The sequence below is a fragment of the Oncorhynchus clarkii genome, unplaced genomic scaffold, assembly GCF_045791955.1.
Source record: "Oncorhynchus clarkii lewisi isolate Uvic-CL-2024 unplaced genomic scaffold, UVic_Ocla_1.0 unplaced_contig_7010_pilon_pilon, whole genome shotgun sequence".
Taxonomy (NCBI): domain Eukaryota; kingdom Metazoa; phylum Chordata; class Actinopteri; order Salmoniformes; family Salmonidae; genus Oncorhynchus; species Oncorhynchus clarkii.
The window spans coordinates 65,677-128,336 of NW_027258114.1; the positions used below are offsets into that span (position 1 = coordinate 65,677).

The 62,660-nt window shown below is 41.8% G+C and overlaps 3 protein-coding genes across 3 annotated transcripts; 1 reads left to right on the forward strand and 2 right to left on the reverse strand.

Moving 5' to 3' along the window:
• Positions 1–3,805: 3,805 nt before the first annotated feature.
• On the reverse strand, positions 3,806–19,372 carry LOC139395711 (zinc finger protein 431-like). The gene is made up of 2 exons (XM_071143054.1): positions 18,582–19,372; positions 3,806–5,910 (listed from the first exon to the last, which is right to left on the reverse strand). Exons 1-2 carry the CDS (start codon positions 19,255–19,257, stop codon positions 4,484–4,486), a joined length of 2,103 nt encoding a protein of 700 aa, XP_070999155.1. The 5' UTR covers positions 19,258–19,372; the 3' UTR covers positions 3,806–4,483.
• A 15,203-nt stretch (positions 19,373–34,575) lies between these two features.
• Positions 34,576–37,100, reverse strand: LOC139395709 (zinc finger protein 79-like). Its single transcript, XM_071143052.1, has 4 exons — positions 36,779–37,100; positions 36,535–36,745; positions 34,728–35,339; positions 34,576–34,676 (listed from the first exon to the last, which is right to left on the reverse strand). Exons 1-4 carry the CDS (start codon positions 36,923–36,925, stop codon positions 34,576–34,578), a joined length of 1,071 nt encoding a protein of 356 aa, XP_070999153.1. The 5' UTR covers positions 36,926–37,100.
• Positions 37,101–59,341: 22,241 nt separating this feature from the next.
• Positions 59,342–60,739, forward strand: LOC139395710 (uncharacterized; the record flags this gene model as incomplete). Its single annotated transcript, XM_071143053.1, has 3 exons — positions 59,342–59,963; positions 60,332–60,426; positions 60,562–60,739. Coding segments are annotated over exons 1-3 (679 nt in total), but the record flags the coding sequence as incomplete, so codon positions are not given.
• Positions 60,740–62,660: the final 1,921 nt, after the last annotated feature.

Here is a 62,660-nt window from a genome sequence, read left to right on the forward strand (position 1 = left end):
GTGTGTGTTCTTGTACAGTGGGGCAAAAAAGTATTTAGTCAGCCACCAATTGTGCAAGTTCTCCCACTTAAAAAGATGAGAGAGGCCTGTAATTTTCATCATAAGTACACTTCAACTATGACAGACAAAATGAGAAAAGAAATCCAGAAAATCACATTGTAGGATTTTTTATGAATGTATTTGCAAATTATGGTGGAAAATAAGTATTTGGTCAATAACAAAAGTTTATCTCAATACTTTGTTATATACCCTTTGTTGGCAATGACAGAGGTCAAACGTTTTCTGTAAATCTTCACAAGGTTTTCACACACTGTTGCTGGTATTTTGGCCCATTCCTCCATGCAGATCTCCTCTAGAGCAGTGATGTTTTGGTGCTGTTGCTGGGCAACACAGACTTTCAACTCCCTCCAAAGATTTTCTATGGTGTTGAGATCTGGAGACTGGCTAGGCCACTCCAGGACCTTGAAATGCTTCTTACGAAGCCACTCCTTCGTTGCCCGGGCGGTGTGTTTGGGATCATTGTCATGCTGAAAGACCCAAACCCGTTTCATCTTCAATGCCCTTGCTGATGGAAGGAGGTTTTCACTCAAAATCTCACGATACATGGCCCCATTCATTCTTTTCCTTTCATTCGTCGTCCTGGTCCCTTTGCAGAAAAACAGCCCCAAAGCATGATGTTTCCACCCCCATGCTTCACAGTAGGTATGGTGTTCTTTGGATGCAACTCAGCATTCTTTGTCTTCCAAACACTACGAGTTGAGTTTTTACCAAAAATGTATATTTTGGTTTCATCTGACCATATGACATTCTCCCAATCTTCTTCTGGATCATCCAAATGCTCTCTAGCAAACTTCAGACAGGCCTGGACATGTACTGGCTTAAGCAGGGGGGTCTGGCACTGCAGGATTTGAGTCCCTGGCGGCGTAGTGTGTTACTGATGGTAGGCTTTGTTACTTTGGTCCCAGCTCTCTGCAGGTCATTCACTAGGTCCCCCCGTGTGGTTCTGGGATTTTTGCTCACCGTTCTTGTGATCATTTTGACCCCACGGGGTGAGATCTTGCGTGGAGCCCCAGATGTGTGCTACAGAGACACCACTTACCAAGCACTCTTGCTGGTGCCACTTGAATTAAAGGGTATCTACAACCAAAAATGAAAATTTCTTAGATTTTTCTCAGACTTCAAAAGTGGTCTCCTGATGTGGTTTAAGTATTGTTGTTTTTCTGATAAGTGTGATTTTGAGATAGTGAAAATCAGAAAAACTGGGACAAATTAGAAACCTCCAAAAAACAACATGTGAAAACAAAATTAGGCAAACAATTCTAATCAGATTTGATAGGACCCTAAATATTCTATTACATTTCTCTCATTACTGGATTATCTAGGGATAGTGACAGCTGTTTCCTGAGTTTGTTGGATATAGTCATGGTAGGATACATGATAGTGGCAACACATGGAGCTGGGTTGGATATAGTAATGGTAGGATACATGATAGTGGCAACACATGGAGCTGGGTTGGATATAGTCATGGTAGGATACATGATAGTGACAACACATGGATATAGTCATGGTAGGCTAATGTATTCAAGTTTAACTGCAATTGTGTTGGTCATTGTTACTAAGTGCAGCATTTACTCCAGTTCAAAATAGTATCAACATAGTGGCTCTGAGAATATTGAAACATTATGTCATAGTGGTTCTGAGAATATTGAAACATTGTGTCAACATAGTGGTTCTGAGAATATTGAAACATTGTGTCATAGTGGTTCTGAGAATATTGAAACATTGTGTCAACATAGTGGTTCTGAGAATATTGAAACATTATGTCATAGTGGTTCTGAGAATATTGAAACATTGTGTCAACATAGTGGTTCTGAGAATATTGAAACATTATGTCATAGTGGTTCTGAGAATATTGAAACATTGTGTCAACATAGTGGTTCTGAGAATATTGAAACATTATGTCATAGTGGTTCTGAGAATATTGAAACATTGTGTCAACATAGTGGTTCTGAGAATATTGAAACATTATGTCATAGTGGTTCTGAGAATATTGAAACATTGTGTCAACATAGTGGTTCTGAGAATATTGAAACATTATGTCATAGTGGTTCTGAGAATATTGAAACATTGTGTCAACATAGTGGTTCTGAGAATATTGAAACATTGTGTCAACATAGTGGTTCTGAGAATATTGAAACATTATGTCAACATAGTGGTTCTGAGAATATTGAAACATTATGTCATAGTGGTTCTGAGAATATTGAAACATTGTGTCAACATAGTGGTTCTGAGAATATTGAAACATTATGTCATAGTGGTTCTGAGAATATTGAAACATTATGTCAACATAGTGGTTCTGAGAATATTGAAACATTGTGTCAACATAGTGGCTCTGAGAATATTGAAACATTGTGTCATAGTGGTTCTGAGAATATTGAAACATTGTGTCAACATAGTGGTTCTGAGAATATTGAAACATTGTGTCATAGTGGCTCTGAGAATATTGAAACATTGTGTCAACATAGTGGTTCTGAGAATATTGAAACATTGTGTCATAGTGGCTCTGAGAATATTGAAACATTGTGTCAACATAGTGGTTCTGAGAATATTGAAACATTGTGTCATAGTGGTTCTGAGAATATTGAAACATTGTATCAACATAGTGGTTCTGAGAATATTGATATTGCAACATAGTAACCAGCGAGGAGGCAGCCCGCTCAAACCCCCCCCCCCCCCCCCCCCCCGGTCACCTTGTCTCTCATCAGCAAAATGGGACACACCTGGGCTCGGGTGTTTCCTGGGGATAAATACACCGTCATACCCAAGAAGATTCGAGGCTGTAATCGCTGCCAAAGATGCTTCAACACAGTACTGAGTAAAGGGTCTGAATACCCAATACACAATATCAGTCAAACAGACACACTTACTCATTCTGAATATTTCAGTTGTTTATTTTTAATACATTTGCAAAATCATTTTACAAAACCATTTTTTTGCGTTTGTCATTTTGAGGTATTGTTTGCAGATTGAGGGGGGAAAAACTATTTCATACATTTTCGAATAAGGCTGTAACGTAACAAAATGTGGGAAAAAAGTCAAGGGGTCTGAATACTTTCCAAATGCTCTGTATATAAGGAACGTAACAATACATCATGTAGATGTATATAATGAACAGACTAGGTCTATACTGCTCCTACATGGTGTAACAATACATCATGTATATAATGAACAGACTAGGTCTATACTGCTCCTACATGGTGTAACAATACATCATGTATATAATGAACAGACTAGGTCTATACTGCTCCTACATGGTGTAACAATACATCATGTAGATGTATATAATGAACAGACTAGGTCTATACTGCTCCTACATGGTGTAACAATACATCATGTATATAATTGTCACGTATTAACAAGGTAGGTGGAATCAAGCGCAGAGAGCAGGTGCAGTGAGTCGATAGTTTATTCTCCGGAACAAACACTGAAAACCCGAAAACAGGGTGAAATAATCCAACACAGGATTAAGATATATCGGAGCAAATAACACAATACGTATTCACTAAAATACATGAAACCAAAACAATCCCGCACGAAACAAGGGCGGGACAACCTACTATAAATAAGGACGTCAATAAACTAAAATACACACAGGTGAAACTAATAAGACAAAACCAACAGACAAACGAAAAAGGGATCGATGGTGGCTAGTAGGACGGTGACGACGACCGCCGAGCACCGCCCGAACAGGCAGGGGAGCCAACTTCGGCGGAAGTCGTGACAATAATGAACAGACTAGGTCTATACTGCTCCTACATGGTGTAACAATACATAGATATAGGTGTATAAAATTAACATCCACACAGTTTAAAAAAACATCAGTTTACTTTTATTCAGTTAAATGTTGAAATAATCAAATCATTTGTACAAATCAGCACCTGTGTTTTATCTGATGGAAGAGTACTGATGGACACTACATTGAGGTAGTACATGTTTTATCAGGTCAACAACTTATCAAATGTTATCAGAACAACGTCATCTAATTATCACACAGCTTAATAATAACTACTACACAAATTAACTCAATGAAAAACACAACGACTAAATTCCAGAGGTTTAAGATCAGAATCAAGAAAAACACATGAATGATTAATTACATTTTTTTTATTTTTAAATAACAATATCCAAATCATATAATGAAACTTAAGGGTTTATATTTATCAACAACAATTCATAATGAAAATCAAATACATGCAAAATCTATTCTAATTTTAGATGTGAACATGTTTTGAGAGAAAAAATTAACTAAGAACAAAAGTAAGCCTATTTTTTTTCTTACAATTTTATTTAATGTGACATAAACCAAAGCACAAAAAGTTTGTCAAAACTATAAGTCAGAACACAGTCTCTCTATTCTCTCATGTGATTTCATGTCCTCTGACTGGGAAAATGTCTTTCCACACTGAGAACACTGGAAAGGATTCTATCCTGTGTGTGTTCCTTCATGCCTTTTCAGGTTCACTAACTGGGTAAAACTCTTTCCACATTGGGAGCATTGGAAAGGCTTCTCTCCTGTGTGTGTCATCTCATGCTTTTTTAGTGTCCCTAAAAAGGTAAAACTCTTTCCGCACAAGGAGCAGTGGAAAGGCTTCTCTCCTGTGTGTATTCTCTCATGCATTTTCAAGTTCCCTAACCAGGCAAAACTTTTTCCACACTGAGAGCATTGGAAAGGCTTATCTCCTGTGTGTGTCCGCTCATGTGATTTCAGGTCCCCTAGCTGGATAAATCTCTTTCCACAGTCTGAACAGTGGTATGGCTTCTCCCCTGTGTGTGTTCTCAAATGCATATTCAGATTCCCTAACCGGGTAAAACTCTTTCCACACTGAGAGCATTGGAAAGGCCTCTCTACAGTGTGTGTTCTCTCATGTGATTTCAGGTCCCCTGATGAGAAAAATTTACTTTCACATTGGGAGCATTGATATGGCTTCTCTCCAGTGTGTGTTCTTTCATGCACTTTTAGATGCCCTGAGTGTCCAAAACCTTTTCCACACTGGGAGCAGTGATAAGGCTTATTTCCTGTGTGTGTCATCTCATGCATTTTCAGGTTCCCTAAATGGGTAAAACGTTTTCCACAGAAGGAGCAGTGGAAAGGCTTCTCTCCTGTGTGTGTCATCTCATGCGTTTTCAAGTTCCCTAAACGGGTAAAACTTTTTCCACAATGAGAGCATTGGAATGGTTGTTCGCCTGTGTGTATTCTCTTGTGTTTTTTCAGATGTGATGACTGCATAAATCTCTTTCCACATTGAGAGCATTGGAAAGGCCTATCTACTAAATGTGTTCTCTCGTGTTTTCTCAGGTCCCCTGGTGAGAAAAAACCCTTTTGACACTGGGAGCATTGATACGGCTTCTCTCCAGTGTGTGTTCTTTCATGCACTTTTAAATGCCCTGAGTATCTAAAACCCTTTCCACACTGAGAGCATTGATACGGCTTCTCTCCTGTGTGTATTCTTTCATGCTCTTTCAGATGCGATGACTGGATAAATCTCTTTCCACACTGAGCGCATTGGAAAGGCCTCTCTAAAGACTGTGTGTGTGTTCTCTCATGTGACTTCAGGTCCCCTGGTGAGAAACATTTCTTTTCACACTGGGAGCATTGATATGGCTTCTCTCCAGTGTGTCTTCTTTCATGCACCTTTAGATGCCCTGACTGTCCAAAACCCTTTCCACACTGGGAGCAGTGATAAGGCTTCTCCCCTGTATGTGTTTTCATATGTTCTTTCAGGTGCCCTAACCGGATAAATCTCTTCCCACACTGGGAGCAGTGGTGTGCTCTTGCTGGTTTGGATGTCTCTGGGTCAGGTTCTTCTGAAGGACTCGTCCCGCTTTCAGAATGAGAGTCTGTTCTCTCTCCTGTCAAAGACAGAGTATTTGGTTAAACAGAGAGACCTGAATGAAACCTCCACATGGTAAAACTGTCTACCTATGAGGTTTAATCTAGACTAGATCACTCAATAAAAGAGCAATGGATAAATAGACTAGTCAGTATAGGTCAGTATAGGATACATGTATTAGACCTAATGGATAAATAGACTAGTCAGTATAGGATACATGTATTAGACCTAATGGATAAATAGACTAGTCAGTATAGGATACATGTATTAGACCTAATGGATAAATAGACTAGTCAGTATAGGATACATGTATTAGACCTAATAGATAAATAGACTAGTCAGTATAGGATACATGTATTAGACCTAATAGATAAATAGACTAGTCAGTATAGGATACATGTAATAGACTAGTCAGTATAGGATACATGTAATAGACTAGTCAGTATAGGATACATGTAATAGACTAGTCAGTATAGGATACATGTAATAGACTAGTCAGTATAGAATACATGTATTAGACTAATCAGTATAGAATACATGTATTAGACCTAATGGATAAATAGACTAGTCAGTATAGGATACATGTATTAGACCTGATGGATAAATAGACTAGTCAGTATAGGATACATGTGTTAGACTAGTCAGTATAGGATACATGTATTAGGCCTAATAGATAATTAGACTAGTCAGTATAGAATACATGTAATAGACTAGTCAGTATAGGACACATGTAATAGACCTAACAGGTAAATAGACTAGTCAGTATAGGATACATGTAATAGACTAGTCAGTATAGGATACATGTAATAGACTAGTCAGTATAGGATACATGTATTAGACCTAATAGATAATTAGACTAGTCAGTATAGAATACATGTAATAGACTAGTCAGTATAGGACACATGTAATAGACCTAACAGGTAAATAGACTAGTCAGTATAGGATACATGTAATAGACTAGTCAGTATAGGATACATGTAATAGACTAGTCAGTATAGGATACATGTATTAGACTAGTCAGTATAGGATACATGTATTAGACTAGTCAGTATAGGATACATGTATTAGACTAGTCAGTATAGGATAAATGTAATAGACTTGTCAGTATAGGATACATGTATTAGACTAGTCAGTATAGGATACATGTATTAGACTAGTCAGTATAGGATACATGTAATAGACCTAATGGATAAATAGACTAGTCAGTATAGGATACATGTATTAGACCTAATGGATAAATAGACTAGTCAGTATAGGATACATGTATTAGACTAGTCAGTATAGGATACATGTAATAGACTAGTCAGTATAGGATACATGTATTAGACTAGTCAGTATAGGATACATGTATTAGACTAGTCAGTATAGGATACATGTATTAGACTAGTCAGTATAGGATACATGTATTAGACTAGTCAGTATAGGATACATGTATTAGACTAGTCAGTATAGGATAAATGTAATAGACTAGTCAGTATAGGATACATGTATTAGACTAGTCAGTATAGGATACATGTATTAGACTAGTCAGTATAGGATACATGTAATAGACCTAATGGATAAATAGACTAGTCAGTATAGGATACATGTAATAGACTAGTCAGTATAGGATACATGTATTAGACCTAATAGATAAATAGACTAGTCAGTATAGGATACATGTAATAGACCTAATGGATAAATAGACTAGTCAGTATAGGATACATGTATTAGACTAGTCAGTATAGGATACATGTAATAGACTAGTCAGTATAGGATACATGTAATAGACTAGTCAGTATAGGATACATGTATTAGACTAGTCAGTATAGGATACATGTATTAGACTAGTCAGTATAGGATACATGTATTAGACTAGTCAGTATAGGATAAATGTAATAGACTAGTCAGTATAGGATACATGTATTAGACTAGTCAGTATAGGATACATGTATTAGACTAGTCAGTATAGGATACATGTAATAGACCTAATGGATAAATAGACTAGTCAGTATAGGATACATGTATTAGACCTAATGGATAAATAGACTAGTCAGTATAGGATACATGTATTAGACTAGTCAGTATAGGATACATGTAATAGACTAGTCAGTATAGGATACATGTAATAGACCTAATGGATAAATAGACTAGTCAGTATAGGATACATGTATTAGACCTAATGGATAAATAGACTAGTCAGTATAGGATACATGTATTAGACTAGTCAGTATAGGATACATGTATTAGACTAGTCAGTATAGGATACATGTATTAGACTAGTCAGTATAGGATACATGTAATAGACCTAATGGATAAATAGACTAGTCAGTATAGGATACATGTATTAGACCTAATGGATAAATAGACTAGTCAGTATAGGATACATGTATTAGACTAGTCAGTATAGGATACATGTATTAGACTAGATTAGGTCTCTCAGTATATAATACATTGTTGTTATTTGGTAGGCTACTAGATCTAAAGGGGAAATCTGCAGTTCAAACAACATCCTGCCACAGTTTTGGTATAAAGCTGAGGGATGGGGGTTAGAGAAACATAACCACTCAAATTCATTGACAGCGCTATGGATGCAAAATTATAGTTGTAACCATGTTGAGCGAATAAGTCTTTGTTTACAATTAGGCCTACATTGTTTACAAATAATGGAGGAAAAACAAGCTCAGGGTAAAAGTGTAACTATTGATCACACTTCTAACTTTGGATGCAAATAAATAACTACAAATTATTAACATTTTCTGCTATTTCCCTGTTTCAACCAGTTAATGTGGTGGTTGTATCCGTACCAGTTTTTAATTCTATTTCCTGTTTCAACCAGTTAATGTGGTGGTTGTATCCGTACCAGTTTTTAATTCTATTTCCTGTTTCAACCAGTTAATGTGGTGGTTGTATCCGTACCAGTTTTTAAATCTATTTCCTGTTTCAACCAGTTAATGTGGTGGTTGTATCCGTACCAGTTTTTAAATCTATTTCCTGTTTCAACCAGTTAATGTGGTGGTTGTATCCGTACCAGTTTTTAAATCTATTTCCTGTTTTAACCAGTTAATGTGGTGGTTGTATCCATACCAGTTTTAAATTCTATTTCCTGTTTCAACCAGTTAATGTGGTGGTGTATGCGTACCAGTTTTAAATTCTATTTCCTGTTTCAACCAGTTAATGTGGTGGTTGTATCCGTATTTATCCTTGTGTTTAGCTCCTCCTACATGGGGTGGTGGTTCTGGTCGAGTTCTTAGTAGTTCTGCTGGGCATGTTGTCTGAAACTTTTGAGAAATAGCCGTCAAGACTCGTTGTAGGGTAATTTATTTTGGGTTAGGGTTTTCTACCACTTTTTCAAGCGAAAAAGAAAGCAAATTAACGAATGCTCTCTGAAACACAGTGTTTTCTTTACGGAGCCATTTTGTCCTCCCCGTCCCTTTTGCAGGGAACTTTGACACCTTTTGGAAGCAGACGATGCTCTATAACAGGGGTGTCAAAGTCAAATGGACGGAGGGCCAAATAAAAAAATCAGCTACAAGACGAGGGCCGGACTGTTCGAATGTTCATTGAAAATTTTTTAAATGACGCATATAGTCTAGTGAACCTAATTGAACCTACTGAAAACCTAACAAATATATTACAATATGATCAGATAAATAAAGCAATATTTTCTTATGGCTCTGTCAGTAATCTTTAATTTTCAACAGACACAAAAGACAAATTTCCTTTATATAAATATCCCCATAACATGAACATTAAATGAAAGAAACCGGTATTCAAGGCACCATCAGTAGACTATATTTTCTATTTTAGCAAAAGTGGGCTAAATTTACTTCAAAGAAAAAACAATAATAGCAATTTTCTATCATCCACTCAACTGAAATATTTTTAAAATATAATTGGATTGAAATACAAAAAAATAAAGTGCAAAAATCTATTAATCAAAAACAACACTTTGTTTAAGGAGAAGTAACATGCAGTGAAAACAAATATTAAATTTTAACTTTTAAACTTGAACTGAGTAAAAACTCTAAATATGTGATTGCACAGTAATGTTCACTTGTTTGAGGTTGAGGGTGATACTTGGTGGTGTCCCATCTTTTCCACAAGTTCATCAATGTTCGGGGTAAGGCTCTGAGCTGAAGAAATCCTCAGAATTGAGTGGAGGTGTTCAGCAGTAAGTCAACTTCTGTGTGATGTTTTGTTCAGGTTCATCAAAGAAAACAGTTGTTCACACAGGTATGTGCTGCCAAACATAGACAACGTTTGAGCAGCCTGGATGCGCAGCTGGGGCATTGTGCCGGGGAGGAAACGGGCGAACTCCGCAGCACCCACTGCCGCATATTTTGCCCTCAGTGCATCATTGCATTGGAGGTCAATCAACTCCATTTGGAGGTTTGGTGGTGAGCTTTCCACGTCAACAGCAAATGGGTTACCGAGCAGTTCCAACCTGCTTTTTTGTGCTTCAAAGTCAGCAAATCGGCGTCGAAAGTCAGCGGCAAGCATACCTATTTTATCAGCCAACTGTGTGCTCGGGAACGCACTGGTAGAGAGCTTCTCTTTCATGGTCTGGCAGCTGGGAAAGTGGCTCAAATTTTCTTTCCGCATCTGCGTCTCCCACAGAGTCAGTTTGGTTTTAAATGCCTTCACTGTACTGTACATATCAGAGATGACACGATCCCGACCCTGCAGCTGCAAGTTTATTGCATTCAGATGACTCGTAATGTCACACAGAAAAGCCATTTCACACAGAAACATTTCGTCTCGGAGTTGTGTTGTGTCTTTCCCTTTGCTGTCCAAGAACAGACAAATCTCCTCACGAAGCTCGAAACATCTTTGAAGCACCTTTCCCTGGCTTAGCCATCGCACCTCTGTGTGATAAGGCAAATCACCATGCTCCGTTTCTAACTCCGTCAGAAATGCCTTGAACTGGCGGTGATTCAAACCTTTGGCTCTGATAAAGTTAACTGTGCGCGTGATGATGCTCATTACATGCTCCATTTTCAAGGCTTTACCGCACAACGCTTCCTGGTGTATGATACAATGATAAGCTGTCAGCTCACCTGTCGCGTTTTCCTCTTGCATCTTTTCCCGTATCTTCGCCACCAGTCCGCTCCTGTGTCCACACATCGCAGGTGCTCCGTCGGTTGTCAAGCCCACGAGTTTTTCCCAAGGCAGCTCCATCTCATTTACACATCTTGACACCTCTTCATACAAATCATGCCCCGTAGTTGTGCCATGCATAGGACGTAAAGCCAAAAACTCCTCTGTCACGCTTAGGTTGGAGTCCACTCCGCGGATGAAAATTGACAACTGGGCAATGTCAGAAATGTCGGTGCTCTCATCCACAGCCAAGGAATATGCAATAAAATCTTTTCCCTTTTTCACAAGCTGCTCTTTTAGATTGATGGACAACTGGTCTACTCTCTCGGCAATGGTGTTTCTGCTCAGACTCACATTTAAAAAGAGTTGCCTTTTTTCTGGGCAAACTTCGTCACAAACTTTAATCATGCAGTTTTTGATGAAATCCCCCTCCGTAAATGATTTAGCGATCTCTTCTGCCAAAATAAAACTGGCCTTGACAGCAGCCTGGCCTTGTGATTTGGCTTTTTTGAACAGAGCCTGTCGAGATTTGAGGCCTCGTTTTAATTCCTCTGCCTTTTGTAGCCTTTGTTCCATGTCCATATTCTTGTTTTTGTTCGCGTGTTTCGTTTCATAATGTCGTCTCAGATTATACTCTTTCAGTACCGCCACACTTTCTCCACACAGAAGACACACAGGTTTTCCAGCTACCTTCGTGAACATATACTCCGACTCCCACCTTGTTTGAAACCCCCGGTTCTCAGTATCCACCTTCCGTTTTGCCATTTTTGATGGGTATCTGAAAGTTAATTTTACTGTGATGCTGACGACTGCTGTGCCAATAAATATTGAAATGAAGCAGCCTACTGCTCGGTGCGTCACCTTTGCATTGTGGGAAATGTAGTATTGGTGCGTGTAAAAGATCTGCGGGCTGCCGGCTTGCTGCGGGCCGGTTCTAATAATAAATCAAGATCATCCCAGGGGCCGTAAAAAACCTTCTTGCGGGCCGGATGTGGCCCGCGGGCCTTGACTCTGACATATGTGCTCTATAAGGAGGGTGGGATCCACCCTAATCATTTGGATGCCTGGATCCTGTCCAAAATAAAGTGGTGATCCTAACTCACCTAAGACAGGGAATTTTTTACTAGGACTAAATGTCAAAAGTTTAAAAGTATTTGACCAAGGTGTATGTAAAGTTCTGACTTCAACTGTATGTCATATTGAGGTGTTTAGCTATATGTTAAACCTGATCAATCAACGCTAGACAGACACAGAGGGGGGGGGGGGGACAGATGAAAGTGAGAGAGGTGGGAAGAGAGTGGAAGACAGAGAGATGGGAGGGGATGAAAGTGAGAGAGGTGGGGAAGAGAGAGATGGGGGGATGAAAGTGAGAAAGGTGGGAAGAGAGTGGAAGACAGAGAGATGGGAGGGGATGAAAGTGAGAGAGGTGGGGAAGAGAGAGATGGGGGGGATGAAAGTGAGAGAGGTGGGAAGAGAGTGGAAGACAGAGAGAGAAAGACAGCAGTGCAAATATACTTAGACTTGAGTATTTCAACAACTCTTCTCTTCCAACTTGTTAGGCAATCATATATCTACCTACTGGGGAAAGGATGGCCAGCCACACAGGAGGGTGGTTTTTTACTAAGGAGGAGAAGGAGGCCGTTCATATATCTACCTACCGGGGAAAGGATGGCCAGCCACACAGGAGGGTGGTTTTTACTACGGAGGAGAAGGAGGCCATGCATATATCTACCTACCGGGGAAAGGATGGCCAGCCACACAGGAGGGTGGTTTTTACTACGGAGGAGAAGGAGGCCATGCATATATCTACCTACTGGGGAAAGGATGGCCAGCCACACAGGAGGGTGGTTTTTTACTAAGGAGGAGAAGGAGGCCGTGCTGACAGAGATGCATGCTGGTAATTTCAGAGTGAAGCGCATGAATGCCAAAATCAACTTTACGCTTCCTTCTGACAGGGAATTACCAAGGAGGTGGACAGCCGAGGCAAGTGGATGAACCTTTTTGTTTATCAATCACATTCTATTATATCTGGAATCATTATGAATTCAATGAATGTCATATCAGAGAGCACACAATGTTTAAGGTTTCTTCCTAGGTTTTGGCCTTTCTAGAGAGTTTTTCCTAGCCACCGTGCTTCTACACCTGCATTGCTTGCTGTTTGGGGTTTTAGGCTGGGTTTCTGTACAGCACTTTGAGATATCAGCTGATGTACGAAGGGCTATATAAAATAAATTTGATTTGATTTGATTTAAATTTCACACTTTTTTTTTGCTTAAGAAGGTCAGTACCCTGTCTAGCCTGCCAGAAGTTTGAGAGGGCGAAGACTGTGGTGCCGGAGTTGAAGCCCATCAAACCTGTTTCACCACGGCACATGATCGGTAAGTGTCCCAATTCAAATGTTGCCCTGATAAGTTGTTTAGTGATGGTTTCTTTTTATTTGACCACAGCAGAGTTCAATATTATATTATAATATTATTACTTTACCAAGTGGGTGGAGTCAATGCCCATTTAAGGTCAGTACAGGAAGAGAATGCGCTGAACTCTAAATTCCCACTAATGGTTTGTTTTGTTCTTTTTTTTTTTTTACAAATTTGTTTTTTCCTGGTACATAATCAGACATATTTCAATATCTTACATTATCAATAGATATCCCTTTCCTATCCCCTCTTCCAGGTTTGGTGAATGGACCAACCAGGCCCTGAAGACTGCCATGGGCAAGTCCCTTGATTGGTACCAGGAAGGGTGGGAGAATAACCTGAAGGTAATTCTCTTTGAACACAACAGCAGTTTCCAGGCCGAGTACGACTGAGGTAAACAATGCAGTTGTGCATACACTTATTACATATACTGTAGTCTTTCAAATGTGTGATTGACTTAGTGTTGTTGTTTGTCTATTGTTATTTTTGTATAACGTACTTTCAGATCACTGAAACCCCACCGGTGGACGTTGTGGAACCAGATCAGAACACCTTCGAGTCCTTCAGGCACGGACTGAGAAGGACGAGGAGGTTTTTCACCAGGTAAAAATGACTGCCCGCTGTTAATTTATTTTTATAACACTGCACTAATCCATTACATTTTCTCCCCAGTAAAGTGTAACGTGTGTGTTTGCTTGTTTACGTCTCTGTCTCCTACCCTGTTCCCTTTAACTCTGCTCCTGTTCTCCAGGACCTAGGGGGTTCTGCCCAACATCCAGACGTGGATCTACCTGCTGTCCTCCATTTCCTGTTCTCCATGACCTAGGGGGTTCTGCCCAACATCCAGACGTGGATCTACCTGCTGTCCTCCATTACCTGTTCTCCAGGACCTAGGGGGTTCTGCCCAACACCCAGACGTGGATCCACCTGCTGTCCTCCATTACCTGTTCTCCAGGACCTAGGGGGTTCTGCCCAACACCCAGACGTGGATCCACCTGCTGTCCTCCATTACCTGTTCTCCAGGACCTAGGGGCTTCTGCCCAACACCCAGACGTGGATCCACTTGCTGTCCTCCATTACCAACCATTACCTCCAACTTTTCATTACATCATCTACAGCTACTGTTTGATGTCATTATCTGCTGAGAAAGATTTCTTGCTGTATCATAACTGGCCACATACTATGAGAGATACACAGATGAACTAAAAACTACTAGCATTGCAAACACTCAGAACAAAAGAGAGAGCAGCAATGTCTGGACTTTTCTGTCTCCCTCTTCAAGTCCCCCTTTCTGAGAACAAGTGACAGGCAGAATTCCACACTCCTGAAATCAGTATTTTAGTCTATGATTGCCATGTAAGTGCACAACAACAACAAAAAAATCTGTGAAAATAAATTAATGACAGTACCAAAAACCACCAAAGTTTATGTATTCAAATTTTAAATAATGCCAGGTTGGTTTTCACAGCTGTTCCACAAGGTGTTCATTACTGTGAGCTCTAAGTTATCCTGACTAGTCCAGGGACCTACAACAGAGACGTATCTGAGCTATGTGAGATCATAATAGACTGTTGAAATGATATTATTTCAGTGTAGATGAGGGAAGGGCAGGTTAAATTAAAAAACATCACAGCCTGACAAGCCAGTGTGTGAATTAAATGGATTTGCATATGAAATGGAGTGGAAATTAGCTGACTTCCTGGTCTGTGAGGTAAGTGACTTTAATGTGTCAAGCAGATGACTCCTCATCCCCTCTCCTCATCCTCTCTCTCCTCTCCCTGACTTCCTGGTCTGTAAGGTAAGTGACTTTAATGTGTCAAGCAGATGACTCCACATCCCCTCTCCTCATCCTCTCTCTCCTCTCCCTGACTTCCTGGTCTGTAAGGTAAGTGACTTTAATGTGTCAAGCAGAGGACTCCACATCCCCTCTCCCTGACTTCCTGGTCTGTAAGGTAAGTGACTTTAATGTGTCAAGCAGAGGACTCCACATCCCCTCTCCTCATCCTCTCTCTCCTCTCCCTGACTTCCTGGTCTGTAAGGTAAGTGACTTTAATGTGTCAAGCAGAGGACTCCACATCCCCTCTCCCTGACTTCCTGGTCTGTAAGGTAAGTGACTTTAATGTGTCAAGCAGAGGACTCCACATCCCCTCTCCCTGACTTCCTGGTCTGTAAGGTAAGTGACTTTAATGTGTCAAGCAGAGGACTCCACATCCCCTCTCCTCATCCTCTCTCTCCTCTCCCTGACTTCCTGGTCTGTGAGGTAAGTGACTTTAATGTGTCAAGCAGATGACTCCACATCCCCTCTCCTCATCCTCTCTCTCCTCTCCCTGACTTCCTGGTCTGTAAGGTAAGTGACTTTAATGTGTCAAGCAGATGACTCCACATCCCCTCTCCTCATCCTCTCTCTCCTCTCCCTGACTTCCTGGTCTGTAAGGTAAGTGACTTTAATGTGTCAAGCAGATGACTCCACATCCCCTCTCCTCTCCCTGACTTCCTGGTCTGTAAGGTAAGTGACTTTAATGTGTCAAGCAGATGACTCCACATCCCCTCTCCTCATCCTCTCTCTCCTCTCCCTGACTTCCTGGTCTGTAAGGTAAGTGACTTTAATGTGTCAAGCAGATGACACGTTCTCTTTGCCATTTACGAAACGTAGCAACGTTTAAGACATGGACTTCATGTTGTAATGTTAACAACGTGCCCCAAAAAATTGTTTGAATTAATGTTTTCATTTTATTAGCTAGCTGGGTGATTGTCCTTGTTCCTGTCTCTGTGTTACTTAGCACCAGTATTAGGCTGTTTCGGTTTTCGTGTTACGTTTATTGTTTTGTATTTGATTCGTGTGTATTTTGTTTCATTAAACATGGATCGTAATAGCCACGCCGCATTTTGGTCTGACTCTCCTTCACCTGTAGAAAACCGTTACACATAATTTAGGCTGCAATGATCTCCAAAATTCTAATCATTACGTCATCACACCGTTGATATAGCAACGGACGCTAATAGTTTATCGAATCCCATTGTGACGTAGAGGGGGACGCTATTTGGCCGGGGGACATTATTTGGCACGACAGGCCCTTAGGTTTATTACTGCTGATGGTTCTAGAACTCACCATTGGGCCCTTAGGTTTATTACTGCTGATGGTTCTAGAACTCACCATTGGGCCCTTAGGTTTATTACTGCTGATGGTTCTAGAACTCACCATTGGGCCCTTAGGTTTATTACTGCTGATGGTTCTAGAACTCACCATTGGGCCCTTAGGTTTATTACTGCTGATGGTTCTAGATCTCACCATTGGGCCCTTAGGTTTATTACTGCTGATGGTTCTAGAACTCACCATTGGGCCCTTAGGTTTATTACTGCTGATGGTTCTAGATCTCACCATTGGGCCCTTAGGTTTATTACTGCTGATGGTTCTAGAACTCACCATTGGGCCCTTAGGTTTATTACTGCTGATGGTTCTAGAACTCACCATTGGGCCCTTAGGTTTATTACTGCTGATGGTTCTAGATCTCACCATTGTGTTTTGTATCAAAAAGTGGGTTGGGCCTCTTTGTATGCAAAGAGAGAATTTTCTTGTGTTTATCTACAAAGCACTCATGTAGAAACTTCCTATGTATCTATCATCATGAATTACATTTAGACCAACAGAATGACCGAACCTGGTCTCAGGCTTGGATAACCCTGGGGGCTCCTTCGGTCTCAACAGAGTTGGATAACCCTGGGGGTCTCAACAGAGTTGGATAACCCTGGGGGTCTCAACAGAGTTGCGTAAAAAGATGATTTTAGGTTTTTTGCACCCTTCATATGGAACAACTTCACAGAGCTCTCTGATATGAGATGTTCTGTTCCACAGAGGGCCTGTGTGGTGGTTCTTATCCACAGAGGGCCAGTGTGGCGGTTCTGTTCCACAGAGGGCCGGTGTGGTGGTTCTTATCCACAGAGGGCCAGTGTGGTGGTTCTTATCCACAGAGGGCCAGTGTGGTGGTTCTTATCCACAGAGGGCCAGTGTGGTGGTTCTTATCCACAGAGGGCCGGTATGGTGGTTCTTATCCACAGAGGGCCGGTGTGGTGGTTCTTATCCACAGAGGGCCGGTGTGGTGGTTCTTTTCCACAGAGGGCCGGTGTGGTGGTTCTTTCCACAGAGGGCCGGTGTGGTGGTTCTGTTCCACAGAGGGCCAGTGTGGTGGTTCTTTCCACAGAGGGCCAGTGCGGAAGTAGATTTTTGTTCTAACCAATCAGTAACAACGAATCAAGTCTTGATTGAAGTCTATGATTGGTTTATAAGTTGAATCGGGTGTGTACTGGTTGTTCTCTGCGGATATGATTGGACACCCCTTGTGATGAGTGCTACTTCCATGACGAATAGTAATAAATGATTTCAGTAACTTCAGGGGGCGGTGATTATCATTCAAGATCACATAACAAAATATCTGTTTTTAACAATTGGATTTTTTTAAATTTATTTTAAATTGATTATATTTTAAAATGTATTATTTAATGGGTTTGGCTATTAAACCCAGTCTGGACATTTCACGTATTTTATTTATAAAACTAAACACCAACGATTCATCTTTCATTTTAGCTCCACTTTCTTTTCAGGAACATTAGGACTGTATACGTTAGAAATGTCTACATTTAGATTTGTGTGGGCTTAATGTACAACTTAACCTATAGTATTGGTTCTGATGGGAACTGTGACAGTTGAACTAAAGCTCGTGGGGCATTTATAAATGAGGCTATATTTAAACAATAAGGCCCTGGGGGGGTGTGGCCAATATTCCACGGCTGTGGGCTGTTCTTAAGCACGACGCAACGCGGAGTGCCTGGATACAGCCCTTAGCCGTGGAATATTGGCCATATACCACAAACACCCGAGTTGCCTTATTGCTATTATAAACTGGTTACCAACGTAATTAGAGCAGTAAAATGTATGTTTTGTCATACCCGTGGTATACCACGGCTTTCAGCCAATCAGCATTCAGGGCTCCAACCTCCCAGTTTATATTCTCCAAGAAAGAATGGCTAGGCCAATATATCACTAGTTTAAACGTTTTAAAAACCGCAAGGACCAATCACAGAATCCTTCAGTAAAGAACAACATTCATGTGTAGAACGTCAATAGAACGCCCCTTAAAAACCACACAGTTCAACAACTGCAGAGTTCGTGCCCCCTGTTTTTAAGACAATACTCACTGGTGTTAATCAGATCTTCTGTCTCCTCCTCCTCCTCCCCTCCTTCTTCTTCGTCCTCCTCATCATCCTCTTTCACTCCCAAAACGTCTTCCTTCTCCTCTTTTATTGAGATAGCATCCTCTTCCTCTTTCACTCCAAAATGTTCTCTCTCTTCTTTCAGTATAACATCCTCCTCCTCTTTTTTCAATGTGATATCTTCCTCTTCCTCCCTTTTCATTATCGAAGCTTCTACCTCCTCCTCTTCCACTGTGACAGCCTCCTCTTCCTCCTTTTTAATTCTGAAAGCTTCTACCTCCTCCTCTTCCACTGTGACAGCCTCTATCCCCTCTTCCTCTTTCACTCCATATTGTTCTTTCTCTTCTTTCACTGTAACATCCTCCTCCTCTTTTTTCAATGTGATATCTTCCTCTTCCTCCTTTTTCATTCTGAAAGCTTCTACTTCCTCTTCTTCCACTATGACAGCCTCTATCCCCTCTTCTGGCTCAAAATGTTCTTTCTCTTCTTTCACTGTAATATCCTCCTCTTCCTCCTTTTTAATTCTGAAAACGTCTTCATCTCCTTTCACTGTAACACCCTCATCTTCTTCTTTCACGACAATGTTCAGCCCCAGAGCTTCGGTCTCCGTGCAACAAACCTCCTCTTCTTTAGCAGAGGGGGAATAATTTAATGAGCTCATGGTCGGAGATATTAGCTAGCTATTTAGCATTAGCGACTATCCTAGTGCTAGGCTCAGTATCAATCTTAACAGGTTTGCAAATGTATTGAGCAAATTAGGTCAAACTTAACCAGTAGATACGTAAACAGACGTGTGTTTAAAACACTAAGATTAGTTAACGTTCACAAAAATGGCCTATGACCGTCAATGTTTCGGTTTATTGTTGGCTATCAAGCTACTGAGGTGGTTGAAAGAATAGCTTTGTTGACCGCTGCGAAGCAGGCAAGAAGACCTAAGTACGTCCGGGTCACAGGTTTTTGGAATCCTTTAGGATAAGAGTCCCATCCTGTTTACTTTGAAAATGAATAATTATGGCGAAAATTATGGAAAATGTGCACAATTATGGATATATTGTGTACTATCTGTCATTAAAAGACTTATCAGTGTTGAGTTCGAGACCAACTCAAGACCGAGACTGGGAGGGGGGCGAGTGGTCCGAGACCGAGTCGAGACCAGAAAAATGTGAGTCCAATTCAGGACCATGATTGTAATTTTGTCAAATCGCTAACATAATAAAGAGTTCAAAATGTTCCGTGTTTCTGTGTTCATATTTCAGAACAACATTAAATATTTAGACGTTCAGAATGTTGAGAAGAAAAAAAAGCATTCTGAAGGCAAATAGAGCCGCTCTACAAATTATTACTAACTGAAACACAGTGGCGCACAATGAGGGCCTTTCCCGCTTTCAGAGAAAGGCTAAGGATTTATAAAATACAATTAAAAATAATTATTATATGATAATTTTCAATGATGTTCTGATTCTTCAGTTTTTTGTTAAAAAGGAAAGCGTTAACACTGAAGAGAAAAAATAACCAATCAGGATTTTCTTTGGTGGTCACTGGGGAGATAAATCTAGCTAGCTAAGTCAGCCATTGGCTAGGCCTTATTCAACATAATAACATGGTCTACACTATCCTATCAGGACAGCTTATTCAACAGAATAATATGGTCTATATTACCCTATCAGGACAGCTTATTCAACAGAATAACATGGTCTATATTACCCTATCAGGACAGCTTATTCAACAGAATAACATGGTCTATATTACCCTATCAGGACAGCTTATTCAACAGAATAACATGGTCTATATTACCCTATCAGGACAGCTTATTCAACAGAATACCATGGCCTATATTACCCTATCAGGACAGCTTATTCAACAGAATAACATGGTCTATATTACCCTATCAGGACAGCTTATTCAACAGAATAACATGGTCTATATTACCCTATCAGGACAGCTTATTCAACAGAATACCATGGCCTATATTACCCTATCAGGACAGCTTATTCAACAGAATAACATGGTCTATATTACCCTAGCAGGACAGCTTATTCAACAGAATAACATGTTCTATATTACCCTATCAGGACAGCTTATTCAACAGAATAACATGTTCTATATTACCCTATCAGGACAGCTTATTGAACAGAATAGCATGGTCTATATTACCCTATTAGGACAGCTTATTCAACAGAATAACATGGTCTATATTACCCTATCAGGACAGCTTATTCAATATAATAACATGGTTTATATTACCCTATCAGGACAGCTTATTCAACAGAATAACATGTTCTATATTACCCTATCAGGACAGCTTATTCAACAGAATAACATGGTCTATATTACCCTATCAGGACAGCTTATTCAACAGAATAACATGTTCTATATTACCCTATCAGGACAGCTTATTCAACAGAATAACATGGTCTATATTACCCTATCAGGACAGCTTATTCAACAGAATAACATGGTCTATATTACCCTATCAGGACAGCTTATTCAACAGAATACCATGGCCTATATTACCCTATCAGGACAGCTTATTCAACAGAATAACATGGTCTATATTACCCTATCAGGACAGCTTATTCAACAGAATAACATGGTCTATATTACCCTATCAGGACAGCTTATTCAACAGAATACCATGGCCTATATTACCCTATCAGGACAGCTTATTCAACAGAATAACATGGTCTATATTACCCTAGCAGGACAGCTTATTCAACAGAATAACATGTTCTATATTACCCTATCAGGACAGCTTATTCAACAGAATAACATGTTCTATATTACCCTATCAGGACAGCTTATTCAACAGAATAGCATGGTCTATATTACCCTATCAGGACAGCTTATTCAATATAATAACATGGTTTATATTACCCTATCAGGACAGCTTATTCAACAGAATAACATGTTCTATATTACCCTATCAGGACAGCTTATTCAACAGAATAACATGGTCTATATTACCCTATCAGGACAGCTTATTCAACAGAATAACATGTTCTATATTACCCTATCAGGACAGCTTATTCAACAGAATAACATGGTCTATATTACCCTATCAGGACAGCTTATTCAACAGAATAACATGTTCTATATTACCCTATCAGGACAGCTTATTCAACAGAATAACATGTTCTATATTACCCTATCAGGACAGCTTATTCAACAGAATAACATGTTCTATATTACCCTATCAGGACAGCTTATTCAACAGAATAACATGGTCTATATTACCCTATCAGGACAGCTTATTCAACAGAATAACATGTTCTATATTACCCTATCAGGACAGCTTATTCAACAGAATAACATGGTCTATATTACTCTATCAGGACAGCTTATTCAACAGAATAACATGGTCTATATTACCCTATCAGGACAGCTTATTCAACAGAATAACATGTTCTATATTACCCTATCAGGACAGCTTATTCAACAGAATAACATGGTCTATATTACCCTATCAGGACAGCTTATTCAATATAATAACATGTTCTATATTACCCTATCAGGACAGCTTATCCAACAGAATAACATGTTCTATATTACCCTATCAGGACAGATTATTCAACAGAATAACATGGTCTATATTACCCTATCAGGACAGCTTATTCAACAGAATAACATGGTCTATATTACCCTATCAGGACAGCTTATTCAACAGAATAACATGTTCTATATTACCCTATCAGGACAGCTTATTCAACAGAATAACATGTTCTATATTACCCTATCAGGACAGCTTATTCAACAGAATAACATGGTCTACATTACCCTATCAGGACAGCTTATTCAACAGAATAACATGGTCTACAGCTGTGGTTCCCAAACTTTTTATAGTCCCGTACCCCTTCAAACATTCAACCTCCAGCTGCGTACCCCTCTCGCATCACGGTCAGAGCATTATCAAATGTTGTTTTTTACATCACTGTAAGCCTGCCACACACACACACTATATGATACATTTATTAAACATAAGAATGAGTGTGAGTTTTTGTTTACAACTCGGCTCGTGGGAAGTGACAAAGAGTTCTTATAAGACCAGGGCACAAATAATAATATTATAATAATCAATAATTTTGTTCTTTATTTAACCATCTTACATATAAAACCTTATTTTGTTCATTGAAAATTGTGAATAACTCACCACAGGTTAATGAGAAGGGTGTGCTTGAAAGGATGCACATAACTCTGCAATGTTGGGTTGTATTGGAGAGAGTCCTAAAAAAAAATCCACACACAGTCTGTGCCTGTATTTAGTTTTCATGCTCGTGAGGGCCGAGAACCCACTCTCACATAGGTATGTGGTTGCAAAGGGCATCAGTGTCTTAACAGCGCGATTTGCCAAGGCAGGATACTCTGAGCGCAGAAATCTGGCAGTGGCTTCTGATTTAAATTCAATTTTCACAGAACAGCTTGTTGCAATTTCGATGAGGCTCTTGTTCAGATATTGGTAAGTGGACTGGAGGCAGAGTATGAAAGGGATAACGAATCCAGTTGTTTGTGTCATCCGTTTTGGGAAAGTACCTGTGTAATTGCGCACCCATCTCACTCAGGTGCTTCGCTATATCACATTTTACATTTGTCCGGAAGCTTGAGTTCATTCGCACACAAAAAAATCATACAACAATGGAACGATCTGTGTGTTGTCCCTGTTAATACAGACAGAGAAGAGCTCTAACATTTTAATCATAGCCTAAATTTTGTCCCGCACATTAAATATAGTTGCGGTGAGTCCCTGTAATCCTAGATTCAGATCATTCGGGCGAAAAAAAACATCACCCAGATAGGCCAGTCGTGTGAGAAACTCGTCATCATGCAAGGGGTCAGACAGGTGAAAATTATGGTCAGTAAAGAAAACTTTAAGCTCGTCTCTCAATTAAAAAATAAAAATAACGTGTCATTTACTTTCCATCTTGATAACCAGTGCACTTCTGTTGTTGTAAAAGCATTACATAGTGCAGAAAATACATGAGAGTTCAGGGGCCTTGCTTTAACAAAGTTAACCATTTTCACTGTAGTGTCCAAAACGTCTTTCATGCTGTCAGGCATTCCCTTGGCAGCAAGAGCTTCTCGTGGATGCTGCAGTGGACCCAAGTGGCGTCGGGAGCAACCTCTTGCACGTGCGTTACAACTCCAATATCTCTCCCTGTCATGGCTTTTGCGCCATCAGAACAGATACCAACACATCTTGACCACCAAAGTCAAATCAAATCAAATGTATTTATATAGCCCTTCGTACATCAGCTGATATCTCAAAGTGCTGTACAGAAACCCAGCCTAAAACCCCAAACAGCAAGCAATGCAGGTGTAGAAACACGGTGGCTAGGAAAAACTCCCTAGAAAGGCCAAAACCTAGGAAGAAATCTAGAGAGGAACCAGGCTATGTGGGGTGGCCAGTCCTCTTCTGGCTGTGCCAGGTGGAGATTATAACAGAACATGGCCAAGATGTTCAAATGTTCATAAATGACCAGCATGGTCAAATAATAATAATCACAGGCAGAACAGTTGAAACTGGAGCAGCAGCACGGCCAGGTGGACTGGGGACAGCAAGGAGTCATCATGCCAGGTAGTCCTGAGGCTTGGTCCTAGGGCTCAGGTCCTCCGAGAGAGAGAAAGAAAGAGAGAATTAGAGAGAGCATACTTAAATTCACAAGGGACACCGGATAGGACAGGATAAGTACTCCAGATATAACAAACTGACCCTAGCCCCCCGACACATAAACTACTGCAGCATAAATACTGGAGGCTGAGACAGGAGGGGTCAGGAGACACTGTGGCCCCATCTGATGACAGGGCCAAACAGGAAGGATATAACCCCACCCACTTTGCCAAAGCACAGCCCCCACACCACTAGAGGGATATCTTCAACCACCAACTTACCATCTTGAGACAAGGCCGAGTATAGCCCACAAAGATCTCCGCCACGGCACAACCCAAGGGGGGGCGCCAACCCAGACAGGAAGATCACATCAGTGACTCAACCCACTCAAGTGACGCACCCCTCCTAGGGACGGTATGAAAGAGCCCTAGTAAGCCAGTGACTCAGCCCCTGTAATAGGGCTAGAGGCAGAGAATCCCAGTGGAAAGAGGGGAACCGGCCAGGCAGAGACAGCAAGGGCTGTTCGTTGCTCCAGAGCCTTTCCGTTCACCTTCACACTCCAGGGCCAGACTACACTCAATCATATGACCCACTGAAGAGATGAGTCTTCAGTAAAGACTTAAAGGTTGAGACTGAGTTTGCGTCTCTCACATGGGTAGGCAGACCATTCTATAAAAATTGAGCTCTGTAGGAGAAAGCCCTGCCTCCAGCTGTTTGCTTAGAAATTCTAGAGACTATTATGAGGCCTGCGTCTTGTGACCGTAGCGTATGTGTAGGTATGTACGGCAGGACCAAATCAGGGAGATAGGTAGGAGCAAGCCCATGTGATGCTTTGTAGGTTAGCAGTAAAACCTTGAAATCAGCCCTTGCCTTAACAGGAAGCCAGAGTAGGGAGGCTAGCACTGGAGTAATATGATCAATTTTTTTGGTTCTAGTCAGGATTCTAGCAGCCGTATTTAGCACTAACTGAAGTTTATTTAGTGCTTTATCCGGGTAGCCGGAAAGTAGAGCATTGCAGTAGTCTAACCTAGAAGTGACAAAAGCATGGATTAATTTTTCTGCATCATTTTTGGACAGAAAGTTTCTGATTTTTGCAATGTTACGTAGATGGAAAAAAGCTGTCCTTGAAACAGTCTTGATATGTTCTTCAAAAGAGAGATCAGGGTCCAGAGTAACGTCGAGGTCCTTCACAGTTTTATTTGAGACGACTGTACAACCATTAAGATTAATTGTCAGATTAAACAGAAGATCTCTTTGTTTCTTGGGACCTAGAACAAGCATCTCTGTCTTGTCTGAGTATAAAAGTAGAAAGTCCATTTGATGTCACAAAGCTGTCCAGTACTTAAAAAATATCCTCTCCTTTTGTCCTGGTTTCCAGTGGTTTGCAGAAGAGGATGTCTTCTTTAATTGACCCCCCATAAACGTAACAGACATATACCAGGCCAGGCCCGCCACGTCCATTGACTCATCCAGCTGTAACGGACATATACCAGGAGCTGTGCCAGGCCTGTTGACTCATCCAGCTGTAACGGACATATACCAGGCCAGGCCCTCCACGCCCGTTGACTCATCCAGCTGTAACGGACATATACCAGGCCAGGCCCTCCACGCCCGTTGACTCATCCAGCTGTAACGCATGGAATTCACTGGCTTGTATGCGGAGCGGTAAATGTTTCCGTACATCTCCTGCCACGTCACTGATGCGTCGTGAAACAGTGTTGTTTTATGAAGGCTTTGTCCCTATAGTTTTTTTTGGGGGCCTTTTCCTCCAGCATTGTCACAGCCATATCCACGGCAGCAGGAATAATGAAGTCCCCCCACTATAGTATGTTTTTCTACAGTAATAGTTGTACATTTCTATTGGGAAATGCTCAGGCTAATGGTTGTGTTTCTGTATGATGGGACCTACTGGCTTATTATGGCAGAGTGAGACTGCTTATCCTTTAACATCACGCTGTGTGTGACTGCTGTCTTCCCATCGGCCCTATGCAGTGTAGTGGGGCTGTAACATCACGCTGTGTGTGACTGCTGTCTTCCCATCGGCCCTATGCAGTGTAGTGGGGCTGTAACATCACGCTGTGTGTGACTGCTGTCTTCCCATCGGCCCTATGCAGTGTAGTGGTGCCTGGAGAAGTGTGTTCTGTGTGAAGGAAAGGGGCCTTGTGGGAAAAATCCAATGTTCTCCTACAGATTTCCAATACAATCCCCCCCCCCCAAAAAAAATAAATTGAAATTGTCCAAAGTATTTGGTCTCCACAGAACCTTTGTTTTTGATTCCGAACTTAATATATTCATTTAAATCAGAAAATAAACAGACATTTTTACAAAATTATTGACACCCTAGGTTTAATATTTGGTAGCACATCCTAACTGCAATCAAGCGCTTCCTTTAGCCATCGATGAGCTTCCTGTATCTCTGTACTGGTAGTTCCTTTAGCCATCGATGAGCTTCCTGTATCTCTGTACTGGTAGTTCATTTAACCATCGATGAGCTTCCTGTATCTCTGTACTGGTAGTTCCTTTAACCATCGATGAGCTTCCTGTATCTCTGTACTGGTAGTTCCTTTAGCCATCGATGAGCTTCCTGTATCTCTGTACTGGTAGTTCTTTTAACCATCGATGAGCTTCCTGTATCTCTGTACTGGTAGTTCCTTTAACCATCGATGAGCTTCCTGTATCTCTGTACTGGTAGTTCCTTTAACCATCGATGAGCTTCCTGTATCTCTGTACTGGTAGTTCCTTTAACCATCGATGAGCATCCTGTATCTCTGTACTAGTAGTTCTTTTAACCATTGATGAGCTTCCTGTATCTCTGTACTGGTAGTTCCTTTAACCATCGATGAGCTTCCTGTATCTCTGTACTGGTAGTTATTTTAACCATTGATGAGCTTCCTGTATCTCTGTACTGGTAGTTCCTATAACCATCGATGAGCTTCCTGTATCTCTGTACTGGTAGTTCCTTTAGCCATCAATGAGCTTCCTGTATCTCTGTACTGGTAGTTCCTTTAACCATCGATGAGCTTCCTGTATCTCTGTACTGGTAGTTCCTTTAACCATCGATGAGCTTCCTGTATCTCTGTACTGGTAGTTCCTTTAACCATCGATGAGCTTCCTGTATCTCTGTACTGGTAGTTCCTATAACCATCGATGAGCTTCCTGTATCTCTGTACTGGTAGTTCCTTTAACCATCGATGAGCTTCCTGTATCTCTGTACTGGTAGTTCCTATAACCATCGATGAGCTTCCTGTATCTCTGTACTGGTAGTTCCTTTAACCATCGATGAGCTTCCTGTATCTCTGTACAGTCAGTTTGGCCCCACTCCTCTTGGTCAAGCTGCTCCAGTTCTCCCAGATTAGAAGGGATCCTTGTTCTAACTGCTGTTTTCAGATCCCTCCACAAGTTTTCAATGGGATTTACATCTGGACTCACTGCTGGCCACTTCAGAACAGTCCAACGTTTTGTCTTGAACCCTTTCTGGGTGCTTTCTGAAGTGTGTTTGGGGTCATTGTCCTGCTGGTAGACCCCATGACCTTCGACGGAGACCCAGCTTTCTGAAGTGTGTTTGGGGGGGGGGGGGGGTCAATGTCCTGCTGGAAGACCCATGACCTTCGACGGAGACCCAGCTTTCTGACACTGGTTTCTCCTGATTCTCCTGATTTCACGATACCAGGCACATGTTCAAGCCACCCGGTGTCAGAGGCAGTAAAGAAACCCCAAAACATCACTGAACCTCTGTGTTTGACTGTAGGGAAGGAGTTATTCTCTTTGAATGTTTCATTTTATTTTCTGTAAACACAGAGATGATCAGCTTTACCATATAAAGCTCTAATTTGCTCTCATCTGTCCACAGGACATTCTCCCTGGAATATTTTTGGCATGTTCAGGTGTGTTTTGGCAAATTGCAGTCCGGCTTTCTTATGTCTCTCTCTCAGCAGTGGGGTCCTCCTGGGTCTCCTTCCATTTAACCCCCTTTCATTGGGTTGGTGTGAGTTGAAACTGTCGTACCTTGTGTCTGAAGGTCAGCTTGAATCTGTGTTGCAGTTGAGAGGTGGACGGTATGATTTTAAACTGTTGTACCTTGTGTCTGAAGGTTGAATCTGTGTGGCAGTTGGTCGACGGACGGTGTGAGTTTAAACTGTCGTACCTTGTGTCTGAAGGTTGAATCTGTGTGGCAGTTGAGAGGTGGACGGTATGATTTTAAACTGTCGTACCTTGTGTCTGAAGGTTGAAACTGTGTGGAAGTTGAGAGGTGCTTTCTCCACCATTGGAACAATCCTTCGCTGCGATCTTTCATCAAGTGTTCTGTTGCGGCCACGTCCAGGGAGGTTGACTGGTGGCACGGGCCTCAAACATCTCAATAACATTACGCACGTTGGAAACAGGAACATCAAGGAGTCCTTTTCTCTGTTCAAACTGGTTGAATGAGTCCTTTTCTCTGTTCAAACTGGTTGAATGAGTCCTTTTCTCTATTCAAACTGGTTGAATGAGTCCTTTTCTCTGTTCAAACTGGTTGAATGAGTCCCTTTCTCTATTCAAACTGGTTGAATGAGTCCTTTTCTCTATTTAAACTGGTTGAATGAGTCCTTTTCTCTGTTCAAACTGGTTGAATGAGTCATTTTCTCTATTCAAACTGGCTGAATGAGTCCTTTTCTCTATTCAAACTGGTTGAATGAGTCCTTTTCTCTGTTCAAACTGGCTGAATGAGTCCTTTTCTCTATTCAAACTGGCTGAATGAGTCCTTTTCTCTATTCAAACTGGTTGAATGAGTCCTTTTCTCTATTCAAACTGGCTGAATGAGTCCTTTTCTCTATTCAAACTGGTTGAATGAGTCCTTTTCTCTATTCAAACTGGTTGAATGAGTCCTTTTCTCTATTCAAACTGGTTGAATGAGTCCTTTTCTCTGTTCAAACTGGCTGAATGAGTCCTTTTCTCTGTTCAAACTGGTTGAATGAGTCCTTTTCTCTATTCAAACTGGCTGAATGAGTCCTTTTCTCTGTTCAAACTGGTTGAATGAGTCCTTTTCTCTATTCAAACTGGCTGAATGAGTCCTTTTCTCTATTCAAACTGGTTGAATGAGTCCTTTTCTCTATTCAAACTGGTTGAATGAGTCCCTTTCTCTATTCAAACTGGTTGAATGAGTCCTTTTCTCTATTTAAACTGGTTGAATGAGTCCTTTTCTCTGTTCAAACTGGTTGAATGAGTCATTTTCTCTATTCAAACTGGCTGAATGAGTCCTTTTCTCTATTCAAACTGGTTGAATGAGTCCTTTTCTCTGTTCAAACTGGCTGAATGAGTCCTTTTCTCTATTCAAACTGGCTGAATGAGTCCTTTTCTCTATTCAAACTGGTTGAATGAGTCCTTTTCTCTATTCAAACTGGCTGAATGAGTCCTTTTCTCTATTCAAACTGGTTGAATGAGTCCTTTTCTCTATTCAAACTGGTTGAATGAGTCCTTTTCTCTATTCAAACTGGTTGAATGAGTCCTTTTCTCTGTTCAAACTGGCTGAATGAGTCCTTTTCTCTGTTCAAACTGGTTGAATGAGTCCTTTTCTCTATTCAAACTGGCTGAATGAGTCCTTTTCTCTGTTCAAACTGGTTGAATGAGTCCTTTTCTCTATTCAAACTGGCTGAATGAGTCCTTTTCTCTATTCAAACTGGTTGAATGAGTCCTTTTCTCTATTCAAACTGGCTGAATGAGTCCTTTTCTCTATTCAAACTGGCTGAATGAGTCCTTTTCTCTATTCAAACTGGTTGAATGAGTCCTTTTCTCTATTCAAACTGGCTGAATGAGTCCTTTTCTCTATTCAAACTGGTTGAATGAGTCCTTTTCTCTATTCAAACTGGTTGAATGAGTCCTTTTCTCTATTCAAACTGGTTGAATGAGTCCTTTTCTCTGTTCAAACTGGCTGAATGAGTCCTTTTCTCTGTTCAAACTGGTTGAATGAGTCCTTTTCTCTATTCAAACTGGCTGAATGAGTCCTTTTCTCTGTTCAAACTGGTTGATTGAGTCCTTTTCTCTATTCAAACTGGCTGAATGAGTCCTTTTCTCTATTCAAACTGGTTGAATGAGTCCTTTTCTCTATTCAAACTGGTTGAATGAGTCCCTTTCTCTATTCAAACTGGTTGAATGAGTCCTTTTCTCTATTTAAACTGGTTGAATGAGTCCTTTTCTCTGTTCAAACTGGCTGAATGAGTCCTTTTCTCTATTCAAACTGGCTGAATGAGTCCTTTTCTCTATTCAAACTGGCTGAATGAGTGATTTTTCTCTATTCAAACTGGTTGAATGAGTGATTTGTCTATATTCATACTGGTTGAATGAGTGATTTTTCTCTATTCAAACTGGTTGAATGAGTGATTTTCTCTATTCAAACTGGTTGAATGAGTCCCTTTCTCTATTCAAACTGGTTGAATGAGTCCTTTTCTCTATTCAAACTGGTTGAATGAGTCCTTTTCTCTATTCAAACTGGTTGAATGAGTCCCTTTCTCTATTCAAACTGGTTGAATGAGTGATTTGTCTATATTCATACTGGTTGAATGAGTGATTTTTCTCTATTCATACTGGTTGAATGAGTGATTTTTCTCTATTCAAACTGGTTGAATGAGTGATTTGTCTATATTCATACTGGTTGAATGAGTGATTTTTCTCTATTCAAACTGGTTGAATGAGTGATTTTCTCTATTCAAACTGGTTGAATGAGTCCTTTTCTCTATTCAAACTGGTTGAATGAGTCCTTTTCTCTGTTCAAACTGGCTGAATGAGTCCTTTTCTCTGTTCAAACTGGCTGAATGAGTCCTTTTCTCTGTTCAAACTGGTTGAATGAGTCATTTTCTCTATTCAAACTGGCTGAATGAGTCCTTTTCTCTGTTCAAACTGGTTGAATGAGTCCTTTTCTCTGTTCAAACTGGTTGAATGAGTCCTTTTCTCTATTCAAACTGGTTGAATGAGTCCCTTTCTCTATTCAAACTGGTTGAATGAGTCCTTTTATCTGTTCAAACTGGTTGAATGAGTCCTTTTCTCTATTCAAACTGGTTGAATGAGTCCTTTTCTCTATTCAAACTGGCTGAATGAGTCCTTTTCTCTATTCAAACTGGCTGAATGAGTCCTTTTCTCTATTCAAACTGGTTGAATGAGTCCCTTTCTCTATTCAAACTGGCTGAATGAGTCCTTTTCTCTATTCAAACTGGTTGAATGAGTCCCTTTCTCTATTCAAACTGGTTGAATGAGTCCCTTTCTCTATTCAAACTGGTTGAATGAGTCCCTTTCTCTATTCAAACTGGTTGAATGAGTCCTTTTCTCTATTCAAACTGGCTGAATGGGTCCTTTTCTCTATTCAAACTGGTTGAATGAGTCCTTTTCTCTGTTCAAACTGGCTGAATGAGTCCTTTTCTCTATTCAAACTGGCTGAATGAGTCCCTTTCTCTATTCAAACTGGTTGAATGAGTCCCTTTCTCTATTCAAACTGGTTGAATGAGTCCCTTTCTCTATTCAAACTGGCTGAATGAGTCCCTTTCTCTATTCAAACTGGTTGAATGAGTCCCTTTCTCTATTCAAACTGGTTGAATGAGTCCTTTTCTCTATTCAAACTGGTTGAATGAGTCCTTTTCTCTGTTCAAACTGGTTGAATGAGTCCTTTTCTCTATTCAAACTGGTTGAATGAGTCCTTTTCTCTATTCAAACTGGTTGAATGAGTCCCTTTCTCTGTTCAAACTGGTTGAATGAGTCCCTTTCTCTATTCAAACTGGTTGAATGAGTCCTTTTCTCTATTCAAACTGGTTGAATGAGTCCTTTTCTCTATTCAAACTGGTTGAATGAGTCCTTTTCTCTGTTCAAACTGGTTGAATGAGTCCCTTTCTCTATTCAAACTGGTTGAATGAGTCCCTTTCTCTATTCAAACTGGTTGAATGAGTCCCTTTCTCTATTCAAACTGGTTGAATGAGTCCTTTTCTCTATTCAAACTGGTTGAATGAGTCCTTTTCTCTATTCAAACTGGCTGAATGAGTCCCTTTCTCTATTCAAACTGGTTGAATGAGTCCTTTTCTCTATTCAAACTGGTTGAATGAGTCCTTTTCTCTGTTCAAACTGGCTGAATGAGTCCTTTTCTCTATTCAAACTGGTTGAATGAGTCCTTTTCTCTATTCAAACTGGCTGAATGAGTCCCTTTCTCTATTCAAACTGGTTGAATGAGTCCTTTTCTCTATTCAAACTGGTTGAATGGGTCCTTTTCTCTATTCAAACTGGTTGAATGAGTCATTTTCTCTATTCAAACTGGTTGAATGAGTCCCTTTCTCTATTCAAACTGGTTTAATGAGTCCTTTTCTCTATTTAAACTGGTTGAATGAGTCCTTTTCTCTGTTCAAACTGGTTGAATGAGTCCCTTTCTCTATTCAAACTGGTTGAATGAGTCCTTTTCTCTATTCAAACTGGTTGAATGAGTCCTTTTCTCTATTCAAACTGGTTGAATGAGTCCTTTTCTCTGTTCAAACTGGTTGAATGAGTCCCTTTCTCTATTCAAACTGGCTGAATGAGTCCTTTTCTCTGTTCAAACTGGTTGAATGAGTCCCTTTCTCTATTCAAACTGGTTGAATGAGTCCTTTTCTCTATTCAAACTGGTTGAATGAGTCCTTTTCTCTGTTCAAACTGGTTGAATGAGTCATTTTCTCTATTCAAACTGGTTGAATGAGTCCTTTTCTCTGTTCAAACTGGCTGAATGAGTCCTTTTCTCTATTCAAACTGGTTGAATGAGTCCTTTTCTCTGTTCAAACTGGTTGAATGAGTCCTTTTCTCTATTCAAACTGGTTGAATGAGTCATTTTCTCTATTCAAACTGGTTGAATGAGTCCCTTTCTCTATTCAAACTGGTTGAATGAGTCCCTTTCTCTATTCAAACTGGTTGAATGAGTCCCTTTCTCTGTTCAAACTGGTTGAATGAGTGGTTGTTATATTGCAGGTACCTGCAACTCACCACAGATCGGTTCAATTCCAAAGTAAAGGAGAATATTTTTCACTACTTCTAGAAGGTGCCACTGATATTTTCTAGGCCATTTTAGGATGTCTTTGTGTAATAAGCTAACACTTCATAAATTATTCCGGTTTTGTTCAACTACAAACCGGAGACATACTTATGTGGACACTAAAATATGTTTTCATTTGAACAGTTTTCTGGAAGAAATTGTGTATTATTTGAAAAAAGTGCAAGGGTGCCAATATTTTCCCGGCTACAACTGTATATACAAAAGTATGTAGACACCCCTTCAAATGAGCGTATTTTGCTATTGCAGCCACACCCGTTGCTGACAGGTGTATAAAATCGAGCACACAGCCATGCAATCTCCATAGACAAACATGGGCGGCAGAATGGCCTTACTGAAGAGCTCAGTGAGTTTCAACGTGGCACCCGTCATACGATGTTCACCTTTCCAACAAGTCAGTTCGTCAAATTTCTTCCCCTGCTACAGTTGCCCCCCAGTCAACAGAAAGTGCTGTTCTCGTGAAGTTGGAAAAAGTCTAGGAGCAACAACAGCTCAGCTACCAAGTGGTAGGACACACAAGCTCACAGGACGGGACTGCCGAGTGGTGAAGCGAGTTCCAAACTGCCTCTGGAAGCAACATCGTCAGCACAATAACTATTCGTCTGGAGCTTCATGAAATGGATTTTCATGACCCGAGCAGAGTGTCGTGGAAATTCTAATCAAGTTAGAGAGAATTTGTCATTTCTATTGCAATAATGGAGCTGGTCAACGACCAACCCTAAAGGCAAAGTTTATCACTACGACAAAAGATAAACTGTGAAACCTCAAGTCTAGTTTAATGTACATTATAAAACGATTATTTCACAGCTGAAGAGGAGATCAGGCAACATATCAAGGAGCTGTGTCTCGGCTCCACTCCATCCACAGCAACTGATGGACAAGACTCTGTCCAGGACTCTATATTTAATGCTCCACTCTATCCACAGCAAATGATGGACACGACTCTGTCCAGGACTCTATATTTAATTTCCCCTCCATCCACAGCGACTGATGGACAAGACTCTGTCCAGGACTCTATATTTAATGTTCCCCTCCATCCACAGCGACTGATGGACAAGACTCTGTCGAGGACTCTATATTTAATGTTCCCCTCCATCCACAGCAACTGATGGACAAGACTCTGTCCAGGACTCTATATTTAATGTTCCCCTCCATCCACAGCGACTGATGGACAAGACTCTGTCCAGGACTCTATATTTAATGCTCCACTCCATCCACAGAGAACGTATACTTAAAAAACAGAGGTACTCTGTATTCAATTAAAGTATTGAAATTGGAAGAAAAAAAAAATATATATATATTTTTATTAGGTTTTACTGAAGTTGTCATTCACAAAAACACATTCTCAATCAAGAACATAAAGAACATAGCTTCTTCTTTATCCCATGCTTTTTCAGGCCCCCTGATTGGGTAAAACCCTTTCCACAATGGGAGCATTTGAAAGGCTTCTCTCCAGTGTGCATTCTCTTATGTCTTTTCAGTTTTGCTGATTGGGAAAAACTCTTTCCACAATGGGAGCATTGGTAGGGCATTTCCCCTGTGTGCATTCTCTCATGTCTTTTCAGGCTCACTAGATGGGTAAAACTCTTTCCACAATGTGAGCATTGGAAAGGCTTTTCTCCTGTGTGTGTCCTCTCATGCTCCTTCATGTTTGCAGACGACCTAAAACTCCTTCCACAATGGGAACATTGATAAGGCTTCTCTCCAGAGTGTACTCTCTCATGCCTTTTCAGGGACCTTAACTGGGTAAAACTCTTGCCACACAGAGAACATTGGTAAGGCTTTTCTCCTGTGTGTATTCTCTCATGTCTTTTCAGGTTAACTAACACGGTAAAACTCTTTTCACATTGGGAACATTGGTAAGGCTTTTCTCCAGTGTGTATTCTCTCATGCCGTTTTAGGTTAGTTAACACGGTAAAACTCTTTCCACACTGGGAACATTGGTAAGGCTTTTCTCCTGTGTGTATCCTCTCGTGCTCTTTTAGATTCCGTAACTTAGTAAAACTCTTTCCACAGTGGGAGCAGTGGTGTCGTCTTGCTGGTTTGGGCGTCTCTGGCTCTGATTCCCCTGAAGGACTCTTCCTGCTGTCAGAGTGAGTGTCTGGTCTTTCTCCTGCTAAAGACAAAAAATAGCATTTAATTAACTACTAATCAGAGACCCGAATGAAACCAGCACATGATAAAACTGTCCACCTATGAGGTTTAAACCAGAAATGATTCCTCATTTAAAGAAAAACTTGGTGGCTACTATAATAATAATAATAATAATGTAGAGCTTCAAATATAATCTGCTTTCATGGAATGAACAGAGCTCTATGATAATAGATAATGTAATGTTTACAGGCTGAGCAGAGCTCTATAATAATAGATAATGTCATGTTTATAGGCTGAGCATAGCTCTATTATAATAGATAATGTCATGTTTACAGGCTGAACATAGCTCTATAATAATAGATCATGTCATGTTTATAGGCTGAGCATAGCTCTATTATAATAGATAATGTCATGTTTACAGGCTGAGCATAGCTCTATTATAATAGATAATGTCATGTTTACAGGCTGAACATAGCTCTATAATAATATATAATGTCATGTTTACAGGCTGAGCAGAGCTCTATAATAATAGATAATGCCATGTTTATAGGCTGAGCAGAGCTCTATAATAATAGATAATGTCATGTTTATAGGCTGAGCATAGCTCTATTATAATAGATGTCATGTTTACAGGCTGAACATAGCTCTATAATAATAGATAATGTCATGTTTATAGGCTGAGCATAGCTCTATTATAATAGATAATGTCATGTTTACAGGCTGAACATAGCTCTATAATAATATATAATGTCATGTTTACAGGCTGAGCAGAGCTCTATAATAATAGATAATGTCATGTTTATAGGCTGAGCACAGCTCTATTATAATAGATAATGCCATGTTTATAGGCTGAGCAGAGCTCTATAATAATAGATAATGTCATGTTTATAGGCTGAGCAGAGCTCTATAATAATAGATAATGTCATGTCTCCAGGCTGAACAGAGCTCTATGATAATAGATAATGTCATGTTTATAGGCTGAGCAGAGCTCCATAATAACAGATAATGAGGACTACAGTATTTTGATCAATGTCATAGGATGCATTGACCCATTGTTAACGGCCCTCTGTTTGATGGTGTACACTATCTGACAGTGTAGCTTTAACCATTTCTACAGTACAGAACAACATATTAAAGTATATAACTTCAGTAAAAACCACACAATAGTTTAACAACTGCATAGTTTGTACTTCTGTTTTTGAGACGGTACTCACTGGTGTTAATTATATCTCCAATCTCTTCCTCCTCCTCCTCCTCCTCCTCCCATGTGACAGTAATCTCCCCCTCCTCCTTCACTCCAAAGACGGCATCCTCCTCTTTCACTCTGAAAATATCTTCTTCTTTCACTGTGACAGTCAATTCCTCCTCTTTCACTCCCAAAGCGGCACCGTCTTGTTTCTCTTCCTCCACAGTAACATCCACCTCCTCTTCTTTCACTCCAACAGCTTCACCCTCTACTTCTTGTTTAACTGTAAAAGCCTCACCCTCTACTTCTTGTTTAACTGTGACAGCCTCCTCTTCCTCCTCCTCTTTCACGGGGGCTTCTTTCTCCGTCCAGCAGACCCCCTCTTCTTTAGCAGGTGGGGTGTAGCTTGGTGAGCTCATGGTCGAGGATGTTAGCGAGGTAACGTTAGCTAGCTATCATTAATTAGCTTCTAGGCTACTGGTAATTTAACCACCCATCTAGATGGCTAACAAAAACATAAATATAGAAATTAAGGGTAACTAGATACGACATAAATGTGTTTTAAACTAACTGAAACGTCTAAAGCGCTTTAATGTATCTGTTTTATGTAGGCTACCGAGGTGATTGAATCAATAGCCATGTTGGTGAAGAAGCGTTCCGTCCACTAGATTATACGTCACATTAGCAACATCTCATTAAATGCGGATATCGCCATCTGCTAAATGGAGTTGGTAACGCAGTTGATTAACATTTTCATTTTCATTTTATTAATTAAATAATAATTGATATAAAGACATACAAAGGAAACTGTGTTGAATGATTACAAGTGATACTTTAAGGCTATTTTATTTTTACTCATAAAAATATCAGACATCACATTTTCATACACCTTTAGCTTGATGACCACTGCACAAATTAAGCATTGAAACAACTTAAATTCAAGAGTTCTCAAGGTATATATATATATATATATATATATATATATATATATCAAATCCAATACATTTAGAAAAATCCAAATCGTATATCATATGAAATTAATTTGCAATTACAAATCAAATTCAAGAGGTTTGAACGTTAGAATCAACAAAATGCAAATTCTATTCAGCTGTTTTTTCTTTCATTTTACATTTTGAAAATATCCAAATCATATTCTGAACAACATTGAAGGGTTTATACTCAAAGTATATTGGCTAAAGGTTGCTTCCTAAATTCTAAGACACTTCACGGAACGCCAAATACAGGTTTAGTTCCATACACTTTTCTATCGATGAGATCAGAGGTTGTTGTTGCTCCAATTCCCTGTCCTAATTAGTGTAGTGACGTCAATCTTACCAACAACCCTCAATGCTATTCTCATAGAGATAGATAGAGGACTCTAGTGGCCAAAAGTCTGTTTTAGCATTGGCTATTCTCATAGAGATTGTCTGTTTTAGCATGGGCAGCGCCATTGTCATTGACGACTTTTGAAGGAGTCAACTGGATGGGACTTCCTATTGGTTAAGGAAGGATCACATGATTCCATCCAGGTCAGCAAGAGGGATCAGCCAATGAATTATACTTCCTTACTGCCAGTGTACCTGTTTTTATACCCTCTAGGTGGGGCAGTATGTACCCTTTCAGTTTGTTTACCAAGTCATAGAAGTAGTGGAAGACCAACTAATTCAAAATGAAGATGGCCTCCATGGCTCTGCCCATGCTCTCACAGACGTCATAATGAGACAGATACAATGATGCCCTGTCTGTCTATACCGAACCAAAAATAGAAATGCAATATGCAACAATTTCAACTATTAAACTTAGTTACAGTTCAGATAAGGAACTCAGTTGAAATACATGTATTAGGGCCTGATCTATGGGCAGGGGCGCAGCCATGGGTGGCCCTCGGCCCTGAGAGGGCATAGGCCCACCCACGGGGAGCCAGGCCTAGCCAATCAGAATGAGTTTTTCCCCACAAAAAAGGGCTTTATTACAGACAGAAATACTCCTCAGTTTCATCAGCTGTCCAGGTGGCCGGTCTCAGACGAAGCCGGATGTGGAGGTCCTGGGTTGGCATGGTTACACATGGTCTGCGGTTGCTTGGCCAGTTGGACGTACTGACAAATTCTCTAAAACAACATTGGAGGCGGCTTATGGTAGAGAAATTAACATTACATTTTCCGTAAAACAGCTCTGGTGGACATTCCGGCAAGTCCGCATGCCAATTGCGTGCTCCCTCAAAACTTGAGACATCTGTGGCATTGTGTTGTGTGACAAAACTGCACATTTTAGAGTGGCCCCGTATTGTCCCCCAGCACAAGCTGCACCAGTTTAATCAGCTTCTTGATATGACACACCTGTCAGGTGAATTGGATTATCTTGGAAAAGGACCAAATGCTCACTAACAGAGATGTAAACTAATTTGTGCACAAAATGTGAGAGAAATAAACTTTTTGTGCCGTATGGAACATTTCTGGGATCTTTTACGTCAGGACATGAAACACGGGACATTTCTGGGATCTTTTACATCAGGTCATGAAACATGGGACATTTCTGGGATCTTTTATTTCAGGTCATGAAACACGGGACATTTCTGGGATCTTTTATTTCAGGTCATGAAACACGGGACATTTCTGGGATCTTTTATTTCAGGTCATGAAACACGGGACATTTCTGGGATCTTTTATTTCAGGTCATGAAACACGGGACATTTCTGGGATCTTTTATTTCAGGTCATGAAACACGGGACATTTCTGGGATCTTTTATTTCAGGTCATGAAACACGGGACATTTCTGGGATCTTTTACGTCAGGTCATGAAACACGGGACATTTCTGGGATCTTTTACGTCAGGTCATGAAACACGGGACATTTCTGGGATCTTTTACGTCAGGTCATGAAACACGGGACCAACACTTCACATGTTGAGTTTATATTTAGGTTCAGTTCAATTCTTCAGCTGTTATGAAGGTAAACCACAGGTGCCCATTAGGTGTCACCATAACCACAAAAGCATTTCCATACACTTTTCCATGCGCATCTCTAAATAATTCGATATATTTCTTTCTCTCTAATCATAAATCAACCAAACAACATTTTCCAAACTTTTCAGCATTGAAGTGTCGTCCCCTTTTCAGCCTTGAAGTGTCCCCTTTTCAGCCTTGAAGTGTCCCCTTTTCAGCATTGACGTGTCCCCTTTTCAGCCTTGAAGTGTCCCCACTAGAGTGGAACAATAGCTTTACTGTAGTAAGACTCTTCGGCAGAGCGATCGTGAGATCACGCGTTCTGTGTTATTAAGGTGAGAGATTATCCTTTACTGTAGTAAGACTCTTCGGCAGAGCGATCGTGAGATCACGTGTTCTGTGTTATTAAGGTGAGAGATTATCCTTTACTGAAGTAAGACTCTTCGGCAGAGCGATCGTGAGATCACGTGTTCTGTGTTATTAAGGTGAGAGATTATCCTTTACTGAAGTGAGACTCTTCGGCAGAGCGATCGTGAGATCACGCGTTCTGTGTTATTAAGGTGAGAGATTATCCTTTTGTGTCGCAGTCAAAACAAAATACACATTTTTAAATGTTAATCTTAAACAACAAACAAAAGAGATGTTGCTCCAGGTCCTGGATTTACTCCAATCAAATCTTATTTGTCACATGCGCCGAATACAACAGGTGTAGGTAGATCTTACAGTGAAATGCCGAATACAACAGGTGTAGTAGACCTCACAGTGAAATGCTGAATACAACAGGTGTAGTAGACCTCACAGTGAAATGCTGACTACAACAGGTGTAGTAGACCTTACAGTGAAATGCTGAATACAACAGGTGTAGTAGACCTCACAGTGAAATGCTGACTACAACAGGTGTAGTAGACCTTACAATGAAATGCCGAATACAACAGGTGTAGTAGACCTTACAGTGAAATGCCGAATACAACAGGTGTCGTAGACCTTACAGTGAAATGCCGAATACAACAGGTGTAGTAGACCTTACAGTGAAATGCTTACTGACAAGCCCAAGGGACCAGACTGCTAATTAACCAATAATCTGATAAATCATGTTTTTACCAAAGAGACGCACAGAGTGATGAGAGTATTTCGGATATCGAATGTAACAAATGAATGATTGTGTCGTTTTTATGCCTTTCATTATGCTCCGTGTAATGAATTTCAGATACTTCCCAGCAATGATAAATATGAGGTTATTACCATGTCAAATATGGTACCTATGGAAACCCAAGGAAATGACATGAACATTGAAATAGGTTTTATGACTGCACATAGAAGGTACAGACAGTTTATGGATGGCATTATTTATTAACAGAATCTCAGAATTCAAAAAAAAAAAAAATCCACCAATTGGTCTTTTGACCACTTAGATCAGCTCTGAAAAAAAATATCTGATGTGATTGATCATAAGACCATATAAGTGGAAAATAGATCAGGGCCTTTGTAAAAATGCAACCAACCACACCTTCTTTCACACACGTGGACCGAAGTGGGAATGACTGACATGAAGCTCGACGAATCAGAGGTCAACTACACTGACAGTTACCGCCCGCTCTGGAAGAACTGTAAAATACTGATGACTGACATGAAGCTCGACGAATCAGAGGTCAACTACACTGACAGTTACCGCCCGCTCTGGAAGAACTGTAAAATACTGATGACTGACATGAAGCTCAACGAATCAGAGGTCAACTACACTGACAGTTACCGCCCGCTCTGTAAGAACTGCAAAATACTGATGGCTGACATGAAGCTCGACGAATCAGAGGTCAACTACACTGACAGTTACCGCCCGCTCTGGAAGAACTGTAAAATACTGATGACTGACATGAAGCTCAACGAATCAGAGGTCAACTACACTGACATTTACCGCCCGCTCTGGAAGAACTGTAAAATACTGATGACTGACATGAAGCTCGACGAATCAGAGGTCAACTACACTGACAGTTACCGCCCCCCCTGGAAGAACTGTAAAATACTGATGACTGACATTATTCATTTGTCTTCCGGAACTGTCTACGTCCCAACGGGACAAGGTCTACGAGCGCTCTCTTTAAAAAAAAAATTATCAGTCAGCAAGCGGCAAACGTGATGAACAGCATCTAGCATGAACAAAGACAAAACAAAATCTCAGTCAAAAACATAAGTCGGAACACAGCCTCGCTATTCTCTCATGTGATTTCAGGTCCTCTGACCTGGAAAATGTCTTCCCACAATGAGAGCAGTGGTATGTCTTCTCCTGTGTCTTTGTGTGTTTTAATTCATGCTCTTTCAGGGTACCTAACTGGGTAAATCTCTTTTCACATTGGGAGCATTGGTAGGGCTTTTCTCCTGTGTGTATTCTCTCATGCGTTTTCAGGGCCCCTAACTGGTTAAAACTCTTTCCACACTGGGAGCATTGGTAGGGCTTCTCACCAGTGTGTGTTCTCTTATGTTCTTTCAGGTGCCCTAGCTGGGTAAATCTCTTTCCACAGTCTGAGCAGTGGTAAGGCTTCACTCCAGAGTGTATTCTCTCATGTATTTTCCGGTCCCATAACCGGGAAAAACTCTTTCCACACTGGGAGCAGTGGTGTGGTCTTGCTGGTTTGGGCGTCTCTGGGTCTGGTTCCCCCAAAGGACTCTTCCTGCCGTCAGACTGAGAGTCTGGTCTCTCTTCTGCCGAAGACAAACAGAGTATTTGGTTAAACAGAGACGTGAATAAAACCTCTACTTGATCAAACTGTCTTCCGATGAAGTTTAATCCCAACTAGACTGGCGGTATACCATATACAGTGCCTTGCAAAAGTATTCATCCCCTTTGGCATTTTTCCTATTTTGTTGCATTACAACCTGTAATTTAAATGTATTTTTATTTGGATTTCATGTAATGGATATACACAAAATAGTCCATATTGGTGAAGTGAAATGAAAAAAAAATACTTGTTTCAAAGAATTATATATATATATATATAAAAAAACTGAAAAGTGGGGCATGCATTTGTATTCACCCTCTTTGCTATGAAGCCCCTAAATAAGATCTGGTGCAAGCAATTACCTTCAGAAGTCACATAATTAGTTAAATAAAGTCCACCTGTGTGCAATCTAAGTGTCACATGATCTCATATATATATATATATATATATATACATGTTCTGAAAGGCCCCAATCTACAACACCATTAAGCAAGCGGCACCATGAAGACCAGGGAGCTCTCCAAACAGGTCAGGGACAAAGTTGTGGAGAAGTACAGGTCAGGGTTGGGTTCTAACAAAAAAATCAGAAACTTTGAACATCCCACGGAGCACCATTAAATCCATTATTAAAAAATGGAAAGATTATGGCACCACAACCAACCTGCCAAGAGAGGGCCGCCCACCAAAACTCACAGACCAGACAAGGAGGGCATTAATCAAAGAGGCAACAAAGAGGCCAAAGATATCCCTGAAGGAGGTGAAAAGCTCCACAGCGGAGATTGGAGTATCTGTCCATAGGACCACTTTAAGTCGTACACTCCACAGAGCTGGGCTTTATGGAAGAGTGGCCAGAAAAAAAGCCCTTGCTTCAAGAAAAAAAATAAGCAAACATGTTTGGTGTTCAGCCAAAAGGCATGTGGGAGACTCCCCAAACACATGGAAGACAATACTATGGTCAAATGAGACTAAAATTGAGCTTTTTGGCCATCAAGGAAAACACTATGTCTGGCGCAAAACCAAAACCTCGAAAAGAGCTTCCCCAGTAGTGGCAGCAGCATCATGCTGTGGGGATGTTTTTCCATCGGCAGGGACTGGGAAACTGCTCAGAATTGAATAAATGATGGATGGCGCTAAATACAGGGAATTCTTGAGGGGAAACCTGTTTCAGTCTTGCAGAGATTTGAGACTGGGACGGAGATTCACCTTCCAGCAGGACAATGACCCTAAGCATACTGTTAAAGAAACACTCGAGTGGTTTAAGGGGAAACATGAGCTGAACATAACAGTCAGTGGAAGGGAGGACAGTAACAGGAGACACTATGAGCTGAACATACCAGTCAGTGGAAGGGAGGACAGTAACAGGAGACACTATGAGCTGAACATAACAGTCAGTGGAAGGGAGGACAGTAACAGGAGACACTATGAGCTGAACATAACAGGAGACACTATGAGCTGAACATAACAGGAGACACTATGAGCTGAACATAACAGTCAGTGGAAGGGAGGACAGTAACAGGAGACACTATGAGCTGAACATAACAGTATGTCAGTGGAAGAGAGGACAGTAACAGGAGACACTATGAGCTGAACATAACAGGAGACACTATGAGCTGAACATAACAGGAGACACTATGAGCTGAACATAACAGGAGACACTATGAGCTGAACATAACAGGAGACACTATGAGCTGAACATAACAGGAGACACTATGAGCTGAACATAACAGGAGACACTATGAGCTGAACATAACAGGAGACACTATGAGCTGACCATAACAGGAGACACTATCAGCTGAACATAACAGGAGACACTATGAGCTGAACATAACAGGAGACACTATGAGCTGAACATAACAGGAGACACTATGAGCTGAACATAACAGGAGACACTATGAGCTGAACATAACAGTCAGTGGAAGAGAGGACAGTAACAGGAGACACTATGAGCTGAACATAACAGCCAGTAGAAGAGAGGACAGTAACAGGAGACACTATGAGCTGAACATACCAGTCAGTGGAAGGGAGGACAGTAGCAGGAGACACTATGAGCTGAACATAACAGGAGACACTATGAGCTGAACATAACAGGAGACACTATGAGCTGAACATAACAGTATGTCAGTGGAAGAAAGGAAAGTAACAGGAGACACTATGAGCTGAACATAACAGTCAGTAGAAGAGAGGACAGTAACAGGAGACACTATGAGCTGAACATAACAGTCAGTGGAAGGGAGGACAGTAAACAGGAGACACTATGAGCTGAACATAACAGTCAGTGGAAGGGAGGACAGTAACAGGAGACACTATGAGCTGAACATAACAGAAAAATATATCCTAAATGCAAGAATTTCGCTACACCTGCAAAAAAAACACAACATTTGATCCATTGTTAACATTCCATTATACATAAGAGTCATTTGATCATGACTCAGTTCCCTTCCATTACACATAAGAGTCATTTGATCACGACTCAGTTCCATTCCATTACACATAAGAGTCATTTGATCACGACTCAGTTCCATTCCATTACACATAAGAGTCATTTGATCATGACTCAGTTCCATTCCATTACACATAAGAGTCATTGGACTCTTACTGTTAAAAGTGTACAGCAAGTGGAGGCTGCTGGTGGGAGGACTGCTCATAGTAATGGCTGGAATGGAGTCAAATGAAATGGCATCAAACACACATCAAAGACGTGGTTTCCATGTGGTTGATACCAACCAATCCATTGACTCCATTCCAGCCACTACTATGAGTCGTTCTCCCACCACCAGCCTCCACTTGCTGTACACTAATTTTGAATTTGTGAAGCTATTTTTGGGGGATGTGATACGAAAGAAGAGAGATTCAGGTTTCCAGAACCGCACAGCAACTGGAACCGATTTTACAATTGGAATTTGAAATAAATATGGGAGTATTTGTCTGTTTTTGACTTCCGAAGCCAATTCCCCCTTCAAACAGAACATGTTAGTGTAACGGATGTGAAACGGCGGTGTTCGCGCTAAATAGCATTTCAATCGGTGACGTCACTTGCTCTGAGACCTTGAAGTAGTGGTTCCCCCTTGCTCTGCAAGGTGCCGCGGCTTTTGTGGAGAGATGGGTAACGATGCTTCGTGGGTGACTGTTGTTGATGTGTGCAGAGGCCCCCGGGTATGGGCGAGGATACTGTTACATTAGGTCGTTGGTCTAAGGAGTAACATTAGACTCCTATAGTCCAATGTTACATTAGGTCATTGGTCTAAGGAGTAACATTAGACTCCTATAGTCCAATGTTACATTAGGTCGTTGGTCTAAGGAGTAACATTAGACTCCTATAGTCCAATGTTACATTAGGTCGTTGGTCTAAGGAGTAACATTAGACTCCTATAGTCCAATACCAGGCTGGGAGGGAAGCGTTTGATGTTAACCTTTTGTTGGTGCTCCCCTAGTCTGTATTGCTTCCTACAGCACTGAACAACATATTCAAGTGTAGAACAGTATTATTTTTTTAAAACATTTATTTTACTTTTATTTAACCAGGCAAGTCAGTTAAGAACAAATTCTTATTTTCAATGACGTCCTAGGAACAGTGGGTTAACTGCCTTGTTCAGGGGCAGAACGACAGATTTGTACCTTGTCAGCTCGGGGATTCAAACTTGCAACCTTTCGGTTACTAGTCCAACGCTCTAACCACTAGGCTAACCTGCCGTCCCTACACTCTAATCACTAGGCTACCCTACCCGAATGCCCCTTAATGCCCCTTTAAAACCAAACATTAGTTCACCAACTGCAGAGTTTGTGCCCCTGTTTTTAAGGCGATACTCACTGGTGTTAATCAGATCTCCAGTCTCCCCCTCCTCTTCATCATCCCCCTCATCTTTCACTCTCATAGCATCTTCCTCCTCTTTCACTCCAAAGACATCCTCTTCTTCCTTCACTAAAACATGCTCTTCTTCCTTCACTAAAACATGCTCTTCTTCCTCTCCTTTCACTGTGACAGTCATGTACTTCTCCTCCTCTTTCACCCCGAAACCTTCTTCCTCTCCTTTCACTGTGACAGTAATCTCCTCCTTCACTCTAAAAACGGCGTCTTCTTCTTTCTCCACTTCTTTCCCTGTAACGTACATCGCCTCATTTACTCCAATACCTTCTTCTTCTTCTTTCAATGTGATAGCCTTCTTCTCTTCTTTCATTCCGAACGCTTCTTTTTCCTCCTCTTCCTCTGCCACGACAACGTTCAGGCCACGAGCTTCTTCTTTAGCAGGGTGGGAGTAATTTAGTGAGTTCATGTCCTGAGATGTTAGCTCATTCGCATGATCGACTAGCCTAGTGCTAGGCTATTTTATCCAGCTAGCTGACTAACAGCGTCAGTGTGAAATGGAATAACTTTATACGCAGACAGCGTGTTTAAAACACTGATGTCTATAACACACATAACGGTCCAAAGAGCTCCAATGTTTCGGTTTTATGTCGCTTGGGAGCTACCGATGTGGTCGAATCCGTAACCGTGTTGTTGTTATCCGGTCCCGTCCACTGGATTATACGTCACGCCTGAATCTTCACATGAAAGACGCACGTCGCCATCTGCTGACTGGAGTGGGTAACGCAGTTTAGGAAAAGTATTCACGACATTGTTTAATCTGGCAAGTAATGTCACGAGTCATTTCAAAACAACTAGATGACATGTGTTCTCTTCTTACAGAGCTGTAAGTAGTAAGTTAAGAGAACACACGTCATCTAGTTGAGAGAACACAGGTCATCTAGTTGATAGATCACACGTCATCTAGTTGAGAGAACACAGGTCATCTAGTAGTGAGAACACACGTCAGCTAGTTGATAGAACACACGTTGTCTAATTGAGAGAACACAGGTCATCTAGTAAAGAGAACACGGGTCATCTAGTAGAGAGAACACATGTCAATCAGACCTGACTGGTACAAATCACATTTTATTGGTCCGATGAGACGAACACAACAGTAGACTTTTCAGTGAAGAGCCCCCCCCCCCCCCCCCCCCCCTCCTAAAGGAAACAGCAACAATAAAATGACAATAATAAGGCCATATTAAAGGAGTACCAGAACTGAGTCAATGTTCAGGGGTACGAGGTAATAATGAGGCCATATTAAAGGAGTACCAGAACTGAGTCAATGTTCAGGGGTACGAGGTAATAATGAGGCCATATTAAAGGAGTACCAGAACTGAGTCAATGTTCAGGGGTACGAGGTAATAATGAGGCCATATTAAAGGAGTACCAGAACTGAGTCAATGTGCAGGGGTACGAGGTAATAATGAGGCCATATTAAAGGAGTACCAGAACTGAGTCAATGTTCAGGGGTACGAGGTAATAATGAGGCCATATTAAAGGAGTACCAGAACTGAGTCAATGTTCAGGGGTACGAGGTAATAATGAGGCCATATTAAAGGAGTACCAGAACTGAGTCAATGTGCAGGGGTACGAGGTAATAATGAGGCCATATTAAAGGAGTACCAGAACTGAGTCAATGTGCAGGGGTACGAGGTAATAATGAGGCCATATTAAAGGAGTACCAGAACTGAGTCAATGTTCAGGGGTACGAGGTAATAATGAGGCTATATACAAGGAGAACCAGAACTGAGTCAATGTGCAGGGGTACAAGGTAATAATGAGGCTATATACAAGGAGAACCAGAACTGAGTCAATGTGCAGGGGTACGAGGTAATAATGAGGCTATATACAAGGAGAACCAGAACTGAGTCAATGTGCAGGGGTACAAGGTAATAATGAGGCCATATTAAAGGAGTACCAGAACTGAGTCAATGTTCAGGGGTACGAGGCAATAATGAGGCTATATTAAAGGAGTACCAGAACTGAGTCAATGTTCAGAGGTACGAGGTAATAATGAGGCTATATACAAGGAGAACCAGAACTGAGTCAATGTGCAGGGGTACGAGGTAATAATGAGTCTAGTCTAGTAAGTGTGTGGGTAGAGTCTAGCGAGTGTGTTGGTAGAGTCCAGTCAGTGTGTGGGTAGAGTCTAGTCAGTGTGTGGGTAGAGTCTAGTCAGTGTGTGGGTAGAGTCTAGTTTAGCCAGTGTGTGGGTAGAGTCTAGTCAGTGTGTGGGTAGAGTCTAGTCAGTGTGCGGGTAGAGTCTAGTCAGTGTGTGGGTAGAGTCTAGTCAGTGTGTGGGTAGAGTCTAGTCTAGTAAGTGTGTGGGTAGAGTCTAGTCAGTGTGTGGGTAGAGTCTAGTCTAGTAAGTGTGTGGGTAGAGTCTAGCGAGTGTGTTGGTAGAGTCCAGTCAGTGTGTGGGTAGAGTCTAGTCAGTGTGTGGGTAGAGTCTAGTCAGTGTGCGGGTAGAGTCTAGTCAGTGTGTGGGTAGAGTCTAGTCAGTGTGTTGTGAAGGCCCTGAATTTTTCTGAACCGTCTCAGTGCTTCTCCTTCCAATAGGGTGCTTTCCCTTTAATTCCCAATTAAATAGCCAGCATCAACTGCGCAAAAGTGGGGTTGTGATGGAGACGTGAATGAGGATGTGTTCAACCCTCAGTTCCCGACGCTTCTCTATTCCGTTTGTTTTGTTGCCGTTAAACGTGTGTTTTGTTGCCGTTAAACGTGTGTTTTGTAGGCTAATAGAGTTTACCCAGGATCGGATCCACTCTTTGCGTCCGTAGACTACACCTCTCCGTTCTTCGTGGCCTTTCTCCGCTGGAGATCTGTTGGCGGATTGGATTGTCTGACTGACCGACTGACTATAACCTTTTTTTGTAGACGGCATTTCATTTCGTTTTGATGTGATGCTTTATGTAGTGTTAATGATTAGTTATTGGAGAAACAAGACCAAGATGAGACTCTGGACAAGGCGGATACGGTCTATTAAAGGCCGTTTATTCAGACATGATGATATCTGGCAAACGTGCAGCACGGCTCCTATTCGTCCAACCCTTAGGGAGCTTTCGGAAAAAGAGGAGGCTACAACATATTTGGGCAGTTCATTTATACATTGAAATGACGTAGGTAGATTCTGGTAGTCCTGGCTCCTGGTTGGTTGTTCGTAGGTGATAGACAGTCCTCTCCAGCCTGGTGTCAGTATCCCATTGGTTCTCGACAGAGTTCTTTGTCTTTGAAGCCCATCCCAAAGGGTTTTGAGCAGTGTATATTTATGGGTTGTCAGTGTGTTTTATCTTATTCCGCCACCCTGGTGGGGGTTTCCCGTGCAGTTAGTATATTGAGAAACAGAGAGAGAGGGAGGGTATAACACAGAGTACAAGCCAAAATTGTATGGTTAAGCCCAGGCAGACAACAGTCAGTGAATGCGTCATTACATGTTTTAATATGTTATTACAACAGTAGTTAGTTGTAGTTGAGGACTTTGGTAAAATATTGTTATACTGATTGTATGATTAATACTGGGTTTACGCTACACTGAATGAACGGACAAACATTGCGTGACTAAGGTCAAGGGAGTTCCCTGAACTCCTTTACCGGGCTGGACTCTTTTTAGGGCCGAGGTACAGGACATTTCTGGAGGAACCAGAACTCATTGTGATATTATTATATATGTATGTAATCATTGATGTTGCTAATACAACCCACACAAAATAATATAGTTGTTTTTGAAGTTCTTTCCAATGTTTTAAGGGTTTATGAAAAGTTTTATTTCAATCCTGACTTTTACATAAGTCCTTTGTATTGGTGTAGACTTGACGGACCAGATGGGACTCATTCCCTCCCAAACCAAAAGGAGAAACCAATGTTTTCTCTGGTAGGCACAACCTACCTGGCACCCCTATAAATAATAACCTCAAGTCAAAACCGTTACATAAAAAATGGCACCCCAGATGGGACAGCTCAACATTGAGAACTAACCAAAGCAAATCTTTTGTGTGGAATTAAAACAATGGATTCACCCCAAGATAATGTGCTCATCCATGTCATACCTGTCAATGGGAATACACAGGGCCATTCTGACCATCAAGCTGACAAGACAAATCATAATGTGCATGGAGATAATGGAGTTGATTTGGGCCAGAGCCCTGGGAATCTGAATGATCGGTCTGGACCACAGGCCACAGGAGGTCTAACCAGTTACTCACTTATTGACGTGGATCTGTGTGGAAGTACTGAGCTAGCCCTCCCTCTGACACCCAACCTTCCTCCATTGTCTGGTTTATCTCCAGAGGTTGTAGTCTTACAACTTCAAGGTGACATCCTTGATATTCATCGGACTCAACATCTCCAAACTCTTATCCACCATAAATTCAAATGTCTGAGGGAAGAGCAACAACAGAGTGCCATGAAATTCCAAAACTCACTGAGCACTCTAACCCACATGCTGACAGAGCTCAGTGAGAGTGGAAGACGGGAAATTACTGGTGCCATGGACAGGCAGTTTGACTACCAACGAAATCAACTCACTGGCACTCTCCAATGGCGCCTGCAACATCACCACACTGAGGTCCTCAAGGACGTTAATTCTGTTTTTTTCCCCCATGGTTAACACTGTAGACCACTTGCAGACAGAGCTCTCTAATTGTGCTAAAATGTTGGATGACGTGTCTGAGGACATGGCCTCCATTAGGCACAACTCCTTGCACAGAGTTTCTCTGGTGTCCACTTCTGTTCAGACCACTGAGGGCCAAGCTGGCACCTCTGAACAGCCAATACAAGGCCATCCTGCAGCCACCCCTTGCAGGATGCAATCCACCATGCATCCTGGTGTTCATTTTCATTGTCCGATAACGCCCTCCCCCTCTACTTCCTCAATCCCTCCTAGCTCGTTTGTTCATGGTGAATTGAGTAGACGTCTTGTGTGGCCGATGCCCATTAAATTGCAATTTCCCACCTTTGGGGAAAAAAGATTACAGTCCTGATCCATTAATATATCTGGAAATATGTTGTGACTTTCTTGCCCTCAATTCCCTGGCTGACAACGAACTCCTTGCCACATTGAGGAATGTGTTGCATGGGACAGCTCGAGACTGGTGGGATGTGGCACGTCTCACCACTACCTCCTGGGCTGACTTTGAGGCCAAGTTTTCCTCTGCATTTCTGTCTGAGGACTACACAGATGAGCTGGCACACAGAGTCAGAAATCGAGTACAAAGAGAGAAAGAGAGTATCCGTGACTTTGCATACGGTTACCACTCCCTGTGCAGAAGGTGGAAACCTGGCATTGAGGAGGAAGAGGTCATTAAATTGATCTTGAAGAACATCAACCCACTACTAGCCAGTCAACTCCGAGAAAGAGTCACCACTATCGATGGACTGGTTCGCTTGGGACAGCAGTTTGAGAAGGACAGAGAATGCCAACAGCAATATGACCAGAGAAAGAAACAGACCCCCAAACAGTTACCCAAGACAGACCATCAACAACAGCCAGAGTCTCCAGCCATGACCCCTCTCATGTTCTGTTGGAGATGTAGCCAAAAGGGACATTCTTCAGCTACCTGTCCAAGACCGTATCAAGTAAACCCTTCCAGAAACCACAAATCACAACAGGCCAACACACCTAACTCTCTTCGCAGGAATGACCATCCCACTCACTGGTGCTTTAACCAGAGCTGAAACCCCAAGAGTCTCTGCCTACGCCTCCCCCCCCCATCGACATCCCCTTCCTTTCAGTTAATACCCCACCAACTGGTGTTACCCCTGTCCATAGGCCCATGGGCAGGAAGAGCCATCCTGGACACCGGGTCATCCTACACGCTGTCCAATGAGAAACTGTGGAAGGAGGTTAAAGGCCCACAATACAACTTGAAGCCGTGGACAGAAGGTCCACTCTATCTGGCTGATGGTGAGGCTAAACGACCACTTGGATGGAGGTAGAGGTAGAGTTCCGCCTGTGTAACCGCTCCTATATGATTCCTTCTGTTATCCTACAAACCAGGAACCTTGCTTTTCCTGTCGTGTTGGGAATTGATTTCATGTACTTCAGTGGTGTCCAGATTGATATCGCACACAATTGCTACTGGTTTCCATACAATCCGAGCAAGAAGCATTTCTTCCAATCAGAAGCTACGAAGTTACATGATTGGGGTTCAAATGTGGCAGTCTTCTCTGCCGTTGCTCCGGTACCACTAACCCTTGATAATCCTTCTGACGATCTCCTTTTACAGGCTGTGAGAAGAGCTCAGCTGGAACAGCCAGAGGAGTTAAGGCTGTTGAAACAGCTGCAGAATAACGCTGATGTATGTACTTCAAAGCTGGGACGCACCGGGCTCCTGAAGCACAAAGTATTCCTTACACAGGAAATGCCGATCAAGCAAAAGCCATATCGTTTGTCCCCAGCGACACTAATCATCCAAAAGGGACTCATTAATGATATGTTAACACAAGATATAATAGAACGTTCCTCCTCTCCCTGGGCTGCTCCTTTTGTCCTCATCCCAAAAAAAGACTGGTGGTCTTAGATTTTGTGTGGGCTATAGGAAGATCAACAAACAATGTTTCCCAGACTGATGCCTATCCTCTTCCCACCATCCATGAGATCCTGGAGTCATTGTCTGGCGCTGTTGTGTTCACTACCCTTGACCTCAATAGTGGTTATTGGCAGGTTGAGATGGACCAGGAAAGCAAGGAGAAGACTGCTTTTGTCTGTGCTGAGGGCTTGTTTTCCTTTAAGGTGATGCCTTTTGGATTAAAGAATGCACCTGCCACTTTCCAAAGACTCATGGAGATTGCGTTAGGTGAGCTCAAAGGGAAGATCTGTTTCGTCTACCTGGACGATATAATGATCTACTCTCAGAACAGAGAAAGACACTTTCAAGATCTTCAAGCAGTGTTGGACAAGCTAAGAGAAGCTGGTCTGACCTTGAATATGAAGAAGAGCAACTTCTGCCAAACCTCCCTGAAGTTCCTTGGCCATATTGTGTCTTTTGACGGCATTCATGTGGATCCTGAAAAGACAAAGGCTGTACAAGACTTCCCTGTGCCAACCACACTCAAGGCCCTTCAACGGTTCCTTGGTATGGCTGGATGGTACCATCAGTTTGTGTCGAACTTCTCCCAGGTGGCAGAACCCCTCAACGCGTTGAAACGAAAAGGAGTGAAATTCCTATGGACGGCAGAGTGCCAGACCTCCTTTGAAACCCTGAAACGACACCTCGTCACACCTCCCATTTTAGGTCATCCCAACTTTGATTGCCCTTTTGTTGTTTACACTGATGCAAGTGATGTTGGACTTGGTGCTGTCCTAGTCCAACAGACTGGACTTGGCACTGAAGAAGTGCTAGCATTCGCCAGTCGGACATTGAATGGAGCAGAACGGAACTACTCCACAACCGAGCAAGAGTGCCTTGCAGTTGTCTGGGCTTTGGAAAAGTGGAGGTACTACCTGGAGGGAAGACACTTCACTGTGGTCACTGACCATTCCTCCCTTGTGTGGGTGTTCAAGACCAACAAACCAAGTACCAGACTCATAAGATGGGCTCTACGGTTGCAAGAGTTCACCTTTGCAGTAGAATACCGGAAAGGAAAATACAACACTGTTCCAGATGCCTTGTCCAGAGCTCCTGCTTGTGATAACGGTGGCCCTTATCTTACATGTGCTACTGTCCTGTCAAGCAGTCGAGACTCGCCCAAAACGGACTTTCCCCATCTCTGATGAGGCCATATGGAAAGCCCAACAGGATGATCCAGAAGTACAGGCTTTGTACCAGACTATCCTGGAAGATGGAGAAAAGATGGTCAATCCTACCACAAAGCTGACCATCGATGAAGACAAAGTCTACCGAGTTGTACAACTACCTCACAGAACACTCCACCAATTGTACATACCTGAAACTATACGCCTTCAACTGCTTCAACATTTCCATGAAGACCCATTAGCTGGTCATTTGGGCAGGTTCAAAACCTACAAGCGGTTGCAAGTGGTACTGTACTGGCCACATCTGAGCATGGATGTGAAGTCACACATCCGAAACTGTCAGGTTTGTTATATGTACAAACCAGAAGGTAGAAAGCCTGCTGGCAAGTTGCAGCAAACAGTGGTTACCCGACCTTGGGAAATGTTAGGAGTGGATTTGATGGGTCCATTTCCTAGAAGCTCCAATCAGAATGTGTACATGCTTGTTTTTGTTGATTACTACTCAAAGTGGGTGGAGCTCTTTTCCCTGCATCAGGCCACAGCAAGGACCGTCTCTAACATCCTTACGAAAGAGATCCTGACTCGCTGGGGAGTGCCTGATTACATCCTGTCTGATCGAGGTTCCCAATTTGTTTCTGATCTCTTTGAGGAGACCTGCCAAAGATGGAACCTGAGACAGAAGTTGACCACGGCCTATCACTCACAGACCAATCTCACTGAGAGAGTAAATCGAACCTTGAAGACAATGATTGCTCCCTATGTAGGGACCCAGCACAAACACTGGGACAAGCACCTTCACAAGTTTAGATTTGCCCTGAATTTGCCCTGAGTCCACTGGAGTCACACCTGCAGAGCTGAACCTAAGTCGTCCCCTCAGAGGACCCTTGGATATGGTGCTACAGCCCCAGCAGCTTACTCCAGACGCTGCTTGCTATGACCAGGTAGTCCATCTCCATGACTTGAGAGCTCTTGTCTCAAAGAACATGATCCAGGCTCGACTCAAGCAGAAGAGAAATTATGATAAGAACAGACGAGACATGCAGTTCCAGCTTCGTGATCGGGTGTGGCTTCGCTCTCCTCCTTAGTCGAAAGCTGAACAATTCTTCTCGGCCAAGCTCGCTCCTAAATGGACCATATAGGATTGTGGAGCAGATGGGCCCTTTGAACTACAGAGTGGTGAAAGAGGACACAGGTGATGATATGTGCGTTGTCCATGTCTCACACCTTAAGGCCTGTTACCCCTCGGCTGATGGATTTGGAGGCGATTGAGCGCCGCAAGGTCCTGGATATCTTTGAAGAGGAAAGTGAGGAGACTTTTCTCGGATTCCCAGACCCAGAAGTCTCACACCTTAAGGCCTGTGACCCCTCAAGCTGATGGATTTGGAGGCGATTGAGCGCCGCAAGGTCCTGGATATCTTTGAAGAGGAAAGTGAGGAGACTTTTCTCGGATTCCCAGACCCAGAAGTCTCACACCTTAAGGCCTGTTACCCCTTGGCTGATGGATTTGGAGGCGATTGAGCGCCGCAAGGTCCTGAATATCTTTGAAGAGGAAAGTGAGGAGACTTTTCTCGGATTCCCAGACCCAGAAGTCTCACACCTTAAGGCCTGTGACCCCCTCAAGCTGAGGAGCGTGAGCTCCAGAAAGTCATGAATATTTTTGCTGTTGACACTGTCAGTGATTTTATTTCGACTTAATGGCACACTTAACCAGCATGGCTACCACAGCATTCTGCAGCGATATCCATCTGTTTTGGGCTTAGTGGGACTATAATTTGTTTTTCAACAGGACAATGACCCAACACACCTCCAGGCTGTGTAAGGGCTGTTTGACCAAGAAGGAGAGTGATGGAGTGCTGCATCAGATGACCCTGGCCTCCACAATCACCTGAACTCAATCCAATTGGGATGGTTTGGGATGAATTGGACCACAGAGGTTAGGAAAAGTGGCCAACATCAGCATGTGTTGGAACTCCTATAAGAAAAGCATTCCAGGTGAAGCTGGTTGAGACAATGCCAAGAGTGTGCAAAGCTGTCAAAGGCAAAGGGTGGCAATTTTTAAGAATCTAAAATATATTTTGATTTGTTTAACACTTTTTTTTGGTTACTACATGATTTTGTGTGTCATTACATAGTTATGATGTCTTCACTGTTTTTTTATAATTTTGAAGTCTTTATTATTCTACAATGTAAAAAATAGTCAAAATAAAGAAAAAGCCTTGAATGAGTAGGTGAGTCCAACCTTTTGACTGGTACTGTACATTCAATTCCCTGACAACAGCTCCAGTGGACATTCCTGCAGTCAGCATGACAATTGCTATGCGACATATGTGGCGTTGTGTTGTGACAAAACAGCACCCCAATGTGGAGGCTATATACAGGGGGTACCAGTACAGAGTCAATGTGGAGACAGGAGACCAGTACCCCCTGTATATAGCCTCCATATTGACTCTGTACTGGTACCCCCTGTATATAGCCTCCACATTGACTCTGTACTGGTACCCCCTGTATATAGCCTCCACATTGACTCTGTACTGGTACCCCCTGTATATAGTCTCCACATTGACTCTGTACTGGTACCCCCTGTATATAGCCTCCACATTGACTCTGTACTGGTACCCCCTGTATACAGCCTCCACATTGACTCTGTACTGGTACCCCCTGTATACAGCCTCCACATTGACTCTGTACTGGTACCCCCTGTATATAACCTCCACATTGACTCTGTACTGGTACCCCCTGTATATAGCCTCCACATTGACTCTGTACTGGTACCCCCTGTATATAGTCTCCACATTGACTCTGTACTGGTACCCCCTGTATATAGCCTCCACATTGACTCTGTACTGGTACCCCCTGTATATAGCCTCCACATTGACTCTGTACTGGTACCCCCTGTATATAGCCTCCACATTGACTCTGTACTGGTACCCCCTGTATACAGCCTCCACATTGACTCTGTACTGGTACCCCCTGTATACAGCCTCCACATTGACTCTGTACTGGTACCCCCTGTATATAGCCTCCACATTGACTCTGTACTGGTACCCCCTGTATATAGCCTCCACATTGACTCTGTACTGGTACCCCCTGTATACAGCCTCCACATTGACTCTGTACTGGTACCCCCTGTATACAGTCTCCACATTGACTCTGTACTGGTACCCCCTGTATACAACCGCCACATTGACTCTGTACTGTACCCCCTGTATATAGCCTCCACATTGACTCTGTACTGGTACCCCCTGTATATAACCTCCACATTGACTCTGTGCTGGTACCCCCTGTATACAGTCTCCACATTGACTCTGTACTGGTACCCCCTGTATACAACCGCCACATTGACTCTGTACTGGTACCCCCTGTATATAGCCTCCACATTGACTCTGTACTGGTACCCCCTGTATATAGCCTCCACATTGACTCTGTGCTGGTACCCCCTGTATACAGTCTCCACATTGACTCTGTACTGGTACCCCCTGTATACAACCGCCACATTGACTCTGTACTGGTACCCCCTGTATATAGCCTCCACATTGACTCTGTACTGGTACCCCCTGTATATTGCCTCCACATTGACTCTGTACTGGTACCCCCTGTATATAGCCTCCACATTGACTCTGTACTGGTACCCCCTGTATATAACCTCCACATTGACTCTGTACTGGTACCCCCTGTATATAGCCTCCACATTGACTCTGTACTGGTACCCCCTGTATATTGCCTCCACATTGACTCTGTACTGGTACCCCCTGTATATAACCTCCACATTGACTCTGTACTGGTACCCCCTGTATATAACCTCCACATTGACTCTGTACTGGTACCCCCTGTATATAGTCTCCACATTGACTCTGTACTGGTACCCCCTGTATATAGCCTCCACATTGACTCTGTACTGGTACCCCCTGTATACAGCCTCCACATTGACTCTGTACTGGTACCCCCTGTATACAGCCTCCACATTGACTCTGTACTGGTACCCCCTGTATATAACCTCCACATTGACTCTGTACTGGTACCCCCTGTATATAGCCTCCACATTGACTCTGTACTGGTACCCCCTGTATATAGTCTCCACATTGACTCTGTACTGGTACCCCCTGTATATAGCCTCCACATTGACTCTGTACTGGTACCCCCTGTATATAGCCTCCACATTGACTCTGTACTGGTACCCCCTGTATATAGCCTCCACATTGACTCTGTACTGGTACCCCCTGTATACAGCCTCCACATTGACTCTGTACTGGTACCCCCTGTATACAGCCTCCACATTGACTCTGTACTGGTACCCCCTGTATATAGCCTCCACATTGACTCTGTACTGGTACCCCCTGTATATAGCCTCCACATTGACTCTGTACTGGTACCCCCTGTATACAGCCTCCACATTGACTCTGTACTGGTACCCCCTGTATACAGTCTCCACATTGACTCTGTACTGGTACCCCCTGTATACAACCGCCACATTGACTCTGTACTGTACCCCCTGTATATAGCCTCCACATTGACTCTGTACTGGTACCCCCTGTATATAACCTCCACATTGACTCTGTGCTGGTACCCCCTGTATACAGTCTCCACATTGACTCTGTACTGGTACCCCCTGTATACAACCGCCACATTGACTCTGTACTGGTACCCCCTGTATATAGCCTCCACATTGACTCTGTACTGGTACCCCCTGTATATAGCCTCCACATTGACTCTGTGCTGGTACCCCCTGTATACAGTCTCCACATTGACTCTGTACTGGTACCCCCTGTATACAACCGCCACATTGACTCTGTACTGGTACCCCCTGTATATAGCCTCCACATTGACTCTGTACTGGTACCCCCTGTATATTGCCTCCACATTGACTCTGTACTGGTACCCCCTGTATATAGCCTCCACATTGACTCTGTACTGGTACCCCCTGTATATAACCTCCACATTGACTCTGTACTGGTACCCCCTGTATATAGCCTCCACATTGACTCTGTACTGGTACCCCCTGTATATTGCCTCCACATTGACTCTGTACTGGTACCCCCTGTATATAACCTCCACATTGACTCTGTACTGGTACCCCCTGTATATAACCTCCACATTGACTCTGTACTGGTACCCCCTGTATATTGCCTCCACATTGACTCTGTACTGGTACCCCCTGTATATAGCCTCCACATTGACTCTGTACTGGTACCCCCTGTATATTGCCTCCACATTGACTCTGTAAACACGGTATAGTTTTTTTTGTTGTGTAACTTTTTTTCTTACCTCTTATTTTTCTTAACTACATTGTTGGTTAAGGGCTTGTCAGTAAGAATTTCATGGTAATGTCTACTACACCTGTTGTAGCTTTGTAGCGTAGCTTTAAGGGAATAGGATGGTCACATCATATTCATATTAAGCTTCTACGTCTGTGTACCGGAACGTATTATTTGGAAGACGTCAGAGAAAATGCATCAGCTTATTGTTAAATAATTATGACGTTCTTTCCAATACAAAAGGTGTTGTAACTATTGTTTCCAAACTGCGTTACCCACTCCAGCCAGCAGATGGCGACGAGCGTCTTTCAGTTGACTCTTCTTTCGTGACGTATATTTAACTGGACGGGACGCTTCTTCAGGAACAACAAGGCGCCAACTCTTTCAACCACCTCGGTAGCTTGCTAGCCAACATAAAACTGAAAGATTGACGTTTTAGGCCATGTTAATGTGCATTAGCTAATCGCAGTGTTTAAAACACATTTCAGTTGACGTTAACTTGAACCTAATTTGCTTGTTCAATTTGCAAATTTGTTAAAGATTGATACTGAGCCTAGCACTAGGCTATTCGCTAATGCTAACTAGCTAGCTAACATCCCTGACCATGAGCTCATTAAAGTACTCATCCCCTGCTAAAGAAGTGGATGTCTGCTGTACGGAGAAAGAAGCTCTGGCGCTGAACATTGTCGTGAAAGATGAAGAGGAGGATATTACAGTGAAAGGAGAGAAAGATGCTCTGTCGCTGAACATTGTCGTGAAAGACGAAGAGGAGGATATTACAGTGAAAGGAGAGAAAGATGCTCTGCCGCTGAACATTGTCGTGAAAGACGAAGAGGAGGATATTACAGTGAAAGGAGAGAAAGAACCTTTCAGAATGGAAGAGGAGGCTGTTATAGGGAAAGAAGAGAAAGCATCCTCTTCCTCTCTAAAAACTTATATCTCAGTAAAGGTGAAGGAGGAAGACGTTTTGGGAGTGAAAGAGGAGGAGACAGAATATCTCATTAACACCAGTGAGTATTGTCTTAAAAACAGGGGCACAAACTATGCAGTTGTTGAACTAATGTGTGGTTTTAAGGGGCATTCTACTTAAGTTCTTCACTTCAATGTGATGTTCAGTACTATATAAATTGTTAAAGGGTCAATCTGCCATTGCTACATGTATTTTGGGGACTTTTAAATTAGATTTAATTATATATAACAGGCTTTTAAAATGTAATAATGGAGCATAATTTATACTTAAAATATCAAAGGGACACAAAAGGCACCCAATTAATTTAGAGATATTAATGCCACTTATAAGACCCTATGACTGTAATAGACAGTAATAATTGATGATGGTAATAAGTTCACCATCTGTTTGATGTTCTCGTTAACACAGGAGAGAGACATGACTATCGTGGATCCTCTGGGGAGACTCAACATCCTGATGCTGACGAGGCAGAGAAGAGTCTCTCCAGATCAGAACACCAGATGGTACAGCTTGGTCTGGTCTAGCATACAGCTTGCTCTATCTGGGTCTGGGCTGTGTTTCTGTAAAGCAGTTTATGACAACAGTGACATCAGCATCCATAATGGTATGTGTCTGTGTCTCCTCTTTATGGTTACCAGGACAACGCTAGCCCTTCCTCTCTCCCGGAGTCCCCGTGTCATGCCTCTCCCGGAAACACCTTACTGCTGGGTATGAAGAGGTTGTCTGTGCTGCTGGTGGACTGCAGGAAAACAACAGGGCTGAGTGGAACTGTGAGAGGAGGAGAAGAGAAGAAAGGATCAGATTTGACACATCAAAGTAAGTGCTGTAGTTCAGTTTGAACAAATAAATAGATCTGCCCACCGGTATCTGTTACCAGGATAACCAGCAGAGTTCTGTTAGTTGACAGGAAGATAGAGTAGTGTATATGGATGTTATGAATATCATAACACTGAAAAAGGATTCGGCCAATGAAAAGAGAGAAACCGATAGACCATATAAAACCTTGATGAAAGTTAGCTTTAGAGAGAAACCAATAGACCACATGAAACCTTGATGAAAGTTAGCTTTAGAGGGAAAGTTTCAAGATGACCTAATGTAAGGTGCTTGTTTTACAAAAACATTCCATAAACTTGGTTCAGTTTATCAATCAACCTACCAGGGTAGTTACAAACAGTACAGAAATTGAATCATCAACATATTTTGATCATATCTTTACTATTGCTGCAGAAATGTGTTTGAAAGCAGTATCCAAATTCATCGGCTGTTGTGATCACAATATAGTAGTCATATCTAGGACAACCAAAGTCCAATAGGCTGGGCCTAATGTTCTTTATAAGAGGTCATACAATTGTTTGTGGTGATTCCTATGTTGTTGATGTTATTATGTTGTTTTTTTTCACAGTAAATAACTCACGGACACTAGAGAAGCTTTAACCAAGTTGAATTATTCCCAAAGGTTCTGTACATCTGTAATTCAGACAACCCAACGTTTGTTCCATCCAGATATATGTCGCACTTAAGACACTCCTTCTCTCCAATCCTTACATCTTATGGTTCCACAGGAAGAGAGTAACAGGATACCAGACCTTTATCTCCCTGATGAGAATCTGTCCTGACCTCAACCCCTCCTTCATCTAATCCACAGATGTTCGTCTCCCCTGTTTCACACTTTGCTCTCCTCTCGTCCACCCAACACATTCCGAAGCCACCTGTCTTTCTTCAGAGAACCATTAACTTCTGACATAACACCCAGTCTCTTTCACTTCCTATCACTTCTTTAATGTCTCCATGTTCCAAGTTTGGCCGATTCCAACAATGGAAACAATATTTGTTGGTCCGTGGTGTGTAATGACGAGCAACCAGACGCTGCCCTTGACACGTTTATGAAATTGCTTATCCCAGTTACTAATAAGCAGCACCCATTAAGAAAATGACTGTAAAAACTGTTAAAACCACGTGGATTGATGAGGAATTTAAAAATGGTATGATGAAGAGGGAGGCAAAAGAGATGGCATATAGGTCTGGCTGAATAACTGATTGGCAAACCTATTGCAAATTGAGAAATCATGTGACTAAACTGAGTAAAACGAAGAAACTACACTATGAATTACACGAAGAATGATTGTAAAAAGTTTTGGAACTCCTTTGATGCAATTTTGGGGAAAAAATCAACAATGACATGTTACTGGTGTCTGACAACGTGGATTGAGGATAATAGCAGCCGATATTGCCAGTTCTATTAGCATTATCTTAAATTTAAGCCCACTAGAAAGTGTGTTCCCTCAGGCTTGGAGGGAAGCTAAAGTCATTCCACTCCCCAAGAATAGTAAAGCTCCCTTTACTGGCTTAAATAGCCGACCAATCAGCCTGTTACCAACCCTAAAAAATGGTGTTTGACCAGATACAATGCTATTTTACACTAGACTAGACTTTTAGCTTATAGGGAAGTTCATTCAACAAGCACAGCACTTACAAATGACTGATTGGCTGAGAGAAATTGATGATAAAAATATTGTTGGGGCTGTTTTGTTTGACTCAGTGTGGCTTTTGACATTATCGATCGTAGTCTGCTGCTGAAAAAAACGTATGGCTTTTACACCCCCTGCTGTATTGTGGATAAAGAGTTTTTTTTTAAAATGTAACCTTTATTTAACTAGGCAAGTCAGTTAAGAGCAAATTATTTTTTTCAATGACGGCCTAGGACTGCCTTGTTCAGGGGCAGAACGACAGAGTTTTA

Coding starts and splice junctions, on each gene's coding strand:
- LOC139395711 (XM_071143054.1), bottom strand. CDS start 19,257: ATGAGCTCATTAAATTATTCCCCCTCTGCTAAAGAAGAGGAGGTTTGT. Junction 5,911..18,581: donor AGAAGATCTGATTAACACCA/GTGAGTATTGTC, acceptor TGTCTTTGACAG/GAGAGAGAACAGACTCTCAT.
- LOC139395709 (XM_071143052.1), bottom strand. CDS start 36,925: ATGAGCTCACCAAGCTACACCCCACCTGCTAAAGAAGAGGGGGTCTGC. Junction 36,746..36,778: donor CTTTTACAGTTAAACAAGAA/GTAGAGGGTGAA, acceptor GTGAAAGAAGAG/GAGGTGGATGTTACTGTGGA. Junction 34,677..34,727: donor ATGCTCCCATTGTGGAAAGA/GTTTTTCCCAAT, acceptor TGCACACTGGAG/AGAAGCCTTTCAAATGCTCC.